The following is a 72,089-nucleotide window of genomic DNA, read 5'->3' on the forward strand; positions in this document are numbered from 1 at the left end:
TCTGTATTTCACATTGTGCCCATTGTCCTGTCACTGGGATACCACTGAAAAGATCCTGGCTCCCTCTTCTTGATTCCCCCATCTGCTATTTATACACATCAGTAAGGTCCCCCATGAGCCTTCTCTTCTCCAGGCTGAACAGTCACAGCTCTCTCAGCCTTTTCTTATAGGAGAGATGCTCCAGTTCCTTCGTCATCTTCATTGCTCTTCACCATTTCTGAAATGCTCCTCCTCAACTCAGCTCAAGAAAGAAAGCTGGCTCCATGAAACTGACACTGATCAGATAAGACGGAGGATGCCTCTTGACTGCACTGTATCATCTCAGACTGCAGTAGAGTGGGTGGTGTGACGTTGCCAAGCCATTGACAGATAATGAAGCTTTATTCAGTGTTCAGAAAATATTTGGAAAATATAGACACACCTCAGCTTTAAAAGAAATTTGACTTTTTCAGGGACACATTGAGGTTTTGTCAATAACTTTCACATCTTTTTTGTAGCACTTTTCCTGGGAGAAGGAGAGTGTGGAAGAGGAAGGAAAACTGTCGTCTCCAGCATGGGCATCAGTTTCAGAAAGCACAAAAACAGCTCCTGTGGTTTCTAATAATTTTCAGCTAGTGCAAAAGTTTAAAATTTGCAATGAAATAAATTGTGCTGAAAGGGAAGAATCCTGGCATCACTGGACTGTATGGGAACATATTCGCTCACTAGCCAATGTAGTCATGGAACAGACTTTTTAAACATGACAACCAAAACCATCATAACTGGGGATTTAGGGCCAGGGAGAGCCAAAATACCCTTTTGAATGCATTTGTGTCCCCACTTAAACCCATCCCCTATTTTTAAACAAATGGACTAAATTTTTCCTCTTTGTTTTTCATTTTACTAAGCCAGGTGGCTTTGCTTTGGTCACTGGTTATAAATCCCACAATATTTCACAGTTGCCCTCACCTTAATTTCCTCCCACTTGGAGATGGAAGCTACAGGAGAGCTCGTTTTCTCTAACATACCAGGGGAATTCATATTATTTTAATTTCCTGGAAGACAGCTTGATTGATTATTTCTGTTACTAGAACTTTTTGATCTTATGTATTAGCACATGAATATTAAATTATTACACATTTATATAGAGAGTAAAAAAATTTCTGTAATTCAAATGAGTATTTTTGATCTAACTTCCATAACAGTAAATTTAAATTCACCCATGGCAAAAACTTCCATATTTTATATTAAAACTAAGGGATTTGGTACTTCTGTTTGTGATTCATGATTTTCGCTCTTTCATTAATCAGAGGAATCTTTATTTCAATAACACTTCCCTCAATTCATTAGATGATGCATCAGTAAATGATGCCTTGGTGTCAATTTGATGACAATGACTCAAAAGAAGTAGCTAACATAGCTACTAAAAGAAGTAGCCCTATATCTTCTGAAATGGTTAGAGGGAAATTAAATGTTAAGTAATTTTAAATTACTGTGTCAGTATTGCTTATAATTTATGCAGTAAATCAGTGAATAATTTCAGAAAAAAACTTGTTTCTACATAATCACACAATTTTTCATAGTATGCATATGCAAATAGTTACAAACAACTCTTATTAGTTTGAACTTCTTGTTCCATTACTGTAGTGAAGACTGCAGCCTAAAGTTGGCCCTAATGAGCTCAGTCTGGGCAGACTGGACATGGAATTATCTATACCTACACACCTACACAGGCTGAGCTACCCAGCAGTTAATTTACTCATATACATTCCAGATAATTGCCTCTTCAGAGCAGTTTGTCAGGAGCATTCAGTTTCTGACACCTGCACTGCTTCCTTCACTGGCACAAGGCACATTTCGGTTCCTTCAGCCCAAACTGTTTGGCTGGGGTGTTCACACACATTCAGCAGGGGATTACACCAGAATATCGAAGTAACCATAAGCCTTAGCTGTATTTTATATCCACATCAGAAGTTTTCATGGCCTCAAGAATTAGTCCTAAACAGACAATTACGGCTGGGTATATAATGATAAATGTTTCAGCCAACATAATATACTGTGCTGATGAACACATTGTATTTTGATAGACTGAAATATATTTTAATTCTAAAATTACCATTTTAGAATCTTAATTTTAAAACAATTATTTCACTCTTGCTTAATGATCACTGTATGAAGATCAAGAAATAATCCTATCAATAATCATTTCCTGTAACCATTATGGAAGACAAGCATAAGGTGATGAGGTGAAATGACCTAAAAGGAAAATTAAATAGCCAAAGCAGATTTATTCCAGTATAATTTTAATTAGCTACTTCTGTACCATAGATTTCAACTGTGGTGACTAGTTAAACCTGGATTGGCTTGAGTTTATGCATTTGGGAACAGTACTATAACCACCCTGCAGGCATTCTTATCCCTTCTTCATGTGGCATAAACCCATAGATTATTTGCATCGGTTCCCTTTTTTCAGTACTTATTTTTGTTCTCATCTGCAAATTTTCTTCACATTCTTTTTCATGCTAGCATGGTTTCTTCAAGGCCAGTCACATGGAAGCTGCTTTCCTGAATATAGTGATTCTTAAATCATCCTGTGTACATAGCACTGCACATACATCACACCTCTTTTTGCTAGCCTTCATAAAGAAGTGTAAAACTCACACCAGCCTTAACAACAAAAAACAATGTATTTTGGATCAACTTAAAAGAACAGTACAGACATTTGAAGACAAAGAGATTACAACCAATAACTTTTTTAAAACTTTCTTTGACTGCCGACTGCCTCATTTCCCATGGGTGCTATGAATTAAGAATACTCAGTCTTCTCCAAGTCTGGATCTTCATATGTCAAAGTATCTGGAATCTTACAGGAATTTATTCCTTTGAGCTTTACTGGATTTATCAAGTTCTCTTTAAACAATTGTTTGTTGCATTTTTATTGGTGATATATGTGAGAATCTGTCCTCATTATTCCTGTTTCAGAGAGTCAGGCATAAAACAGATAATGCTCAACACTTATCTTAATTCTGTACTTCAGAACTCTCTGTAGAGCTCGTTCATGACTGAAAGCATTAAAAAAATTTGGATTGAAATCAGTTAGATTTTTACCACATAAAGTATATTCTTTAAAGTTATTGGCCAATTTAAACTGTTGCTCCATGGGTGGGAGGGGGATGGGATGAGAAATACTGGCAAGCAACTATCCGTTACATATTTCATTCTTATGTCCAAGGGCTAATAATTCATATGTCAGCTACAGGAAATTAAAAAAAAAAATAAATGACTAGGCCTGTCAAAACCTTGCTTGATTACTGTTTCTGTATTTGTATGGGTGCAAAAAGCTCAGTAAGAATGAATTTTATATTCAACAGATTTTAACATATCATACATTGTGATTCATATCTTTTCATGTAATTATAATTATATATCTGAAATATGTATCCAGATTGGATTTTACTAATTGTAATATTACTGTCAAGATAGGCCACCACAAACACTTAAGTGGGAAAAATACATATTTTTTCTTTCTTTTCACAACATGAGTATTTTGAAACATAAAAAAGGAAGCTCTGTCATCTGATTTTCAGTGCCTGAACATTTTTACCTTTAAGTTTCTTTCAATTTATATGCCTAAATTTATAGTTAGAAGCCTAACTTCACAATACCATATGTGGAAACATTAGTAAAAATTTCTGTTTCTATGTTTTACCAGAGAAGTGAAGCCTAATTCTTACTCAAGAAAGTAGCCATTGGATCATTCTCAGGAAATTATGTTAAGCCCACTATTAAAAAATGTACTTTTTTCTTAATTAAAAGCAACCATAGGAACTAGAAAATATTGATAAGTCTGAATAGATCTTGTTGCTAATATGTCCTTTAAGTTTTCAATCAGTTTGCATCCAGCAAAAGTTGGTACAAATCCACAGTTGTTTGATGGCATTTCAGCATCCTTCCTGAAATCCGTAACAGCAGTCATATTCCTCATGGCCAGAGCCAATTGTTTGTGAACACAGCTACTCTGAATGCATGTTTTCTGGCCTCTTTCTGCAGACTTGAAACAATTTAGCTCTCTAGTGCCATTAAATATACCAGCTCAAGCAACAGTGACTGATGAGCACTGTCATATATACAGAAATTAACTTTAGTGTCTAACATGGAGATTAGAATACTATGAACATATGTATCTGCAAATGGCAATTTATTAATTAATCTTGATTCTCATAGTATTGACACATGTAGATCATAATCACTTCTATGTCTCAATGATTAATATGAGTTTACCTTTGAACATTAAACTGATACTGATACAAATGGTAAGCACTAGATACCTAAGATTTTGTATGTGGAAGTGCCAACACTCAATTAAAAGTCTGTCAGGTTTGTTTTTTTTTTAATGAGTTCTTAAATCATGTTAAAAGTAAAATGACATACACAAATGACTCATTAAGACTGCTTTGTAATGTATCATGCACTGCTTAAGACATCGACAAAACCAAGCAGGTCATGCACATTATTTTATTATTTACACAGATGTAGCAGAATAGATGTTCCTCATCTCCACCAATGCCTTTTCTCAAGACAAAGTTCTAAATTAAAATCAGTTTAATTGCTCGAGGAAGAATATGAAAAATGACAGCTGCTGAACAATACTCATTTCAAATGCTTGGTTGGCTCCAAAATGGTGGAATACGTTTATTTCAAGCTTTCCAAGATATTCCACTTGGGAGAATGAAGGAATTAGGGAAATTTTCACACGAACAAAAATTTTAGGGAAACCATCTATAATGGAGGCTGTAAGGGAGAACTGAACCATCATCTCAGCTGTGAACTACAGTACTACTGAAATTATTATACTTGGAAAGTCTGCTAATCAAATGGTAAAACCAGCACAGCATGGGGGCACACATATTTTGTATAGCATACTTTGCCATACTGTTAATTTTCTGCAGACCCTCTAGTCCCTTCTCTTTGAGACTCAGCAAAGGGTGTAATGGATCTTCTCTCAGCTCTTGAATTTTTGTTTGTTGCCAGAAGCAGTTGTTACGCTGTTGAGCTGCTCTCAGTGCTTAAAAGTTTGAAAACTTTGATAGCATAATTCACAAGGAACAAAAGTGCTCTATAGACTCGGTCAGACAATGAAACTGGAAATGAGAAAAATTTAGGATTCTGAACAATTACTTTTGCTTATTACTACTTTGAAGTGGAAAAATACGGGTAGTGTATGCTAATTAAGATGAACATGGTTTAAATTTTAAGGTTCGTAGGTATATTATTTGTGGCCTGTGTCAATGTACAACATGTTTCTTTAAATCCTAAACTAAGATAATGCCCTTAACAATCCTCCAACTTTCCAGTTCATGGCATGGGTATTTCGGACTGTTTGGCTCTTGTAGGTGGTTCTTCCAGGATAATTGCAATAAATTACATTTGAAATAGTTGGTAACAACTTACAAATAGAATTTCAAATGCTAACAAAATCTCACTATGTAGATGCAGTTACTGACTTCACCAGGCTGTTGTCTGGCATGCACAGATTGAAGCAGATTACTACTATATGTGACACATGGTGTCCCCAAAACATACTGGCATTTACCTTGAGACAGTGAACAGATATATTCTTGTTAACCTTAGGTATATGTAACCTCCCAAATCATCTTCTGCACTTGCTCAGAAATGGAATTGATATAATACATTTTTAATCCATGCCATTGACCATCATATTTTCCTGGCAACTAAATTCTCAATAACAAAGTATCCATATTCCATATCCAGTGATTTAAAAATACATATGCTAACAGCAAATGTACTTTTATGCACCATGTAGCAAAGAGTTCTGAATTTTATTTGTAAAAGCAATACTAACTGAAGTTTTATAATTCCACACATGTTAGTATGAACACACAAGTGACAGCAAGCTGGAATGAGAAAAAGATAATTTTCCAGAGTAGTAGATAACTATTAAACATCAACAATCAATCTCTTCCCTGTGTGTAAGCACATAAACAATGTAGAAATTCTAAAATAAAAAGGGAGGTCATGCAAGCTTTAGGGTAAAATATGTAGAAAAGTTACTGGTTGTAGCCAATAATGCCTCTCAGTCAGGTTATCACCTATGTGTGATGAAAACAACCTGACAAGGATGATCAAGTGGCCAGGTCACCTCATCTGCTTTTCCATGCAGAAGCTAAAAAGATCTTTCTAATTAATTCCCAATGAAACTCCTTTGAGTGCCAACGCCTTCTCTGTATGGGGCAGCAAAGTGTGTAGATTTCTCTCTTTTTTTTATTATTACCCTTTTGGGTTGCTTATGCACAACGAATCACTCTGTCTTCTCCCCATTAATTTCAGCTCAGCAACTTCCTGTCCTAATCTGCTGTGTAAAGCCGTTGTGTGCTATTAGACAGCTGTTTTTCAGCTGACAGAAGTAAAATGACTCCTAGGTGTTTTCCTTGCATGTATGGGCTTTGCTTTCACAAAACCTGCATAAGCCAACTTACCAAGATCCCTAAGATCAAAGTAGAGCACTTCTCTGTCAGAACTAAACATAAAAGCTAAATGATGCATGGGTGTCTGTAAAAATTAGTATCTTACAATTGAAATAAAAATAAGGATCTAAGGATCTCTGTAGAAGTAAAAGATTAGACTTCACCAACAAGAACAGAAGATGGTATGCATATAGTGTCAGAGCTGCTGAGTGAAATGTGCCATCAAAACCCAGCTAATATAGAAACATCCACTGCTTGCCTCTCAATATGAACATGTAAAATTTTGTTTGTTCCAGAATTGTGTAGCCTAGATCATGTACTTGGGACAGAGCTGGGTGTGGACTTTGGACTTTAAAAGAGTAGGATGATTATTTAACCATATATATGTTAATGTTACAACTGACATTTCGTTCATGAATACTGGGGAGGAACGGAATGCTCTTTCTGTGAGATTACACAAATGTTTGGGGTTTTTGTTGTTTTCTGATTTAAGTGCTGCCGTGTACCCTTGGACATTAGTATACAGGCAGTAATGTATGATAGCAGTTTCTCACAAAGATCCTCTACACATGTGGGTGGTTTGGGTTTGGGTTTTTTTGTGAACTAGGAGATATGAAAAGCATTACTCTCAGTCAGCTGTATTTTAATGCCCTGTTTTCTAGTTTCCTTTTTAAGCAGTCTCCTCAGGGCATCAAATATTGTGGTGTCAGTTATTGCTCCACAATCAAATGACATTTTAAAGTAAAATTAAAAATTAATATTAATAAGAGAAAATCCCAAAATGGTATTCTGTAAATCTTCTTGACTAGGAAAGCAAGAGCCACTGAAAGTCATTGCCCTTTATTTATCGTATACCTAGCCAAATCCTATAGCATTTTTATTTTAAATGTAATTGCTTATATAAGCAAAGGGTTGGAAACCTGGTTAGCATTTAATATTCCTCTGGGTAGATCTATAGTGCATTTTTCTCAGCAGGGTAAATAAGCCAGCACAGATACGTGTGCTACTCTGCTTTTATTTCCCAAGCTAGCAAGACTACCCAAAGCAGCCACCCCCAGGTTCCTCACAAAGAAGCTAAAGCATATTCTGTGAAATAATACCAAGGATCTATCTTTGAGATTATTACCACAAGAAGCAAAAAGTGAGCAGTCCAATATTACTTAATGTTTACTGGATGGTATACCTTAATAAGGATGTGAAGAGAAGATGACAGTGGATAATTCCAGCAGGCAATATCCCTCCCCAGCCTCCAGCCCTCTTGAAATCCCTTCCAGTGCTTAGAAATCTAATCTTGCTGGAGAGAGGACTGGTGAATGGGAGGCTGGAAGGGGACAGCTCTGCTTATAAAGATGAAAATGGGAGTAAAATACAGACCCAAATATGATACTGAAACAGTAAACTGTGACAGTAACAAGCACCAATGATCCCTTTCAAACAGGGAGTTGTGGAAGGTAAAAAGCAGCAAATATATAGCATGCCTGTATATGTGTGTGGTTTAGAAAGGGTTATCTAGCATAACTGCCAAATGCTTCTCATGCAGATGTGATCTATACTATCAAAAAACCTGTTTTTTTGCCTCTGCTTATATCAGTTCACCAAATTAAATTTAAACTACATTAGCAAGATGGCAAATGTCTTTGTGCTATTAGTCCAATCAGCAAAATACCTGCTTCCCTACTGTAGCTATGCCAGAAAAGTTGAAGGGTAGATCAGAACTAGAGTAATTGTCATGGTGGTTTGTCTCAGCTGTATTACAACCCATGTCATGCACAGATCAAAGTGCTTTAAGAAGGAGTACCGAGTTCCACTTCATCCATTTTGCAGATACTGACATAGAGCCAATGCGATTCTCTTAACGATGTGAAGCAGTTCGCCAGCAAAGCAGCTATTAGAGCCCTGATGTTTGGTGCGTCAACTCAGCACCAAAGTCCTGGAGTCACAAGAGCTCAAGTTGTCACATAGCTGCCAAGGTAAAAACTGACATTTGAATCAGGCCTTGAAACTGTCAACTTTGAACAATTGCTTTGCATTCAGCTCCCCAAAGCCTGTTCTACGCAGCAGACTGCAATGCACATGCCAGCACACAGATGCGCAGCCTGTGAGGGGTAGTGGAACTGGACAGGGAAGGCACACGATCTGTGCAATGGATGAGCCCTGCACATCTACAGCAGGGGCCAAAGAAGCAGCAAGGCAACAGCTCTCCAGATGAACACCTACTTAGGATAATCAGTACAAAACTCAGCTGGCCTAGTGGTTATCAGAGGAAGTGATAAGCATGACACAAATGTAATGAGAACATGAGAAGTGGCCAGGGGAATAAGGACGAGAACTAATAAAGTGTTAGATGTTAACACATCAGTATGCACATTTGCATATAGTCCAGACACCCTTTCTGCTTCATTTCCAAATGCAAAGAAAATGCACTTAGAGCAATCTCTCCCAAATATCAACATCATGTATCACATACACAGCAACATTTCTGAGGGCAGTTGCCAAAACCAGTGTGATAGTTCATTGATCCACATGCAGATAATTCAACCAAATCCATCAAAATTTAGACTCTTGTCTGCTTTTCTGCTTAGTGAGTACCATAGATGAGTCAAAGGTCATTTATCACCCTCAAAGTAGCTGATTATTCCTGCTCTATGACTTTCCTGAAGATGTTTTGGCTAGTCACTTTGAGTATTACTGGTCAACACAGATGCTAGTACTGATTTTACTGTGGGCATGACAATAAAAAAAAGCTCTTTTCAACAGCTCCTGCTCCATATGTACATCAAGTGAAATAGCATCTTGACATATCCCACAAGTGACACTTACATATTAATTTCATCAAAGTGCAGTGACTGCATATCACTTACTTCCCTGAAAATGATAGGGATCTCACCAAGGAGGTTTGATGGATGGCTTATCAGCATCCTCAATTGTAGTATAGTTAAGCCTGTCTTTACTTTTCTAAAGTGTTACATGTTGTACTTCTCTGGCATGAATTGTCACAGGTTGTAGGCTATAGAGACATTTCCAAGGTATGTTTACTATCTTGACTCTACATTCAACTCTACTTTAAAAATTAGACTGCAGCACACAGTCATACCACTTAAACATCCAACCTCTGCATATACCTGCAGACATATCCATGTTCTTGTCTAAAATCTTTAGAGTTTTTTAACTAAATTTCAAACTTGAGAGAGGGGTACTGACCTTAGAGATGATCAGCTCATTGATTCAGCTGGAATAACACCACACACACACAAATGTGTTAGGTTTCAAATTCACCTTGAGGCCGTATATAGCTAGATCTGATGGGGTGGAAACACACAGTTGAAAGTGAGTAAAGAAACCAGGACTGCCTTTTTTGGCGTGCTCTGCAGTTAGAACATTTTAGGCATAATGTGAAACTGTGTCTCAGTTAAAAAGTCAATCAAGAGACAGAAATCTGTAGGAAATCTGGCTTCATTAGTTCATTAGCTGTTCACAGAACTGCTTGTTTACACTGAACACATATTGCAGGCATCAGAAGTATTTGCAGCAACTCATCTGTTTCTAAAAGATGAGGATCTTCTGTGACTGCACCACCCTTCCCTTCCTCCATCATAAATGCATCTGCATTCTTGTACATTTAGCTCCAAGTGATCCATATAGGACATATCCGCACAACAAGCAAGAGAGCAAACACAAAAGGGAAAGGCTAGAAGGGATTATAATCACTTGTATCTACTATAAAGGGAATACATTAAGTTCTGGATGCAAGTCATATGAATTGCAAAATTCAAATTAAATTGATTTCATTATTTATGTTTGTAAATCTCCTAGCCATGGGGAACGAAGGAAAGATCTAAGTAAATGGTGATCATCTGGCTGTACAGCTCATTCAGCTATCTTCTTTCTTGAACCAGATGTGACTATTACAGCTTGATTTTACATTTGAAAGTGGTAGGGAAATTCAGAGCCCAAAGAGGAATTTCCGTCCAGCAGTCTACCGGCCTGCTCTGTCTGCTGCTCTTTAAATGTAAGTCATGTAATATGTTTTAGAAATAGCTGGCATATTAAATACTGTGGGTTTTAAATTCAGAAAGGAGAATGTAAACATATAATCAGCTTACAGTCATTAAAATTCTTTTCCATTTATGCTGAAAAGTCAGTCTGAAATACTCATTTTCATGAAGACTACCATTGCGCTGTGGCAAAGACAGAGGCCACAGCTGAGACTAGTGACCTATTGTGCTAGTCACTGTATGAGCACACAAAAGAGTCAATCCTTTCCCTTGAGAGTTACGATCTAATTAGAAAGAAGGTAAGAGAAAGGGGTTTAATGTATATTTATTTTTACTCATACATATAAACAGAGGTTCCAGGTTCCTCAAGGGGACTGCACGTATGCTAACCATTAAGGTCTTTGACTTGCTGAGGACTAAGTTTCATTCTGACTATTGCTTAAGTACTGGCATGAACATTTACAAGGCTCACGTTAGCTTAAGAGCTAAGTATACCATCATTCCTTCCCATTTCATAACTGCCATAAATCCCAGTACTGTCTATACGTACCTATTTTGATCACTGATCCCAAAAGACTTTTCCTAACTTCCCACACTTATTTAAGAATATAGCAAGAACCATGTGTCTCTGTCTTGTGCCTTTCAGATATCTGAAGCAAAATGAATCTAGAATAATTTGCATTTTAGTCAACCAGATATTAAGAAGATCAGGAGTTTCTTGGATTCTAACAAAACACCATTACCAAAACAGGCATTAACTATCTACATTAATTAGAAGTGATAAATCCTTCTTTGACCTCCCTGTAAGGTGAGGAAAAATATCAGAAATTACTAAGTGCCAGGTCCACAAAACTACTGAGTATTGACCTTCCACTGAAATGTGTGAGAAGCTCCATACCTTTATGGGAGCTGGAGTCTAAAAACATTTGTGGACTTTCTCTCTAAAGTCATATAGTAAGGGAAAGATAGCTCTGTCAGTCCTAAGAAGGGTCTCATATTAGTACACCCAATCTCTAAGCCCAACCTTTGCCTCTACCAGTACCAATAATATTTGTAACCCACAGCTCGTGTTGTTCACCCCCATGGACCTCATTAAGGCAAAGTCTGAGTTCTGCTACATGGTCCTCAGAACTACCCATCGACTAATTCATGAATACTGTTGTTAGCTCAGTACCTTTTAGACAGCCATGTCAGTGTTTCAGGTATTCACAGATGCAAATTTTCTATATTTAATATTTAACATGTTTTTATTAAGAGTGTACTAGGCTACACATCATTACATACTTCTGTAGTGCTTAAAGGATGCATTTCACTGGAATCATGAGTGTCTTTTCTGCTCATGTGAGGACAGAGGGATTTTAAATCAATGGCTATGTACAGCAGCAACAGTGATCTCTTAAGTCACCCCATTTGGAATCACTGGAGCTTGTAGGTCAGCAACATGATTTGAATGAAGAAACCAGAGAGAGTTCAAGCTCATATATAATCATATTCCTGAACTTGTCAGCTCATCTCATGTCTTACATATAACTTCCACAAGGATGCGGATTTTTATTACAATTACTGTCCTGATACCTTTTATGATTGACATTTTATGCTTTTTGTACTACTTTATAGCTGCAATATCAGAAATTTTCCAAGTGGACTCAAAAGAGTCTTCTCCCAGTGTCCCATGGGTTGTGGCTTGCATTGCTAACCACTTTTTCAGAGATGGGAAGGAGGGAGCTTTTCTTGGCACTCCCTGGCTGAAGAACTCGTCCTTCAGCAACTTGCCTTGTGCAGAAGATAATTGTGTTACGTAATATATCTCTGGTCACGTCAAGGGTTAAGTAAGCTGCAGTACAGTCTTCAATTTGCAAGTTGTGTCTGGCTGTAGTCCCAGATTCAGGCCCCCAAAAGAGGCACCTATGATGCCCTCACACAGAAGAGGTGGTTTCCTTAGCAACTGTGGCCAATGAAAGAAAATGTGCCTGACAGGTGAGTTTATACTGGGCTTCTGAGAAAGATAACCACCTCCCACAGCTGAAATATTCTCCCTCTGTGGTCAAGGAAGTGCTGGATAAGGATATGCTTCTAAATCTCTCTGTCTCTGTTTCTCTCTCTCTTGATATGGACATGGATATTTAGACGTTAAACCAATAAGCTCAATTTACTTGCAATATATTAATCTTCTGCACACTGCAATTACAAACATGGCTTCTTGGGAAGGAGCAGAAACAAAGGTTTCTTAGGAACAATTATTGCAGCACATGGGGATTGCAGGAGCTTCATTTATGCTCAGCTAGTTGTTCCTTTTCTGGAGCCACTTGACAATTAAATGGAAACCACTTGAATTAAGACATTTTCAGCACTGCTTCCCCTTAAGCAAATGCAATCAACCTCTCCATGACTCTTTAGTTAAAAGAAGTCAGTGTTTGATGCAAACTGCCTTTGTCTTTGCATTTTGTGCATAAATTTCTGTTTAATAAAAAAGGCTAAGTACCTTTCTAGTAGAATTTAATTAAACCACTCTGCTTAACTCTTACAGTGTATCAATATTAAATTATGGTCTGTGTCCATTGTTTTGTCTCTCAGTGTTTATATTGAACAGTAGCATCCAAACGCTATGATCCAAAACCAACCCAAAGTAATGTTTAAATATATCTGAAAAATAGGCCAAAAAGATGACAGAAATTTAGAGAAATCCAGGTCAAAGACAGTCTTTGTGTCTATTTCCCATCCAAGGTCTAAGTCGGTTCATACCTTCTATGGACAAGAGTTCTGTAGCCAAGGACAAGCTTTAGGGAGTAAGTGGGACCGTTTACCCTCCTGATGAACAGGTCACTGTCTGACTTTGGCCCTGTGCTTCTGAAGACTAAGAAAGAGATGTTTTCTAGTTTGTTGGAAGATATATGCTTGACTATATCTGAGACATCAAAATGGACTCTGTTAGATACAGTACAGATATATTACAAAGTACAGAGAACTTTTCTGCATCTTCTTTTGATAACAAGATGAAAAAAAAGTAATTTAATGTAACTCCAAGTAATCGCTTTGGCAAAGCAAGACCACTTTCCCTTAATACATTTATGTTTCTTTGAAAAGCATTTTAAAGTGTCTACAGTCAGTTATATAGGCAATAAAATACTGTCCTTAATTCACTTAAAAGTTTGGATGATGTCAAAGCCAAATTATGATGTTGATATACCAGTGCAGGAAAATTAAGCCATAAAAGGGAATGACTAGAAATATATACATGTCCCATAAGTATGCAGTACTGCAGGGCTGAAAGAGATGTGTTAGAACAGTATATGTGACTAGACTCAAACTGATGAAAACTACATGGAATTCAGGGAAAAATATTTAAAAAGTGATGGCAATGGAAACAACATTGTGATAATGATATTGTAAACTAAAGAAATAAGTAGTAACATCATGGATCAATTCTTCTGGAATAGTAGATGATGTTTGGTCTAGAATCTGTGGTCAAATGGAGATAAGGGTAGAGCTGACAGTATAAATAATATCAAGAACTACCTGAGGTTAAGACACTGGGAAAACTAGAGAAGTCAAGTAAAATCAGTATGATAATAGCAAGAAACAAGACATTTTAAGTTTTTTTTTTTAAAAAGAAAGAGTATGTTTTAAAAGAAAAATAATTATGGATCCAGTGTTCATGAATGGAACTTCCTTTGCCTTAAATGGAATCATGACAAAAATTAATCATGCTGATAACTCAATTTACTTTATTGGGGAAAAGCACACTGAGAAATTAAGGACACTGAAGAGTTCAAGGATTTAAACTTCAGGTTTTACATTCTTCAGACAGAAATTACAAACATTTTTCTGGAAGCTGCCTAAAAAGAAGTGAAACTATTCAAAGAGGAGCTGAACACAGGATGAAAAAGTACCATGCAAAAAGTAAGCAAAAATACAGAGAAAATACTAATACTTCTACCCCGGATGTCAAAAAATATAGGAGAAAAGTGTGAAATAGTAGAAGTTAGCCTGAACTAAATCATGCTAAGAATATTAAAATCAAGTTGCAAAATGTCCATAATTAACATGGATTAGGAAGGTAGAAGGGAAAACAGGCTGTTATGCAGTGAGAATTACGTTGAAGACAATACATTAACAACTGTAAGTGAACATTTTACCTCATCTTTTAAACAAGAGCAATTCGTAACCTGGGACACAAATAAAATGGTTTGTGGGAACATATGCCTCGACATCTCAATCTATTGCCTTTGGAAGAGGGGCCAGGTCTCTCATGAAGACTATAAAGATGTAGTGAAGTTATGCAGGGAGAACATTAGGAGAGCCAAAGCGCAGCTGGAGCTCAACTTTCTATAACTTCGTTAACAGCAAAAGGAGGATTAGGGAAAATCTCCCTCCTTTCTTGGATGCAGAGGGAAACATGGTAACTAAGGATGAGGAAAAGGCTGAGGCGCTCAATGTCTACTTTGCCTCAGTCTTTAGCAGTGGAACTGGCTGTTCCCTGGACACCCAGCCTCATGAGCTGGGAGATGGGGAGGGGAAGCAGATTGAAGTCAGCACAGTTGGAGGTGGTCAGAGACCTGCTACACCACTTGGATGCACACAAGTCTGTGGGACCGGATGAGTTACACCCAAGGGTGCTGAAAGAGTTGGCAGATGTGCTTATCAAGCCGCTTTCCATGATTTACCGGAAATCATGGCTAACTAGGGAGGTCCCATTGGACTGGAGGGTAGCAAATGTGACACCCATCTACAAGAGAGGCAGAAAGGAGGATCCAGGAAACTATAGACCTGTCAGTCTGACCTCGGTGCCAGGGAAGGTCATGGAACAGATCATCTCGGGTGCCATTAAAAGTCATATAATGGACAACCAGGGGATCAGGCCCAGTCAGCATGGGTTTACGAAAGGCAGGTCCTGCCTAACAAACCTGATCTCCTTCTCCGACAGAGCGACCTGCTTATTGGATGAGGGAAAGGCTGTGGATGTAGTTTACCTTGACTTTAGTAAAGCCTTTGACACCGTTTCCCACAGCATTCTCCTGGCAAAACTGGCTGCTTGTGGCTTGGATGGGCACATGCTTCTCTGGGTAAAAAACTGTCTGGATGGCCAGGCCCAAAGAGTTGTGGTGAACGGAGTTAAATCCGGTTGGCGGCCAGTCATGAGTGGTGTCCCCCAGGGCTCGGTTTTGGGGCCACTCCTGTTTAACATCTTTATTGATGATCTAGATGAGGGGATCGAGTGCACCCTCAGTAAGTTTGCAGATGACACCAAGTTGGGTGGGAGTGTTGATCTGCTCGAGGGTAGGGAGGCTCTGCAGAGAGATCTGGACAGGCTGGAGCAATGGGCTAAGGCCAACAGGATGAGTTTCAGTAAGGCCAAATGCCGGGTGCTGCACTTGGGCCAGCAGCGCTGCAGGCTTGGGGAGGAGTGGCTGGAGAGCTGCCAGTCAGAGAGGGACCTGGGGGTGTTGATTGACAGCCAGATGAACATGAGCCAGCAGTGTGCCCAGGTGGCCAAGAAGGCCAATGGCATCCTGGCTTGTATCAGCAATAGCGTGGCCAGCAGGGACAGGGAAGTGATCTTACCCCTGTACTCGGCACTGGTGAGGCCGCACCTCGATTATTGTGTTCAGATTTGGGCCCCTCACTACAAAAAGGACATTGAATTACTCGAGCGTGTCCAGAGAAGGGCAACGAAGCTGGTGAAGGGTCTGGAGCACATGTCATACGAGGAGTGGCAGAGGGAACTGGGGTTGTTTAGTCTGGAGAAGAGGAGGCTGAGGGGAGACTTCATCGCCCTCTACAACTACCTGAAAGGAGGTTGCAGAGAGCTGGGGATGAGTCTCTTTAACCAAGTAACAAGTGATAGGACAAGAGGTAATGGCCTCAAGTTGCACCAGGGAAGGTTTAGACTAGATATTAGGAAGTATTTCTTTACAGAACGGGTTGTTAGGCGTTGGAATGGGCTGCCCAGGGAGGTGGTGGAGTCCCCATTCCTGGAGGTGTTTAAGAGTAGGGTCAACTTAGCGCTGAGGGATATGGTGTAGTTGGGAACTGTCATTGTTAGGTAAATGGTTGGACTGGATGATCTTCAAGGTCGTTTCCAACCTAGATGATTCTGTGATTCTGTGAACATGGGAATTATCAAAGCTGATGTGGAAACAAAGCTGAAAAGTTTTGTCTACTAAAATTGACATAGATGGATATGAAAATTTTTATTTCTAGAATTCTTGGAAGAACTGGCACATATTACTGCAAACTTGGAAAAAAGAATTTTTAATGACCCGTTAAATGGGGAAGAGGAAGCATCACTATAGGACTTGGGTTAAGCAAAGGTACCTATATTTTGGTAAAACCCCCAAAAGTATTAAGCATAATAAGATTACAACTACAAGACAACTGAAGTACCTTCCCTATTATGTAAGGTTTAAAGCAAGTTTTGAAGAAAAACAGCATTTTATGGCATGGAGAATATGATGAAACATGCCAGTGCATGCAAGCATGTCTGATAGAAAAACCAATCTTTGGATAAAATAAAGAAGGTTAACATTTCATTTGAACTTCATTAAGAGTTTTAACACTTCATTGTAGGGGAAAGAATCAGCCATTAACCATGGGACAGATAAGATTTATAAGCTAGACAAGGACCTGGGTGAGGGGAGAAACCACAGCTGCCGCTTCTGAAAGAAAATTACTGGGATTGAGTTTACCAACAAAGATACTCAGTTTTACCAGGACGAAGGTACTGCAAGGTGAATGAAGGTAAGAAGGGTGGTGAGAGCGTCTGTCTGGATGGCTTCAGCACACACTTCAGTCCTTCTCACAGAGATCTTCACATTTTTACAGTGCCACAACCCAAGCTTCATCAATAATTTTACTCTTCACCTAGGTTTTTAAAGTAAGATTTTGCTACTGAAATTAGTAGGTGACAAAATGAAAGGAGCTTACCTTAGCAAGAGTGGGATAGGAAATAGGATGCACCTAATTATACTAAAGGCCACATCACACAGTGGTTATGGGAACTTGTCAGCTAGAGGTCATCAGCTAATAGAATCTGAAGAACATAATTTCAAGGATGACTGTAATGTAACCAGTAAAGAGCAAATTGTGGTCTCAGTACCTTAGCACAAATTAGATGAGGTATTTCTCGGTAGACTTAGAGGTAGAGGAATATTTATGTAAGTATACTAGACATTGCTAAGACCCAGCTGTGCTGCGTGTGCTTCTGATTGCCCGGGTACCTGAAGATGTATTCAGGTTATTCAGGAAAAGGGTATGTTTATGACAGTGGGTAAACCATCTTATAGGCCAGGCTTAAAGGCTGAGAGAGCTTTGATTGGTCTCTATAGATGCATCAAGTGATTAACCACAAGGATGAGAGAAGTTAAAAGACTATGTTGGCACAAAAAGAAATGGTTGCAAACTGACTGGGAATTAGATGGTTTCTAGATAACAGAACAACAAAGCTGTACAACAGCTTCCCCATAGGATCGGGGTGGTGTGGAGGGGCAAGAAGCATGACAAATACCTTTTCAAGGTAGTGTTTGGTCACATTATGAGAACAATATAGCAAGAAGTAACTCGACCCTGAGCCAGGGGTTCTTCCCCTGTCTCTTTACACTTCTGTGTTGCTAAACAGTAAATGCCTCTGATAAAAAAATAGACATTTTGCATAAGACAGAACTACATGAAACTGCTATATAAAAACAATGTGCAGGAGGAAAAGAGCTTTTCATATTTGAGACATCTTTGTATACCTTGGGGCACACAGCACTGTGGTGGGTTGACCCTGGCTGGATGCCAGGTGCACACCAAAGCAAATCTATCACTCCCCTCCTCAGCAGGACAGGGGAGAGAAAATATAATGAAAGGCGCACGGCTCAAGATAAGGACAGGAAGAGATCACTCATCAATTAGTGTCATGGGCAAAACAGACTAGACTTGGGGAAATTATTTTAATTTATTAACAATCAAATCAGAGTAGGGTAATAAGAAATAAAAACCAAATCTTAAAACACCTTCCCCCCACCCATCCCTTCTTCCTGGCCTCAACTTCCTTCCCAATTTCTCTAGTTCATCACCCTCAGTGATGCAGGGGGATGGGGAATTGGGGTTGCAGTCAGTTCCTCACATGTATGTCTCTGCCTCTTCTTCCTCCTCACACTCTTCCCCTGCTCCAGCATGGAGTCCTTCCCACGGGAGACAGTTCTCCATGAACTTCTCCGACATGAATCCCTCCCACGGGCTGCAATTCTTCACAAACTGCTCCAGTGTGGGTCCCCCGTGAGATCACAAGTCCTGCCAGCAAACGTGCTCCAACATGGGCTCCTCTTTACATGAGTCCACAGGTCCTGCCAGGAGCCTGCTCCAGTGTGGAATTCCCATGGGGTCACAGCCTTTGGGCATCCACCTGCTCTGGTGTGGGGTCCTCCACAGGCTGCAGGTGGATCTCTGATCCACCGTTAACCTCCTTGGGCTGCAGGGGCACAGCCTGCCTCACCATGGGCTTCACCATGGGCTGCAGGGGAATCTCTGCTTTGGCCCCTTCCTTCTTCCCTGACCTTGGTGTCTGAAGAGTTGTTCTCTCACATATTCTCACTCTTCTCTCTGGCTGCAGTTTCCATTGTGCAGGATTTTTTTTCCCTTCTTAAATATGATATCACAGAGTCACTACCACCGTTGCTGATGGGCTCAGTCTTGGCCAGCAGTGGGTCCATCTTGGAGATGGCTGGCATTGATTCTGACATAGGGGAAGCTTCTAGCAGCTTCTCACAGAAGCCACCCCTGTAGCCATCCCCACTACCAAAACCTTTCCATGCAAACCCAATCAAGTACTCTCTGAAAAAGAGTGATTTCTGCAAGGTGACTCGTTAATTCTCTGATAAAAATCACAGACTTGCTAATACTAAACTGTATTTCATATAAGATCACTGGAAATGGAACTTGCATAATTTGTATCTTCATTACCACAGAAAATGAAGATTTTCAGTTTACCCTTATGGAAGGGAATTTATATTCATTGAATGGAAAGTCTAAAAGGAACAATATATCTAACTTGCTCTTTTCTATATAGCAGGCCAGCACATATGACTTTGCACTACACTGAGTCTGATAATATATAAATTACTAAAGCACAGACTTCTCTTGAAAACCATGCCTTGATGAAATTAAGAGATAGAACCGTTGCTTTGAGTGCAAATGAATCATGCTGTTACCTATTTGTGCTCATGTTAATAACTGTTTTCAGTTTCCAGATACATATTTCCTCTCTGACTTTCAGAGCTGAATCTCCAAGCTTAGTCCATGCTTTTTAACCTAACTCTAAACCTTCACATACTCTTGTGACTAAGTTAAGACGACTGAGGTCTTTGGGACACTACATGTAACGTTTGTTTCTGCAGTCCTCTCTAAGTTCTGTCAGTCATCTGTTACCTCTTGTAAAATGTGGACAATAAAACTGGACTTTGTGGTTCAGTATCTCTACAAGCAACACTGTCTAGAGATCAAAGTCCTCTCCTGCCTATCATTTCCCTGCATATACCACCCAGGATCACACAGTTTCACAGTGGGACCTGCTTCCTGCTACCATCCTTGAACCACAACCTCCTGGAAGACTTTACTCCACTGTTTCAGGTTTCTTGTCTTACTTCTCCCCACCTTTCTGGAGCCACAGATACCACAGTGAGGTCTTCCACATTGCTCTGCTGAATCATCTTCATAAGCACCACATACCTATCGCTCCACTATTCCAGCTCTCCTTCAGACTTGCACTAGTAACCTGCACTTTCCAAAGCAATAGGAATATTTCATCCAGAGTTAAATGTATTTGCCAAGGAATCAGGGAGACAACCAGGTTTACAGCCTCTTCTGGCATGGTCAGGTTAATAGATAGTGGAGCACATATATATTTGTATAACAAACATCCCTTTTATAAACTGCATTAGTGTTGTGGATAAATCCTCCTCTACTGAATATACAGAGGAAATGCCTAACAGTCATCATTTACTACTTTAGTCTCCCACAATACCTGGCAGTGGTCCACTTTCAATACTTCCCTGAAAGTAGCTGTCAGCTTTTTCTCCTAATGAAGATTTCATACTAGAAAATATATATAGATCGTGTGCCTGTTAGGAAAATAGCATCAATCATTACAGTTACCACCACATGACTCTCATTTCTAATCCATACTGAACTTCAGTCACCTGTAACTTCCTAAAGCTTTTTTGGTTCTACTTTCAAAGCAGAAGTAGACTTTAAATTCAGTCTTGAAACAAAAATTGTCAGTAGTAAGGGCATTTCCTTGTTCTTCTGAAGGCAAGTTTCTGAGAGTCTGTTAATTAGAAGCTCAACAAACACATATTTGACATATACTACCTCATTAGGTAAAAAATATAGCTGTAGTCACCTACAATTTTCATTAATATATATGTAGCTTAGTGGGGGGAAAAAAGTAAGATGACCTATGCATTGTATCTTATTTCATAGGAAAAAAAAAAAAAAAAACAAATCAAATCAAATTCTATTGACAGTAGAATACTGAAAAGGCAAGCTATGTTACCTACAGGAATGTATGCATGCTAGATCTCAGGAAAAGGTATCTAACACCTAAATACCCTAAGTCTATATTTTACTATTGTATGAGGGCTTAATCTTGTAAGCAAATACAACATAACATTGCTGGAAAGCAAATAATTTCTTACTTCCAACCATCTAAAGCTGCTTACTGGAAATTTCAAAGGGAATTCATTTTACTCAGTTCTGTGTTCTTGCTGATCTTGAAAGTGCCAAGTTCATTCCAATCCAAACAAACCCAGACAATATATCTGACACTGGTGCCAATACTATGCTCTTACTACTGCCCCACAGAAGCAGAGGAGAACATGATGCTACTCTGTCAGATTGCAACTTTTTATTTGGTTTTGGTTGGTTGGTTGGTTTTTAATGGAGGTTGGCAAAGGTTATGCAAGGAATTTGACACCTGGAATAATTGTTGGGCAAAGTGCAAGCACAGCTGACACTGAAACAATATACCTGCCATAAAGACATCAGCCTTATTATGAGGTGGTTGGATTGGAGAGTAAACATCTGAAAAACTGCTTGATGGATTTCATGGAAGATGTAGGGAAGGAAGGAAAGGAAGGGAAAAGAAGGAGGCAGCAGCAGCTCCGGTCAGTGAGAGGAAGCAGGAGAAAAAAGATAAAAGGAAGTGGAGGCTGTTGCAGAGTGCCAAGGATCTCTGCAAATCTCTAGGTACCAGATCAGCATGCACATTTGTGCTTCAAGGACTCATTTGACTGTGTGGTGAGTAAGGTGTAAGGAATTGGGCAGGAAGAGAGATGTACAGCAACAGGTCACAGTCCACCACCAGAACAGTAAGAGTAACACAGGCAGCAGAATCCAGCAAGACCAGAAAAGATGGAGACAGTAACATCCCATCTGCTTCTAATAAGGGACACAGGATTTAAATGCATAATACAAAAAATCCTATGTTTTATAGAATATGTGTAACATTGAATGTACATATGCCAACTGACACTGTGAAATACAAGGCTATCAAGAGGAACATCTTCCCAGATATTTGAAAGTGTGTATGAAACTATGTATGATAACAACATTATGATATTCATGCTGAATAACATCTGGAGATGAAATGAAAAGATGGCCTTAAACTGTCAGAGTAGCTAACGGATCTTCTAGAATGACTTCTGCTCAGGTACAGGTGAAGCATACCTACTATAGGCAGCTATATTATAAAGTCTGTTCTGCCCTAATGTGACCAACCACTTTAACTATTAAAACCATCTATGAGATGCAGCTTTAATCAACAAAATGTAGGTGTTCTAGAATGACAATTAAAACATTAAACTTCAAGATATTCTTGTGGAATATCAAGTAGTACAGGATCATAATCCTTCATGCAAAACAGTGGCATTTTAAAATTCAATTCCAGATTTGTTTTCCCTCACCTGTTGTCACTAACAACAGTTAGTTGCCTGAATAAAGATACTTCTCATGTATACAAATGAACTTTTTAAAAATAGAATGGTCAAGCTAATTCAAGATGATAAAAAAATCCACTAATGGCAAAAGACAGCAAGCTTTCAATTACCATGTTCAGGGTTTAAGTCTTAAATTGTCAGAGATAAAGCCAAGGATAAAGAAATCCACAAAACTTAACACTATGATAAATTCAGGAAAAACTGGATGAGTTGCAAAGTATGACCCACAAACAAACTATTTTCTTGTTAGTGCTTTAGAAAAGCCTCATTAGACTGAAAGAAGTAAAAGCAGAAGTGAGCAGCAGAAGTCAAATTTACATGTGTGGAAAACTAAGAGGAATATTGGATTAGTTTGAAACCACTAACATTTTATTTACTTTGTCTTGCATTGGAAATGAAAAGTCCTATTGAAACTATCACATAATGTCTTCCGAACAAGTAAAAAGACATTTCTCTGTGCAGCCTAGCATGGAATGGATACTGCATCAAATTCTGTGACTAAATTTTAACAAGACTTGAGTTTCTTATGATCAGTACCACTTGCATTACCTCAAATGGAATAAAAATACTAGCTTGTTTCTTAGAGAATCATTAGAAGGTATATGTCATTTTTCCTATGCACTGGTTTCTAGTTAACACATGGTAATGGAGGGGTGGTCACTCTGAAGCACTGTGATGTGGGCACTGTTGGCAACCTACACTTAGAAGGGTTAGAATATTAACTCATGTGAGAAAGATGAGGTTCCTCCTCACCAAAACAAATGTAGTGAGGTTTGTCAGGGCTTCTGCTTTGAGCTGGATGTTGCCTGTGATGCTAGCACATCTGGGAACAGATGGATTTGGCTATCTGATAGGCTGCAAAAGAAGCCCTTACCCCCAAAATTCAGGTTGTTTATTTCCTTGAGCACTTCTTCACCTCTCTCTTTTTTTGTGTGTGTGTTTTGGTTTTTTTTTTATGTGTGTGTGTGTGAACACCTACAGTGTATGAGCCTTTCCTTGAGATAAAACCATCTAAATCCATCTATAAACAAATCTACCCCCTTGGAAAAGCTTCACTGGAATCCTATCTACACATAGACTTTTGAATGTCCAAACAACCCTCCACTTGATCCCCTCAGCATGAAATTACAGAGGCCATTATCTGCAATTAATGAACTAGACACAAGATGAAGAGATAAACATGTAAATCATAGTCTATAGCTTGCACATTGCCTTTGCCAATGCAAACACAAATGCACATGTTAGAACACAACTCTTCAAGGGAAAGGTTGGGACATAATGGTTAAAGGTCCATCCCTGCTTTCCATTTGCATATACGATTACCTTAATCAGTTATCCATCCTTGAGTAAAATCACCTTTATTTCACTTATCATTTTTCTGGATTTGTTGTCAAAGAACTAATGAGATCAAGAAGCCCTTCTTCAAAGATGAAATCATGTCTTGTTTCAGCATAAAATGTACACCACATTTGTGGTGTATTCAATCAATACAAATCACCTAAAAGCAGGAAGCAGGAACAGACTAATCATTTTGATCTGAAAAATTAAAATAAAATATCATTTGGGCTGTAGCCAATCTGACATAACATCCCTCCCTACATTTGTGGCTTTTTTGGCATAAAGAGTTTTTGTTGTTGTTCCTAACCAGGGATGACCTTCAAAGGGACAACTGCTGATATATCCAGTCATGATACCTTTACATCAACTACACACAGCAATAGCTAATTTAAGATTCATATGGTGTTTGTACAAGTCTTTAATTTGGTCTTTATCATCCCCTTCATACAGTACCATTATATTTGACTTTGCTTGCTTCAACACTCTTCTACATTTAGAAACTGAATTCTTGTCTGAATAAATAAGTCTGCTAAGAGCATCTATTAAGTACTGGTATCCCCAGGGTCTGAAGCATTTTTTTTTTCCTTTCCATTTTTTGCCTGGTGAATCTGAGTTATAAAGCACATAGCGGAGAGAAGAAGGGTTGCCTTAGTAACGAGGCAGACCCAATCAGCTGCATAGGCTCCCTTGAGACAATCTAATTTGTGCAGCAGAAAGAGGCTAGGACAGGTGGCTAAATTAATGTGCCAGACAGCTTAAAATATTACACACACATGCACACATGAAAGCATACACAAAATCTATCTGTGTACGTATATATGAATGCAATTATTGTCAGCGTTTTGCAAAATAAATAGCATCTGGGTAACTCAGCCCTGCAAAACCCCCAAAGCAGCGGAGATACCGCAAAAGCCAAGGAAGCGACGCAGGGTGGGAGGGAGCAGGGCTCCTTCCCCGCAGTCCTGACAGATCTGCACCGCTCCGGGGAGGAGGGGAAGGGCTCCTCCCAGCAGGCACAGGCTGAAACAGGGGTGTGATGTGTGCTCTCCCATCTTTACTGGGGCTTATGAGATGCCTCCTGCTGATGGCGTGATCTGTTGTGCAGCTCTCCTGATTCCACAGGGTGCTGGAGCTCTCTTGCCTGACCCTTTCTGTACCACTTCACAGGGCTTTCTCCCCATGCCCTCATCTCTGATTTAAAGTGAACTTCCACCTTTTCCCCACGATTTCTTCATAAATACAACAAATCTGAACATGTTTTATATTCTCCTCAGTCCCTGCTGTGTGAGGATTCAGCTACAGTGCAAGAATTTGGATCAGTTTGGATGCAGATCACATACCAGCTTCTAGCTCTTACAAACACAATTTCAAATCATTCCTTTTTGCAGCATCTCTAGTAGGTTGGCTTTAGCCAAAGTCAGAGAACAACAGGAATTCTGAGCCTGCTGTGTGTTTGACATCTGCAGGGCACATGGGAGTGTCATATGCACAGAAGAATCCTGCAACAGGCTGTGATTCAGAAACACTCTGTATTATTTTAGTGCAGAATCACTCTTCATTTCTTTATAATGGGAATAATCTATTTCTGTATAACTAGTTATAAGAGATATCTGACAAAAATTACTAGTAGAGATACAGTTAGTATGTTGCTTCTCTACTATAGCCCCTCAGCCAGAAATGCTGTGAGAACTGGCCTCTCACACCAGGTGCACCTGTATCCCAACCTTACATTTTAACCTGAACACAGTCATGGTTTCTCTCCTCTTTTTTTCCTGTATCTTGAGCAGATGAAGTTCACTGCTGGCATGTAACATAGTATTTTAATCTCAGGCTATACAACTCCTTTACACAATGAGGCACTTCTCATCCACCTACATCAGGCTAAAAATGAAGACCTCTGAATATTAAGAACAAAGGCCTGTAAAGAAAACTGAGATATGAGAACAAATGCTAATGTTAAGCCCTGTGGAAAAAAAAAAAAAATCACAGTGAAAATACTGACGTACAAACCGTAATGGATAAGTCATAAAAGGCTTGAAAGCCTTCTGGGTTTTTTTTCTTTTTCTGAATATGTTTGGTGTCAAGAGGTGATATACCTTTTCTTTTTTTCCCATGACTTGCAACAATTATAAGAATAGCTGCATATGCTGTACGGACAAGCTATCTCAGTGAGGTGTGGAGTATTACCTAAGGTTTGGCTAGAAATCAGAAACCAGAACTGCGTGACAGTCTTGTAATGAAACCGAAACCCCAAGTGAAACTAGGACCAATTTTTGCTTGTTTATCCAGGATTTACCAAAGTAAACATATTGAGTGAATCTGGGTCAAAAGGACACATCCAGAAACATACAGGAAATACATGTTGGAACAAGGAACTTAAACAGGGTCTCCTGAGGCTGAGATTAATACCCTTGATGCTGCCTCTCACGTCTTGCCAATAGACATTGTTTATACTTTTCATGCTTTTTCACTATTAACAAGTCAAAAACACGAAGAACTTTCCTGGCAGGAGTGTTAGTTAGCTTGCTCAGAAAAACATAAATCATAATGGATTGGTAGGGAGTAGAAGTTCTTCCTAAGTATAGATTGCAGGAGTTACTCTCACCACTGTTTTTGGAAAAATATTAATAGGATGCTTAATAATATTTAGAAGACTGGCTAGTTAAGTATTTTGCTATGTTAGGCAAAATCTGATCCCCTAGTGACACAGTAAGTGGTTTCCAAGGTTGTTACACTATATATCTGATTAGACAAAGTCTTTTTAAAATAATGTCAGGTACTCACCAAAAATCCCATCTGAAGAGCACATCACAATCTAACAACAGCTGTGTGAGAAGGTACCAGTGTAAGCTGAAAACAAAAAAAAAGTCTGGTAGATAATGCTTATGTATATTTGCAAATGATGCATCTGTAAAGAAAAATTTAATATCAATTATTTTTAAAATACATATAGTTAAAAGATATATAACCCCTCAAAACCTGTGACCACATCCAGTGGATCTTCACCACCAAACTCAGTGTGATCAGCCTACACTTAAAGACATTGAAGCAAAGCTAGAAGGTCCTTCCTAACCATTTAAATGTCTCAGCCTGCTCTAGAATATTTTGTCTACAGACTTGGTGTGCAAGCTAGGAATTTATTCAGTAGTACCCCACCCCTCACTAACTTTTAGAGCACCAACATCTGTGATTGGCATTATGGAGAGCTGCTGCTATATTTCCAAGGGTATATCTATCAATTAACAACCTGCATCACACCTTATTCCTACAAAGAGCAGAAATGCTGCTGTTTAGATTATAAAGATTTCTCTGACAAGGAGGAATACCCAAGTAAGAGAGCATCAGGAGAGATTTGTGTCACCTAACCTAGACATTTACATTCGAACTCACCACTAACTCTCCTTTTATTGGCGTCAGTGTCAGAAAATAACTTACTAGGCGTAAGTCATTTCATCTGAAGGTAGATTGCTGAAGTTCAGATGAAAGATGAATAGCTCTTAGAAATACTCTTTTCTCTCCACTGACTGCAAAGAATATAGGTAATTTCTTCAGAGGGATACACTACTGTGTAAATGCTTAATATTTGTTGAGACCAAATTTCATCTCCCATGTCTCTGATCTCTTAGGGAAGAGGATCTTAGCAAAGAGATCTAGAGTGGCAAGAGATCTACCCTGCCCAAACAGTTTCTAGCTGGCACCAGATTAACATGAGTTTCAAAAGTGCTTCCCTCCCCTGCCCTACATCTGGCATCTGAGCAGAATTTGACCAAGCATAACTTTAAATGCATGCTGTGCAAGAAGGGACAGAAGGAGGAAATACATCTGAGTAAAAACAAAACACATCAGTTTTTTGATGAGTGACTCTGTGCTTTTATTGTTTTCTGTAAAGCTATTCAAAGATCAGATCCCTAACACAGTCAAGACACGTTCAGTTGACTGAATTTATGCAGTGGTAGGGAAAAATAAGAACTACTCAATTGGAAAACAAGTCTGGAGTATTATCTGAACAGTACCTTTCTACCATTGTGAAGAAAATCGCCATCATGAACAAATACATTATGGTCATCTCTGTCTGTTCTCACAGTGCTGATATAGAGCCCCCAGCTGAGAAGGCAGCTGTGAAGAGCAAGTAACTGGTGAGCACAACAGGAGTCCTCTACGCTAATGTTGCTCAAATAAATTAATGCTTTCTTTCTGTTGTCATTATCACTGCCAGCTATGTGTGTGTTTTCCTTGGTAGCTGCACAAAGACTGGGCTGGTTTGACCTTGAAGACGTGAAAGCTGAGATCTCCTTTTTTCATGTGTTTGCAGGTAATGCTCAGGGTGAAACAGTAGCTAGATTTTAGCCACCGAATCTTCTGAAGAGGCTTTATGAAGTCTTGCGCTGGCAAGGGTGGACAATGGAATCAAAAAGCATTGTTTATTGCATTCCTGTGACTAGTGACTAGCACTATATTAAGGTTGCAAAATATTTGCTGTGTTAGATCTATCTTTCAAATGGCCAGCTTCTGGGAACATGACTGTTATGAAAATGCAATTTTCAGTACACTGATTAGTCTCTGACTTATGTAAAATGTTTTGTGTATTAAAAATGCTGGCATAAAGATTCTTCAAGAATATATAATTAATTAACAGATAAATATGAAACAGAACTGTGTTTTTTAAACCAGCTTCTTACATAATCCTGTGATGAAATCAATAACTGTGGGAAGCACTCAAATTACATTTAGAAATCAGAATGATATGATCAAATGAAATTTGCACTGCACATGATTTCAAGGTAGGTAGAAACAAGTATGGTATCAGAATACTAATGCTGATATGTGAATAATTCTCCCTGAGAATATATGCTTTATTAAGCTTGGAAAATAAACATAAGTGGACAGAAGTAATTAAACCGCTTTCTTAAAATAACAACAGACCCAAACTAGTATTTTTCTCTTTAGCCAAATAAACTGACCAAAATCTGCAAAAGATGTGGAGAAAAGTAAGGTCCCAACAATTCTATCCCATACTGGGGTAGGTGAGAAGAAAAGAGAGATGACAAATGGGTACAAAACCCAAAAGAGCAAGAGTGAGGAGGATCATAAATCCTTTCAGTATAAGCTATCACTGCATTATGAAATCCCGCTTTATTAATGCTGAAATTCACTCAAGCTAAAAACCACCCTAACCTAAGAGATTGTCACTGTTTAATCATCCACACCAGGACAAGCCAGCACTTTTAATTCCTCCCCTGATACATCCAAATAAGATCACTCTTGAGTCAAGGGTTAGAAGTCTGCTGCAGCTAACCTTTTATTTCCTTTTTTCTCTAGAAGCTGATTTGTCAGTTAGTCATCATCAAAGTCCGGTCTGTGAAGCCCTACTCTGTTCCTTAACTTCAGCTATGTCAAATCTTACTGTGCACCCCTCTGCTGAGTATTTGGATAAACTTCTGACTCCAAACTGTCAATACTAACTCTAATGGCAGTCTAGTAATCTTAATGTAAAACTTAATGTGGGAACTGACCCCAATAGGAATAGGAATGCCAGCCACTGGGCAGAACGTGTAATTCAGCAATATTCTCCCCCTTCCCTCCTTGAAAGCTAAAGCTAGATGCCTTTTCATCTCCTTTGTTCATACTGATATACTAAGAGGTGGGAAGAAAAGCCAATTCCATTTCATTTTACTTTTACACCTACTTTATTGCTCACAAACCAAACCCTCCCTGTCTGTGAGCAAGCTGTTCGTGGTTTGGTCTCCATCTACAGAGCCTAACCTGGCATCATGAAACGCACCTTCCAACATTCCTCCCTTTTCTTCTCTTTGCCTAACATGGAAGGGCTAGGAGGACCAGAATCCTCCTGATTGATACAGTACCATGAGCTTTTGCACTCTGAAAACATTGCCACTTCTTTCTGGCAAATGAGCACGTCTAATCCAAAATGCTGAAATCAGATTTCTATTTCTTTCTGCCTAAGGCTTCTCTTCCACATGGGTAGAAAATTCCACCAGTTGCACTAAGGTGATGTTCCTGCCACAACCATTGTTCCCCATTGTTCCTCTTTTTTTTTTTTTTTTTTTTTCCCCATTTCATCCACATTTTAGCCAAACACTGTTTCTACTCTGATGTTTACTAAATGTGGAAGTTCACTTTAAATCAGAGGCGAGGGCATGGGGAGAAAGCGTTGTGAACTGTAGACACTTGATATTTTTGCTTGCTGTGTAGGACAGATTGACTTTATGCCCTTTGAAAGGTGCTAGAAGCTTTTGTGCAAGAAGACATTATAATCCTATTTGCACTTGAACACTTTTACTACAGTCCTGCTCAAATACAAAATATCACACTCAAATATCAGAGTATAGAGACCACTAAAGGATTGCAGAATGAGTAGAGCAGTTAATACACAAAGCAGAAGGCTTCTTCCTGGGAACTTAAAATCTGTGTTCACCCAATACGTACAACTGGCAGAAAAAGGAAGAACAGGTAGACGCAAAGTGAGAAAGACTTCTGGCCAAAATGGTATGATGGAAACAAGTATGTGTGCATTAGTAATCATCAACTCTGTAGCAGAACAGGTGGTGTAATTCAATGCATTATAAACAAAAAGCACAAAATCTCAGACATTGAACTAGGGAATGCATTTGTTTCCATATAATTGTGATTTAAAACATTTTACATCTTCTGTGCCCTGAAAATGTCTCTTAAAATAATTAGATAGAACAGCGCTCGACGAGATAATTACTCCAGTCACTGGCTGCAATATTTGATTGATGCTATGAGCCTGACAAATGACAAATGTGTCACAAGTCATAATTTTGTCTAACCTTAATGTTCTCAACCAAGGCATGGTCACTGCTCAACACCACAGAGCTCTTCTGCTTAGATTTACCTGTTCTTCAATTTTATTACAGCTTTGGACTGTAACCAGTTTTGAAAAATTTTCTCACAGTTAGGCACACTGAGAATTACCAGACCTCACAGCCTGCAAGCCATCTAACTTTATGCAAACTAACTGCAAGTAGGAGGGAGTCCTTGAGTTTGAACTTCAGCCTTACCAGTCTTGGGTTTGAGCACACAGAGTAGTGTCATTTAGCTATTGATCCTTTCCAAAATGCTAAGCTGTAAAGATATACTCCATCAATATAGAGAAGGTGAGACTGTATCTTCAAGTGTGATGTTTGCCTGAACTGATTAGTCTCCAGAACATGGAAGATCATGTTATTATATTTAATCTATAGATTTTCTTTTCATTTAATAAGACATGTCAGATGAAGAAAGGCTACTGCACCATGACTACATTAGTGTTTCTGATGTAGGCATTATATCTCATCTTCCCAGAAGACTCAATAAAAAAAAAAATAAAGGGTACCGAATTAGGCCCAATATAAAGATGAGAACTTTTAAAGTGTGCATGGATTTTGAGAGAAAACTGGAACTATTTATAGCAAAACATAGCAAGGAAGTATCATTTCAAACTATACTGTACAGTAAGGACACACCAAGATCTGAGAAATTACAGCACCTAGAACATCTCTGTGTACTAGTATATAATATAAACCACCACTACCACTTGTACAAACACAAAAATGTACCTTTCTGTCTTGGTATTAATGCTACAGTGACACCATGGATGTAGTTTTACACTAGAATCCAAATGGTTAAAAACCAGGACAAACAAAGAAATCAACAAGTGTTTTAGCTTGAACTGCAATTTTTACATCTTTGAACTTACATACACAAAATTTGAATTTAACAGAACATCAGAAACTAACATTATCCAATGTGTTTTAATCCAGCAGACAGCAGCTCAACAGCATATTTATAGGAGGACTTTTAAAATAAATTCTTCTATTATTAAAGCAAAAAAGGCTCCAATAAAATGCTAGCTTAAAAATAAGTTGGCTGATATTATCCATGCCTTCTTTGCATAGTAATAGCAAATTATGCCTCATATATAATACCAAAAAATACACATTAGTTTTTCTTTTAATGAAAACTCAGTTTCTAGTGTTTTACTACACTGGTTTTTAAAGTGTTTTTTAATAAGTTTTTTAATGAAAAAAACCCAAAACACATGTAAATACAGTCCACTGGAACATCTCTTATATGAGGAAAGGCTGAGAGATCTGGGACTACTTAGCCTGGAGAAGAGAAGTCTCAGGGGATCTTATTAATATAAGTAAATACTTGAAGGGACAGTGCAAAGAGAAGGGAGCCAGGATCATTTCAATGGTGCCCAGTGACAGGAAATAATTAGATAGAACAATGGGCACAAACTGAAACAAAGGAGTTTCCCTCTGAACATCAGGAAACACTTCTTACTGTCAGGGTGACTGAGCACTGGCACAAGTTGCCCAAAGAGGTTGTGGAGTCTCCATCCTTGGAGATATTCAACAGCCACCTGGACATGGTTCTGGGCAACCAGTCTAGGTGGCCCTGCTTGAGCATGGTGGATGGACTAGATGACCTCTAGAGGTCCCTTCCAACCTCAGCTATTCTGTGATTCTGTGATTCTGTGAGCATAACAGAAACAATAGAAAAGAAAAACTGACTTTTTCAGGTAAATACAAGGAAAGTAAACAAGTTTCCTTTTATTGTTGTGGTTCTTTTACACAAAAGAGTAGTGCTAGATCTCCTGCATTTCATTAAAAATATTTACTAAGGTGTACTGCAAGAAGAAAGACAGATATATTCTGATGCTAAAAGATACAGGAAAGCTTGTGACAAGCATAGGAGCTGCAGAGATTTCATCTTTTTTCCAGGTCACATAGCAGTGAGACTTACTGGAGGGAGGTGTTAAAAAAAAAAAAAATCAAAAAACCAACCACACACAGATAATGAGTATTGATGATGCTTAGAGAAGAGAGGAAGAAGAACCTCTTTTAAAAGACAGAATTTTAAAGGAGTAGCCATCAGAACCATTTAAGGATTAACATAGAATGTCAGTCTTAGCTGTGCATTTGGATTCTATATTGGAAGTAATATCCTGGATTTCCTAGGGCTGATACTTTTGACATTTGATTATAGGCAATTAGAGGATGATGAAAGAGTGTACTGAATAGCAAGATGAGCTAAACTTGAAGCTTACGCCTAAAGAAAAGAGCAATCTCACTATTTAGGAGCTAGGTTTAAAGAGTAACTTCAGTGTCTAATGGACTTGCAGGAAAACAATTGTTCAATAAGGTCAACTGGACAGAAGTTCTGCGTCCTTTCTTTAAACTTCCATAACATGAATACCTGTCTTTAGGAATCTAATAAAACTGAGAGTTTTAATTTAACTTACAGGTATATATTTGGAGGAAAAACAAAACCTTTGCAGCTGGACTAGCAGACAGCTAGTGAGCTGTACTAACTTTGGTCAAATTTTAAAACTGTTAAAAGAGGTGCTGTGGAAAATAAATCATCAAAGTGAGCCCTACAGGCAGCTTCTGTAACCTCTTAGTTTACAGTTCCACCCTGCTTCTTAACATTCACATGGCTCATGAATCACACAGGAGCTGACTATATGGGCAATATTTACCTACTAAACTCTAGATGACGCTTTTTCCTAAAAATCTCTAAAAGTTCTAGACCTTTAACATAAAAGTGAGGTTAGGGAAACAGACATATTGTGGACCTCTGATTTGCACTGCCACCGGTACTTCTGGACAGAGATAAGACTGTTGAAGGATACCCAGAAACCAGGTATTATGTAAGGTTGTAGTCCTAGTTCCTACTGAAAGAATTTCAGGTGTTATCCTGCCCATGCTTGTTTCACATCCTAAAATGTGTACCCATCTAATGCACATCTTTGGTGTGTCCAGCACCCTTCTTTTCTTCTCTGGGATAACCCATACACTCAGGTTCACCAACAGGAAGACCTTCAAATCTCAGATGACCCTCTGACAGTGAAAGTACTCCTTCACTTTTTTCTTTTTAAAAAACCATAAGCCATCCATACAATCTATTTCTGCTTGAAGACAGGGCTACAATCAGTGATTGGGTATAATTTTGTTGTATTTATATCTTTCACTTGTGAACTCTGTCTCTCCAAAACTGCAGAAGCAAAGCTAGTAAGAGAAGACAGCACATTTTAGTAAATTCACTGCCTTTAGAAAATAAATTCCCTAGAAAGTAAATGCTAATTAAAAAAAAAAAAAAAAGGGTATTCATAGTATAGTCTTGGAATAGGTAAGCTACTGAAATGAGCAGCACTTGATAAAAAGGTTCCCTTGTATTCTTCTCAACTCCCAGTTGCCCAAAGCACCTCACAAAAGGATAGAGAAAGAATGAAGACAGGAACTGGATGCTAGCAACTTTGCTAGCGAGAGCTTAGCCAGTTTGTATACATAGAAGTGGTAAATTATTTTAACCAAAAAAGAGGAGCCTTACATGACCATTTTGTGGAAATCTTCTGCAACATCATCCCTACAAGTACCTGCTTATTAAGGCAGTCACAAAGTCCACAAACAGTAGTCGAACATCAAATCTATGATTCTCATAAAATCATAAACTACAAACAATGTTTTCTAAGCAGAAATATATAAGTAATAACTGCATCACAACAGTGAGAAATATATCTTGCAACTGTACACATTAGGTTCTGAAGAGATACAAAAAATCGTTGTAATTATCAAGGTAATACTGTCATACAACAAGAAGTGCTTGTTGTATGACAAAACAGGTTTTTTTCCCCACTTTGGCAACCATCTTTGAGTTCACCTGGTACAGATAAAAGCCATGTCAATAGCTACCACAAGAAAAATATGGATTGTATGTTCTTATTGTAGCTTATAGTCTTAACTAGAAGATTCTATCTGAAGAAAAACAAACCAATTTTCAGTGACACAAAGCAGAAAACATCCTTTCTTTTCTAGTACAATTTCTGCTACATGAAGCACTGACAGAAAATCTTGTTTCCTTTCACTTCTGCATGAACAGATGTTCAAGAGCAGTCAGGTCAAGGTACATGGGAAAAGTAGGCAGATACCTATTTTGGCTGAGGAAAGAAAGAACAGCTCTACTAGAGTATAAGCCCGTTCTCATCTCTTCCCTGATGTTGCTGGTGAATGTGAAGGCATTGAGAGCAGAGGAAGTAATAACCACCAGAGAAAAGGAAGGGAAAGGTATTTTTTAGCAGGAGCAAATGACTCCTTCCAATTGCAACAGGAATAAAAAATACCCCTGTGCATTTACCCCTTCCTTTCTCATCCTGTACAGCAGAGCCTGTCTTTGGCCTTGTTCCCTGTACTCTTAATATGTTTTATCTAATATCTTAGTAGTACTCACCTGGGTCCGGTGAGAAGGATGGGTTTAGTGTTTGATGTGGCTGAGGCATGAGAAAGGCTGAATCCTGGGGCAGGGAAGGGTGAGGGGCTGAGTGTAGAAGTCCTGTACACCAAGAATGAGCAGAAAAGTGAAGGAGGTCCTAGGGGAAAGAAAAGGCAAATGGCCTAAGGTTTTAAGAGAGATGTTGCAACTTTACCTAGAGCTTCCTAATGCTTCCCACAGCCACCAGAACAGTGATTTTGTCCCCAGACCTGCTCCCCTCTGTGACCCACCCCAGCCTCCCTAGATACAAGCACTTTCTAATCATTGCAAAGCAGGAGCCCAAAGTCCATTGGGTGCCACTGGAGGTTTTGCTTGCCGTGGGGCATGGTTTATAATGATAAGGAGCAGAGAGAGCCAAAGGCACATAAAGCACATGTAAGCTTTCAGTGAGCAGAGGCAGAAGTTGGCCAGCAAAGGAAACCCTAGACTGGCCCCAGAAGAAGGCTTGTCTTCAAGCCATGTACACAAACCACAACCACACTACCAAGTGGGCAGAAGGAGGTGAGCAGCAACTCAGGCATTTGTAGTCTGGTGCCTGAGCAGAGCTAACAAGCTTTACTCACTTTTGGACTTTACTCACTCTTAGAAATAATCATGTCAATGCAGAGCTAAATCATGTGGTCAACTTGCATTGTAGCTATACGAGGGCTATGCTATGTGAGTCAGACACTGCAGGTGCTTCGTTGCTCTCGTAGAGGGAAGAAGTAATTCCCACCTTCAGTTATCCCCAGCAACCCAAGCATGACAAGAAGAGAACATCTCTGGAGAACAGAGTGGATGCCAGATTTTTAATTGACAACCAGAAGCTAATCTCTGTGACTGGACAGTGTAATGTAAATGGCTGTAGACTGGCAGTATGAAAGCAGGAGGAAAATACTGTTGCCCTCAGAAACTGGAGTGAAGGAGAAGTTATAATTAGTACTCTCAGAGGTTTCCAGCAAACACTCTGAGTCCTCACATTCAAAGATTCAAAGATGGGTGATGGCTGGTCTGAACAAAGGGAAAATTGTGCTGGGAAATCTCAAAAGGATATAAACCAGCTTCTCAGTTCATCATATAATTTCTCCCATCCAATTGATGGCAATATTATGACAATAATTGCATGTCTGTTTGACAACCATACACTGCCAGTCTTTTTAATGGACCTCTGTGTTTTCAAAATATCCCTAAATGACACAGTTTTTAATGAGCTACACAGCTGCAGGCTGGTTACTAATTTATGATAGAAACAGTGTTATCACACTCTTCTTGCCTCTTAGTAGTATTGTAACATGAGTTTGAGGTAAGCACTACTAAATAATGATCATTCCAATAGATTTTTAACTGAGATCTGTTGGGTTTTGTCCCATCAAATCCTGACTTCTACTTATTTTCAGTTTTGCTGGTAAACAAGCAGAATTGCAGTTATGAATAAGGATTTTATTTTTCATTTCAGGTCTGATGTGTACCTTTACAGATAGCATAAAAAATGTGCATGAGTCCAATGTTATTAAAAGAGAGAATCTGTTGTTATTAAAGACATTACTTTCAAAGATATAGTTGTCTAATTCTTCCTTATTTTGATACTTGTGGAAAAATATGAATTTAATAAAAACTATGAAAACCCTAAATGCTGCTTGTATTCAGATTACTCATAAGGTCAAAATGGTTCTAATTATCCCTGTCATGTTAAGACCTTTCTCAAAGGCAAAAGGGTGTAAAATATTACTGCTTTTTCAGAACTTCAGTTGTCTGATCCATTTCTTTCACTGCTGGCAAACTATAAAAGCAATTTTAGGAAACCAGGGGATAGTAAATCTTCATAAGACTTCTCCAGCCATTTTGAAGAGGAATGATGACGTACTTTATCAGAGCACACACCCCAGGAATTCTGATCCTAGGACTCTTGCCTCTTTTTAATTTTTAAGACTGAAAACCAAAAGCAAAATTCCTTCTAGATACAGCATTATTTCAACACACTGCTAAAAAATAACCATTAATATGTAGAGTTTATGGCTCCACTACAAATAAAATTAAAATCTAGCTCTTGATGCACAACAGCAACACTTTTAACCCTCATTAATACATATAGAACTCCAGAAGAAGTCCTGGCACAGCTTTTGGTGAGGTCATATTTTAAGACATAGAGAGAAAGAAACCTAATTCTCCTAATGCTTCAGCTATTAAACACTTCACCAGGCATAGGAGACTGAATACCATATAACCAATTTCCACAAATCTCATAGTTTCAGCTATAATTAACCATTCCTATGCTGAAGGTGGTTGGTATCTGCCAGCAAGACTATCCTTGATCTATGGGCAATTGCAAACTTCTCTAAAATTAAATGGCATGTTGGCTAACTGGAAGAAGTAATTAAACCTTCTTTGTAAAAGAGGACAGCTGGAACAAAAGAATCCATTGTTCGGTCACTGGACCACATGGGAGGGCCTGAAAAATGCTTATTAACACAGAGAAAATAGAAGCTTCATTGGTTCACTGGTTGATTGAGATTAATTTTAGAGCTGATAAAACCAGAAAGCTTATGTCCTCCTCAGCTATGAGCTGATCTGGATTAACTGTTTACTTCTCCTCCTCACAGCTCTGGTCCATCTCCATGCACCCTGAGTTATTGCCCTCCATTCTCATGGATAAATATTTTTCTGAATACTCTTTAGCCCAAATTCATTCCACTGAGCTGGGTTAAAGAGGAATCAAACCGATTGTCTGGAGAATGCTTTGTTGAACAGTAGAGAGTAGTAGTTAACCCGGGTTAGCAGCAACCAAGTAAGTTTGACTTCATGCAAGTATTGATGGAAAACCAGAGATTTTCCAGCAACGGGGTGAAGTATAGGCAGAGATCCTGTGATACTAGACAGACTGAAAAACAAATTTGAACTTCTTACCAAGGCAACTCTTTAAGAGAGCCAAAACTGTGAGTGTTCCCTCTGAAAATAGAAATGAAAGAAATTTCTCTGGCTACCATCCTCAACTTCTCCTCTTAAGAGAGCAATCTAGCAAGGTCCTCCCCACTTCCCCTCAGTTGCCTAGTTACACTACCTAACAGGCAACAACAAGGTTAAACTTCAGCTAGAGAAGCTCTCATTTTACTCCAGTGTATTACATTTTGGCTTCTTGAAGTGCATAATTCACATTCTTCATGTGGGCTTACTTTTAAAAAGGCTTAAAAAAACCCATACTTAAATATTTGGTAGGACATTTGCCTAATGGTTTCCAAAAAAAGCGTGCCTAAAAGTATTTTACAAGCTTTTACTGATAACACAGAGATTAAACACCTTGTCCTACTTTGAATTATAGCCATCTCTAAAGTAAACATAGCAAACGTTAACAGCCCACAATGGCTTGGAGCAGGAAGCGAAAAAATATCTACCAGGAATTGCAAAAGGGAGCACACCAGCAGAAATGTTACTAAAACATGTAGCCTAATTTTTTCTGAGGATATTTAACACTGCCAGCTTGTAAATCAATAGATGGGGGAAGGAAGTAAAGTAGTTCAAAAAAGGCACTTAATTGGTATGGATTTCAAAATGCACTTTATAGAAATAGGCCTATACATTTTCTATCTTTGTAAGACACTGCAAAAGAGAAACAACAAGAATATCACAAAGGCTGCTTAAAAATCTGATTAATGAAAAAAAGAGAAAGTACTGTAATTTGGAGAAACAGATGACTATTACACTTCATTGGACCACTTTTGCAAAATTTAAGTATTAAAAAAAATCTTCTAAGATATGTTACCCTTTAAAAAGTACCTGAAGATTCTGAAATTTGCTTATCACTAAAGTTCACTGTTAAAGGGATGAGCCTGTAAATACTTACTTTTCATTGTTGATAGCTATGCTTAGAATTGTTTCAAAGTCAATAAAAGAACTACTACAACAGAAGAGGAATTTTATTTGTAAGTGATACACATTTGGAAAACATTTTTCACAGTTTCATTTGCTTCTCATTTTCTTCAAAAAATGTTAAATTCCAAGATGAAGGCTGCGTACTCCAAAAGAATAGTGTGGATCATTCTTGTAAATAATTTTAGCATATATTTCATGACAGAAATGTTCCTTCCTAGTCATTTTAACTGAGAATTTTTAGTTTAGCAGAAGCCTTTTATGAATGGCCTTGTAATATCATACATTACAGCACAGGCATTCAGATAAATATAAATGGAAATTCCTTTTAGTTAAACTGATACCACAATTTTAGCAATCATGCCTTCTCATTTGCCTCTGGGGTTTGTCCGTTCCAGTCTAAAGATCTCTCTATTCCTATTTTAGTTTGAATTCCTCTACTCCAAATTAGCATGTGTCCTTTGAGCCTAAGAATATGATAGCTTTTTAACCCAAATGTGACTATCTCAGCAGAGGCTGGAGTGATTTATGAAAGGTCAGAACTCTTTCTTTCACTGATGTCAATGTCAGAAATCTGACTGACCTCAATAGGAGGTCAGTAGAAAAATGTCATAGAATTTGAGATCTGAAGGGATTGTTCTCATGCAGGCAGTATTGACTAGCCAAACTTTATTTCACCAACCGCTCCTGTATAAAATGCACAGGCATATGGAGATAGCAAATACATTAAAATAATGGTAATATAATGACCAGTTAAAAGATAACTACATCTTTTAAATTACACCCCTGTTAAAATATTTGTTTATCATCACTAAATTAGCAAGCAAAGTCATTCAAGGATCTAGTGTCCAACACTATTGAATACATTGCCCTTATATACCCCTTTTATTTACTGTTTCAACAGTAAACACATACATGTAGGCAACACCATGTAACTCAGCTATAAAAAGTAAAAGTAACAAGCAGAACAAAATAAGTAAAAGTCTCAAAAGACACTTCAGGCATGCTTAAGAACATGACCAGTAATCATAAATCCTTTGTAAACAAGAGGTCACCTACAGGCAGCTAAATGGTAGGCACACACATGGGTGTGGATGCCTGTGGCTGTTTTCTCTTCCTTTTATTTAAAATCAACATGACTTGCAAAATTTTTTTCAATAGAGAAATCCCATCAGTGACCATAAGTTTCAGTAACTTATGGAGCAAGTTGAACAGTCTAGATCAATGACCCTCTTTCTCATGGTTATTTCCTAAACATAAATTCCACATCAACTTAAAGTTGGAGATAATGGTAGGCACTTCATACCTGGCCCTTAATGGTGAAGTAAGTATCAGAAAAAAATCCAGCTTGATTTTCCTCCATTTGGTCAAGCTCTATTATTCAACAACAGTAGTGGTATATGCAAGTATAGATGAGTTACAGGCAAGAGACAGAAATCCTGCAAAATCTAGGTGACTGTTAATGATGCAAAAATACTGAGAAAACAAGCCAAAGCAATGCTACCTTAGTAACCAGGAAAGAAAAGGAAAAAATATTAGTAAAAAGGAGTTGATACTGACTGGCAACTACAACTGCCTTTGCAGCATGCATTTTTAAAAACAGTCACTACTTTGGAAATAAAACACATATCACTAGTGGTGACATTGATTTTAGTGCTCATCTCAAGCAGTTCTCTTCGTTTTAGTTAATTTGGAGGCTCTAAAGACCTTAAAAGATAGACAAATAATATCACTCCCTTCCACATCTTTTTGACAAGAGGGAGGTCAAAAACGTCCTAACACCATTCACAACTAAGCCTTTTCACTGTAGTCACACTATATTACAATCCTTAGTGAACTGCCCTGATAGCCATGGTGCTGTACTGGAACCACAAGTTCTCAGCTGACTAGGGCCAAGAAAAACATAGCTACTAAGAGTACTGAATCTGTTGCTTTTGAGGACACTACAATCCACTTCGCTTGCCCTTGAAATTGTTGCTCAGTAACCTGCATGAACACCATGACCACTCCACATTATATCTCCCCTGCTGAGCTACAGCATAATTTATGTACAGATTTCACCCAGGGAATCCTTTGCACTTACAAATACCTCATAGTGGTCTTAAACATCCTTGATTGCCCCTTTTTTACAAGTTTGTATATCTCTAATTTATTCCCACACCCTTATGGATTTAGTTTGTTTTTTTTTCACAGCTCCCCCTCTCTATGGTTGAATGATGTTATATAAGGAAATGGGAAAAAAGGGTAATATATATATCAGTGAAGCCTAATCATAGTTCAATGAAGATGGGTCAAATTTTGACAAGATTTTATCCTCAAAAATGTCTGAAAAGTAAATGTTTTGGTGTTTTCAAAACAAAAGATCTTTGTCTGTTTAGTTCCCCCACCCAAAGAGTCAAAATTAGGTGATAGAAGGATGTGAAAAATGCTATCTTTTCATGAAGTGTGGAATTAGGAAGGGACATAATATTTGTAACATTCATTAGAGTGTGTCGAGAATTATGATTTATTTGATAGTCTCGACTTCCTTTTGAACATTTAGCATTGGCTTCTTTCTACTCTAGAATTTCCAGATGAGCACTAACTGGATCTGTGGAAGAAAATATCAAGAAGCTTCAAGAAAAACTTTACAGGAAATAATCAAAAAACCCTCAAACATCCCAAAACCCAATTATCTTTATAGATAAAAGATGTTAAAGGCAGTCATTACTTAATTCAATTCCATTCCTTAAGTAACTTCACAAAAAGGTACTTTTCTTAAAACTGAAATTAGTTACCAACAAACTTTCAGCAACAAGCCTATACATATCTGCAGAGTTTGTTTACAACAAACTTTACAGCCATCAAGACAACCACAGGAACATATTTCTACAGATAGGTCAGTTTACTCAGAAACACTCTAACAAATTGTAATGAAAACTTCTGTATCTGGATACCTTACAACATTTTACCTCAACTACTACTTATTCATGATCTGGGATGAATTATATGCTCTCTCTTTGCATGAATGCGTCAACCAATAGAATAATGAAATGTGCCTAGCTGAGAACATATTTTCAGCATTAATTGTAGAATAATACTCATATTTCTACAATGAAAAATATATTTCAGGACTACACAAGAAAAAAAGGAACTGTCAGTCTTCCAATGACCATAAACAACAGATAGATAGATTTAATAGACAGACACAAACAACAGATAGACTCAAGCCATGAGCAACAGCAGTCCCACCATGTTGATGTGTAATCTGTTTGTATAAAACTCAGTGAGGTCTACCTAAGCATTATTAAAATAAACAGCAAAATGATTCTGAAGGATTTATTATACAAGAAAAAGGGACACAACATTTTGCTTGTCAGGTCATCTTGGAAGACAGATTTCTAGATGCAAGTTTAAGCATGTCAGATACTAGCAACAGCCTATGGACAAACTACAGTCTTTCTAATTAAGGAAAAAATGTTTAAAATTACAGCATAAAGAATGTTTTTGTATATTGGATTTCAGTTATCTTCCCTGTCACTATCACACAAATTAAAGATTCGTTCTTTTTTACCTTGTGAAGTGAAAAAAAAAAATCTTTTACTTAAATAAAAAAGAAAATTGTTTTTTATTAAAGAGTTCAGAGCTCTCTAGTGGAAGATCAGCATGGTGCCACTCTCTCCACAGGGAAAGTTGCTTGTGTCACCTAATCCTTAGCTCACGTCTTCCTTGCTTCCTTCTTTCATTAGGGTTCAGATCAAATAGCTTTTGGGAAGAGAGTAGAAACAGAGAGCAAGCCAATTCATTGCTACAAAGCCAATACACTCACCAATCCCAGCAAACAGATTTTTTATTCTGTTTTGTCCTTTAGTGGATTTGTTTGATTTTGTCCAAGATTTTACAGGGTTGAGGGGAGGTTTGGTGCATCTTTTTAATTCAATTAGGAAACTGGTGTTGTTTTTGAAAGTCTTATCCACAGCTGGCTAGGAAACAGTTCTGTTTGCTGTTTCTAAAAAAAAAAAAAAAAAAAGGAGACAAAAAAGACTTTGATAATAACTGCCAATAGAAAATAAAAACCTGATTTCAATCCAGTTTGCAAAAAAAAAAAATCCATATTTTTGCATTCTCCAAAATAAAATTCAAAATTTTTATTTTAAATTAAATAAAATGATTTCACCAAAATTACAAATTTATTTAGACTTAATTTATTACATAGTAGTATGTTTTGAAGTACTTCTATGGGACATTTTATTGTTGTAGGAAATCCTTCCTGAACTTTTTTTTTTTAAATACTGTGAACATGATCTCTTTGAAATTGTACTTTCTATCATAGACTCTTTCCCATTAGCTATTTCTAGGATAAGCAAAAGACATCAGTTAAGGGTATATACTACTGTCTTCAAATCTACAAAGAGGTGATTCCAGTTATGTTTCTGTTGTTTGACCATCAGATCTTTCACTGCTGCGAGCCACCTTGCCAGACCAAGGGGTAGGCTTGCCCTCAAGAAGGAGCAGTCCTTCAATTCTACCACAGCCAAGAAAAGCAAGGGAAGAATTCTTTCCTTTGTCAGATCCAACATCAACATGAAGTAAAGGAATGCTTTTCATGTCTGTTTATTACTAAATACAAAAATTATACTGTACCTTTTGCATATGATCTCTGATAAGAAGGATTAGTAACACATCGATAACATCAGCAAGATGCAGTAGCCTCCCCACAGCTATCAGTGCAAATGGCAGAAACATTCACCTTGCAGATGACATTTCAGTGACAGCTTTCAGAACACGACTCTGCTATTCTTTGCTTTCTTTCACACTTGGGTCATTAGAGTAGTCAACATTCCATGCTGGCTCCAAGCAGCAGAAAAGAAGGTGATTCTCGTATTTCCTACAAATGGACATGTGTACTTAGCTAACTTGGCATGACTAGCTTTGAAACACTCCTGAACATTTTGCCTAATACCTTGTGACAAGAGAAAAACTACATGACAAATGCTACTCAGAATCCCAAGGACTTTTAGTTGGTTTATTTTCAGAAAAAAACACTCCATAGGAAAAATACATTAGTCTAGGTAAAATAAGCACCAACTTCCACTTAAGTGAGAAGCAGAGATTTACTATGTATAAACCAGTTAATCTGTTTTTATTTTTGTACTTTGCATCTCCATCAAAACCAATGATGTCAAACTACAGATTTCCCTCATGAACTTGTTATACACAAGGTTACTGGTGAGTTATTTTACCAGTATGGCCTATAGATGTTTTTACCGAACTGCCTGAACTTGCAAATTTATCTCAGATTCTGGGATAGCTGCTGCTTCCTCTAGAATTTCAGTCTGAATTCAGATTCTCTGGAGAAAATACCGCTTTCCAGCAACCAAACAAAAAGAGTATGCCAAGCATGGTTCAGAGCTGACCTGTGAAGGATGAGGTTTTCATTAAAAGCTGTGGCTGAAATGTCCTGTCCAATGTCTGGATTAAGGTTTGAGAGATGACAGCATTTGAACCATATCTCTTCAAGAGTATGCAGCAGATGCATAAACACTGCAGCTGTCTCAGAGTCCTTGGTTGAGTCCCAAGGAGCAATAACAGCCAACAGACATGACTTGGGCAAGTCTCAGTATCATCTCCTTACAAAATAAAAAAAAGAAAAAGGATGCTGGTAGAACTAGGAGTCTTCTCAGTTTTAGCTCCTCTTTCTTTCCCTTGAGAAATAAAAGTAAAGAAGCCATGCATTAGTTTAAGACAGTGCATTTCAAGCTCTAGGGAACACTTTAGCCCAAGCATTTGGAACTAACAAAATAGAGGAAAAGGCAATTTTGGAAAGCAGCTAGGATGAGGAAAATAACAGCTGACACTCCTGGCCTAGCTAGAATCTCTCTCACATATGGTAATCTGGCATCAGTGATGCCACAGTCGATTGCCAGGTGAAGGGAGCATTAAATGGTCATGGCAGTGTCTCTCAAGCAACAATCAAAAAGAGGTAGGAAAGCAAAAGCTGGCTGAGAGAAAAGGTAGATCAGTAAGGAAGACTGAAAATAAGACAAGCAAATGGAGAAAAATAAAGGCGATAATACACTGCATGAAGCTGGGGAAAAGTAAGGAAGGAAAATAATATGGAAGGACAGAAACAGAACAAAGAACTTAAGACACTAAAAAAGACAAAAATATTTAAGAAATAAACCTAAAGGACAAGGAAGATGAAACAAGAAACAGAAAAAAAAAAAAAAGACAAAAATAACTGAAAATTAAAAATTGCATAATACTGAAATATCAATTGTGTTAGACACAATGAACAGTTCCACATTTATGATGATGACAACACATTTGAGTAAATGTATCTTCCTGGAGGATGACCAAATCAAAACCAACTAAATCACTCTTCTACTTTGCATTTAGGAGTAGGAAACAAAAATAACCTTAGAAATTAAGCCTTTTAAAGCTCTTTCTTCATAAAGTCTAATAGGCAACTGAACTACAGTGAATAAATGTGTTAATAAAAAGAAAACACATGCAACTAAGAAGCTTTTGAACCTGAAAAATCAAAAGCAGGTTTAATTTAAATCAGAAGTTAGTTATATATAGTTGTACATTTTCCTGGTCATTAATTCTTAAAAAAAGACCAATGAGAAAAACATCTTCAATTTAACCCCTTTCTAAGGAAAAAAACCCCTCTGATCAACCACAGATCAATGCAGGAGCAACTCAGTACAACTAAATGGTCTGTCTATGCAGAGATCTGTCCCTTTTGGCCATGAACAACAGTGTATATGTATAACTTTTAATACTTAAATATTTTTTATTTATATAGATAAGGACATAGTCCTTAAGTCCATACTCAAGGACAATGGACAATTATGTACAGGAGTGATTTTATTCATTCTTTGAATTATGGAAACCCATTGGTCCAATATTCAGAATAAATCCTCTATCCTTGAAATTTCTCTATCCTTGAAACTTACACAGGAAAGTGCAAAATTACACATATGTGCTGTAAGTATATTTGTATCAATACAGAATTTCTCAGTTACATTGCTTTCAATGTGCCAATCCAAACAATGAAGAAATTTAAAAAAAAAAAAAAATCGTGTGAGTTAAATGCTATATATATCAATTGAGCAAGATTATTCTTCATATTTTTAATAATGAGAAAAGTTGCCACCAGTTTATTCCTTAGGACCGATAACCTTAAGTCCACAACCTCAGCCTCCTTTTGAACATATATATTTCTGCCAAGGCCTCAATCACCTGTACAGGAAATCCCTAAAATAAGAAACACAATTGCATGGAACAAAGAGTCAGAACAAGTCTAGCACTCTGTTTCTACAATACTTTCTAATCTGCACCCTTGGGGTCCAAAGATGACTGAAGAAGACCATGAGACATGAGTAACAAAATGAAAGTTGCTGATGCTATACAGCAATCTATGTTTCTGATGTTTTAAAGGGTTCCCTTAGAAAAGATACTTTAAAAAAAGAAAAAAACTATTGGAAAATATCCAGTGATCTACAAATCACAAGAGATAGAAAGCCACTGACTTGTCAGAGGTATTTGTAATTTTGTTATCAGAAACACAAATGTGCTTTTTTGACATGGCCAAATTTTTACATGCATCTGTCTGCATCTTTTTTTTTTTTGCTGCAGGGTAAATCCCTGGCTCAATTTTCTCTCTTTCCACCTGCCATCTGAAGAGTACACCCAGTCCCTCCCACAGACGGAATAATCACCATTCCCTCTAAACATCACCCCTCTCCTCTCTCTGCAGCCAAACCTTTATAAAAGAAATACTATTAATATAGAAACTGCAAGGAATTGCAGACAAAGCCAGATTAACTATATGCATATCAGTAGTAGAAAATGTAGGAAACTGTGTTTCACTAACCCCTAGATATAAATATTTCTCCTGTCTGGAGGTACACATAGATGTCTTTACTTCCATTCACCATGGGATAATGTTTATGTCAGAAGACTTATGACTAGAGGTGAGAATCTGTTAGACAGAGAAGAGGAAGAACATTCCAATATACTGATTTATCAGACTTGGGAAGAAAGCTTTGAGCTTTATTTGAAGAGGATCGGTGGCATTTTCCTGTGAAAAACAAAATAACGCTTGTCATTACAGATTTAAAAATATACAAGAATTCCATGTGTTAGTCTATAGTCTTGACAATATATACTAGAAACAGTATATATCTTTTACAAGAGGAGAAGGAACATGAGTGGCATACCCCATATGATTTCAGACTCAAAGTGTTTATGTATACACATATTACTAGAGTAAATATATATGAAAGGTAGAAAGAGTTTTTAGATTTTTCCTCTGGACTTACACCCCTTTCTAACCACTAGAAAGGGCCTGCCAAATTTTAGTAACAAGGGGAGGGGCAGATGGACTATACTCTGCCTGTATGCTGAGGGATTCCTTTCTTCGGAAGCATATGATGCTGGTAGCTATCTAAAATGGGCCATTCACACATATCTGGTCCAGTGTGGCACCTCCTAAGCACAGAAATAGAAATAAGTATTTATAGATGTGTGCAGTTTGAAGGGGAGAAGAGGCAAGTGGTTTAGTAGCCTACAAAACTGAGATTATTCATGATCAGATTGGCTATATTTGAATGGAAAACAAGGATTAGGAAATGAAAGAAGAGAAAAAATGAACTGACTGTAGAGTGATACAGAGAGTTGATTATGTGTATAAATAGTCTCCAGAACAGACAACCCTTTCAAATTTTCATAAGACCAAGTTCACATTTTTCCAAAGCAAAATGAGAGTTACTGCTGAGTTCTTGTTTTTGATGTGTAGAAACATCCAAAACATGCTCCAGAACACAAAGTACTCTAATGAAAATAACAGCATCGCAATACCATTCTTCGGTATAATGTTCTTAAATGTTTTACTGTATGATTTAAATGTTGAAGAAGGTAAAAGCTGGAAGAGACACAATTATTTCAGTGAAATGACTAACAGTGTCAGCTCTCAGAGTTGCCTAAAAAGTCCATCATGGGACTAGCAAACTGGATTCACAGAGAACTAAAAGGATGCAATGACATATTTTAATTTTCTTCAAGTAAAATCCTATGATATATTTCAGCAGGTTTCTATATAAAAGGAATTAATGACTCCTCTTTAATGAAAAGTATTGATTTCTTGAAGAGTACAGATTACAGGTGCAGAAATGGATTAATCACTAATTTTGTCATGGCTGAAAAGTAGAACATATTTCAGGCAATGTTCTGACTCTGTTATTATATGAGATGTCCTTGAAAAGGTATAGTAACTACTTCAGATTACGCTTTTTGTTTTTAGGGGGCTGATCTTGTAAAGACTCATCTCACTAGCAAACAGGGAGAATGGAAAGACCTAAAGGTTTGTAGTACAGGGAAAAATAGTTGTTTGAACATTTTAGGATCTTAAACTTTATGGAAATATTCATTCAGAGAGCACAGTGAAGAGTTTTTAGCCCTTCCCAGTTGGGCCTGTTTTGGAATCTGGAAGTATGGATAAACCAGCAAGGAATATGTGTTTTAACAAACTGTGATGCACTCGGGGTGTCTCAGATGTCACTGCCATACATCGTATCTACCTTTGCATTCATCGCACTAACAGAGATGGAGCCCAGATCTTCTCAATCAGAAAGCACAACTAGCTAACATCCATTAACTGTCAGATTTATTTAACAGCCTAGGACATGTCATTATGTCATGCTAACCCCATCCACTGGTCAGTTTATATTCCAGCTCATTAATTGCTGTGGAAAGAATGATCTCATAATGGCTGTTGGCATTACATGGTTTTGTTTGGGTTTCGTTTTTTTGCACAGATATTTGGGTAAATAGGCTAGCAAACGTGTATTGTGCTTGTTTGAAATTACTGCAAATTCATCTGTATAATTTATAGGACTTTTCTTCCATCTGATGAAATGTAACAGAGCCACCAGCACTTTTACTCCTACTTGTATTCACCTCATTAATCTTCTTAATAGACCTATCTCTTTACACTGTTCTTGAAACAGAGAATGATGTGTACACTACATTTAATCACCCGTGTGTCTCAGAGAGCAAATAACTAAACCAAACTTAGGAAAACTGCAGAAAAATCATGCATTGAAAACTGTAAAGAAAGAATTCCCAAAAGCTATTCTGTGACCACAGAGGCAGGAAAACATAAGACATCACATAAGTTTCTGTTGTAGCTGATTATAAAGAAAATGTCATGAAAACAGTGTTTAACATTAAAAGTACTTTACTGGAAAAAATTCAGAAGGCTCTTGCAAGATAAACTAACTCTTGACAGCTCAATATCTAATGTCAGAAACAGTATTTTATTTATTAATAAAAAAACCTGTAAAATTATCATATATTGTCTTCCATTGTTGAATATACAGAATAATAAACTTCTATGCCCGAAACGAAAGCACAGTGGCATCAATAGACCTTGTCCCAGATATGTATAGAAAGTAAAAACAGGCCCAGACTCAAATCATCCCCAGAAAGAAATTATTTAAAATCCAGACCTGAACCTCTGTTTTAAATAGATATAGCTATCATGTACTGATAGGAGACTGAGAAAGTTATGCAGAAGAAACTGTGGGAGGAGACACGTGAAGAAGAAGAAAAAGCTATCAAGTTTCATGTCAAATCTAAGTAATCATATGCCTGAATTAGGAGTACTTGGTAAGCCCAGTAATATGCACATAGAACCTTAATAAAATTAATTTTTTGTTTCCTCATCTGATATCCTGCTCATTCTGAAGCAGGAGCCAGCCTGCCAGGATATCACTAAGAATTGCATAGCTGTGAAGGGACCCCAAGTTTGCCAGTACCCTGAGGTGGGTCTGTCAGCACCTATTTCTCAGAGCAAGCGTCCCCAGAGCCACGCTGTGCTTGCAAGCTCTAGAGCCAGGCTGCATCACAACATGAACAAGAATAAACTTTTTTAAACAGAGGAAGTTCAGAATGAGAGAGATTACAAATAAAAATGTTTTATAAACCAGCACACACACACACACACACACACCCCCGCCCACTGTATCCTTGTAGTGATATCCTTTGGCTCTAGGCCTGATCTTACTTCAGTAACTCTGTTGCTTGTTGGACAGGACTGAGATTTGCACAGTACTGAAGTTTGCATAGTCCCCTCTGGGTCTCTTGGGAGAAAAAAAATCTCATGACCCCTGGAGCTTGGCTTTTTCTGCTCTCTATTTTTCCCAGATGTCTTCCACTGTCTGCTCTGCTGCAGGCTCCTGGTTCTTTGTTGTCTTTCACATGCTCTGCCTGCCCTACGTTACTCTCAGCAAGGGTGCCCCTCAGCTATGCACAGTTGCTCACTTTGGAGGGTCAGTCTCCCCTTTCCTCCAGAAGGCTCCACATGACCCAGCATGCAGCCACCAGGGCAAGAAACTCTCAGCCTCCCTCCCCAGCAATTAACTACAGCCTCTGGTTAAAAATAAGCATTCTTTAACAAAGTGAAAAGAAAAGATATAAAATGCACAGCATCCACCATGAACCTAATTGTGGTCTTCCATCACCTGAGTGGCCCCTTTGAATCTGTGCTACCTGGGCTGAAGTCCTAAGCATGTAACTTTAAGCAGCAGCAAAAACATTTGTCCTGCCCTTTGTCCTCTCCATCTCCATCCTGTCCACCAGTGCATTTGGCAGATGCAACAGCTCTCTTCATGCCCTCCCTCTATCAGTGGTGTTCCTGCTGACCATATATTTATCCTGCTGCCAGAGAGCTCAGATGGGCCTCTTTGGACAACAGCAATTCAGCACATGAAATGCAACAAGAATGTCCCTACTGCAACTGTGAAACATAGCCCAAGATTATCACTCTAGCTGTTTGCTTTGGCAGCCACTTCTCAATATGATCTTTGATGCACATTTTAGTTACGGGTTTGAACATTGGTCCTCTTTTAGTTCAGCAAGAAGCACCAACTTTTTTGTAAATTTTAACAAACAACTATCAGAATGAGCACATCTAAGTGCCTCTACTCTGATGATGCTCCCCCTTCAGAACATCTCCAGAACTGCTTTTCATTCATTGAGTAATTCACTTGCAGATCTTTACCTGTCAGTACCTGTGCAGAAGCACATCAGGCTTCTGAAGAGCAGATATTAAATTCACATTGACACTCAGGGCACTTTTCAGTCTCATGACGTTGTTATTAAATAAAACAGTACATGCTCACATTGTACTCAGAGGAAGAAGTGTTACAAATGCCAGGAAGACAAACACATGGACTGCATTTTCGAGAAGAGTTACAGATTTTTGTTCTACTGTATTTGCCCAGCTCTCCAGCAATCTTTAAATATAGACACAATTGACAGAGTGTCTCCTGCAGCAAGCACCGAGAATGCCAAGCAGCCATTTTGGTCTCCTCTCTGAAGCTTTTACAAAAATGCCACACATTTTTAATGAGAAAAAGATCAATTTCCACTACCAGGGGTTCAGTAATATTCTGTGTTCTGTGCTCTCTTTTCTTTGTACTGCTTTGTATTTTGTTTTATTTTTTTTATTGTCAAAATCTTAACTGTTGAAATAGTCTTTTTAGAAAAACATATTTTTGAAAAATTGTTTATCTTGCTTATCTGCTTGCGTTAGTGAACCATTAAGGCCATGCATCTCAGACCACACCTCTGTCAAAGTACAGAATAATTCTCTCTCATAAAAAAAAGGCAATGATGTAGCAATGTTCAGAAGACTAAAGCACATACAGGTTAAGATGTCTGCAATACCAGCCTTTGTTTAAGTACATCCAAGAAGGGAAATCAATATTCCTCAGGAGAGCATTTTGTTGGTACAGCTGCTGTTGCTAAGATTGGCTCAGTGTCGTGTTCTCATTAATACAGCCTAATGGCAACCATAAGATTGAGAATGTGCAGACAGACATAATGAATTTATACTAAAAACACAGCAACGTAGAAATTCTAATTGCTTTGGCCTGATTGGGTACTTTATATCTTGAAACGATCATGTTTATAAATTAGAGTTTAACGATATTTATGAATCACAGAATTAAGTCCTTCCTTGTAGCAATCATTAGCATGAAAACAATCACTGCTGCAGTTCATCCTTTAAGAGCTTCAGCACAAAGAAACCGGCATGCTCGAAAGCAGTTTTGCATTTTAGAGCAAATTGTTACTATTGCAAAGAAAATGTAAGGTTTTAGCTATACGAGCATTTTTGCTAGCATTAAAATGACTCTTTGAAGCCCACATCTCTCAGGGGAAGATATGTGCATTGTGTCCTACCATTCTGTGAAAGGAAAAATCCCTTTGTATCAAACGTTATCAGACCTCCTCACTCTTGCTAAACAAGCACGCTGCCCTGGATGTCATTTGTCATTCGGCTGTTAGTTTCTCTGTCAGTGCTCTTGAAGCCTGAGAGATGCAGGCAAGAAACATGAAAAAAGATACTGGAAAAAAATTTTAAAGACAATGCCATAGGGAGCTTGAGCAGAAAAAAAAAAAAAAAAAAAAAAAAAAAAAATTGGAAGAGAAATGTCATCCAGGGAGCGCAGAGATGACAGCCCCAAAATGATTACCGATCAAACACAGGTTACAACCCTGAGAGAGAACCCTGGAGGTGAAATTTGACATCTCCCTCTGCAAAATGACTATACCTTGAATTAAGGAAACATTTGTAATGAGGCCAGATGATTAATTACAATCTTGCAATGAGAGTTACACAAGCATCAAGTATACACAAAAGCATGATGTGCAAGCTGTATATACATGGACAGCAATCCTTCCTGCTCCATCCTTTCTTCATTAGCAGTGTCTGAAGCAGGCTCTGCTTTATGTGATGCAGCATGGGGCACACTCTGCTCCTGGTGGCCCAAAGCGCCTGTTTGTTCTTACTCCCTGGGACTTCAACATCCTGTAATTCACACTAAGAGGGGTAATACATCATCTTTACTACCATTTGTGCAAATTTGTTCAGTTGCTGTAGAATGGGCAAACCTGAAGTAAAGATTTTAATGCACAAAATTTCACCTTAGTAAAAAAAGTCCCAAACTCTGCACCATGTATGCCTATCAATAATCAGACACAATTATGAAGTCTGTGAAGTAACTGTCTCCACTCTCTTGACTAAGATGTCATGTTTAGTGTCTGGTACTCCTCCATCAATTATTTGACTTTCATAGAAATTTATTTAGTGAAACATTATTTCAAGGATTATCAGATATTTTAGTTAGACAACCCAAAGTAGTGATGTCTGAGGGTGCACGTGACTAGTGCAACATAAATTAAGCTGCTTGGGCGAATATACTACTTAACGATAGGACTGTATTACAGCATGTATTGCTCTGAGTCTCAGGTGTTCAGCAGGCCTGCTTGGGTCTCAGAAAGGAAAATGTGTACCATCATCAGCTAAATTTACAGGTGGAATTTAAACATCAAAATATCATTTCATCTCACCTAACATTTCAGCATCCTGCCTCCAATGCAAGGCTTCCCAGCATCTTATATACACACACCCACTCCCCTATTCAAGGAGGGAACTAAAACTCTAAAGGGGAGCTACAGAAAAGCAGCACACTGAGCAGGCAGCCAATGGAAGCTGTTAAGAATCGGTGCATTTCTAACGTTCCACTTCTTTTTAAAAAATAGACATTTTATTTTGAACTGTAGAGAAGTATCTTTGAAGATCTCCTCTGGATTTCACAGACTTGAGGTTCCTTTGTAACAGATGCCTGAGACCTTCCCTTTAAAATAGAAAGTGAGAAATGGTGGGGTCTTTTACTGGACAACTGAAAAATGCTGTTTCCCCCATATACACACTTCTCATATGGCAACTTGGTGCTCAGAGAATGTGCACTGAAGATACAGTCAGCTTAAATGCACTATCCTTTGTAAAGAACTAGAAATTGATGTCTTAAATCACATTATGTGTACAAACACACTCCTCCATTGTTTAATTACTGCCATACTGATGCCATGACAAGGCTGGTTGTTTCAGCTGGTGAGACAGGGCACACCCGTACCAGAAAACACCTTTGTCTAATATATAGAAGATACTAGCTTTCCATATGCTTATTGTGCACACCTCAGCACTCCTTTTTCTAGATGGCATTTATATGGAAAGAAAATGATTGTCTTCGTCTGAACAATACTCAGGCTGTGAGGAACCAGAAAACCAACAACAAAAAAATCCCATTAGTACAAATGGCATTTGAGCATTTTATCACTCCTAATAAAGGCGATCTGGCCAGATGCTCTATTTTGCTCTGTGTCTGTTGGGGTAGAGCAAGGGACAGAACGGTAGGAAACCAGGGTCAGTTACAGCTGGGCAGGTCCAAAGCGATAAGCCAGGTCCAAGGCCAAGTCAGAAAGCCATTCGCAGGCTGGAGCCCAGCTCGGTGGGGCCGATGGTTGGGCAGAGCATGGTGTGAGGAGCTGGAGACTGGCCCTGCTGTGGCATCTCTGGGGCAGGGTATGATGGCCCTGGGGTGCTGATATAGGGTCCTGGGCTGTAAGCTGGTGGGGGGAGCACTGGGGGCTGGGCAGGGATGGTTAGAGCTGGTACCCTCAGGGCTCTGGCAGTAACTGTCTTTTGTAAGATTTTCTGAGAAGATCTAAGAAACATGCTTCTGGAAACAGGGCAAGAGCAGTCCTCCTGACAGCACTTCAGTATGTGGCTCAGGAAGGGCTGAACTGCCTCTTTAAGCCTGCAGACCTCAGGTGTTTCTGGGTTTGGGTGACTCCTAAGCAGAGTCCTGAGAAGCATGTCCTTCAGTCTGCTGGTGTCAAAGGAGCAGCTGGGGTGTAGCTCAGAGACCAGCATGCTCATGGGTGACCACTTCTGGATGCCCACTGGGAAGCCTCGAGGACCTAACTCTTGGTACTCGTACCTGCAACCAGCACCAACAGAAGTCATGATGCGCACAAATTAAGTGTTAATATGATTCAAACTGCTCTGTAAAAACTGGGTCATAGGTATTTTTCAGGTTGGCAGCTCAAATTTAAGGACACTTGAGGCTGAGTTTCAGTCATCTATATGTATTTAATGCTCCTTAAAATATCCAAGGCCTGAACCACAACTCTAGACAAGCATATGTTCTTTTTTTTACCCTAATGCAGATGCCTTGAATAGCCTTGGATTCCTCTAAATGCCTGTGTTCAAGAAACAGAACCAAGCCCTTAATATCCTCTCTACTTTAGGAAGTTATCTGTAAGATGGAGATGACAAATTATTGCAAAGGTTTCTTACAGAAATTCATGTTTCTGAAACTTTCAGATAGTTCAGTGTTTAAGGTAACAAATATTTATGAAGAATCTAATAATTTCTTCTTCAGTGCTTTAAAATAAATTTACCACAGGGTAATACATTCAATGGAAAGAAAATAAAATATTGAAAATCTACCCATTCAGCTTCTGGATTATAGATCATACTCTGCCCAGAGGAAGACTCATTAACCTATCTCACTTGCTCTGTGAAACTGATGCACTTATATTCAAAGTCCAGTTATACTCTTTATGTTTAAGATTTCACATTTCATATACAATTTTGGTTAAAGAGTTTTATTTTTCTGCCATAATGTATCTTTTAACTTAAAAAGTAACATTATAAAGTTTAAATTTACTTTAAAATGCTTCAAATAATGTGTTCAAAGGTCTGTAAAATAACCTGTTATTAAACTTTTGCTGTGTGGCAGGAAGCTGTTCTTAGACTAAGAGAAACTCAGTTGTTTACAGTAGCTCAGGTGTCTTCAATAGCTTAATGACACTGGTGCAAGCTGATGGGACAAAAAAAAAAAAAAAAAGCCTACACGGGGCAGTGAGGTGTCCCTTTTTTTTTTTTTTTTTCCACTGATCTTGATGAAAATTCAGTTATTGATTACTTATGCACTCCAAGAAGAGACTGGGTAGAAGAACTAGTCTGAACACACACAGATTGCTACCAATAGTTCATCAAACTGTGGGGTGGAAGATTTTGATGTAGAAAAGTAATGCTTTTGTGACTGGGATTTTTTGAGTGAGCTCTGCTTTTTAGAGAGAGTACATTGGCCTAGCTGGTTCCCCTGAAAAATTATTAGTGTGCTCTATTGCTCTCAGCCCCTTTCCATTTCATTACAGTGTAGCTGGAGACAGACCACCTGCAGAGACGTTAATTCAATCTAGGCAAATGTTACAAAGCACAGTGACAGAATTGTGGCTGAATTATGCCTCTTCAGAGACAAAGCCCTATCAAGAGCTCTGAGGAGATGTACCAACTGAATGCAATGTACTGGCCAGAGGCAGTAAGACTATCAACTCAGGTTGTTGTTAGAAGTGCCTAAGGGATTCGGCTGAAAGGTGGCCCCAACTACATTATTCAAAAAGAAAAAGGGATGTAGATCTTTTCAGCTCACACAGAGTATGTGTTGCTGGACTGGACTAAAAGATTTTTTTAAAAAATGAAGTGCGAGTACACTTATTTAGAGGAAGAAATGTTTGCAAAAAGCAGAATACGGCCGAGGCATGAGTAAAACAGCAAATTGGGCCAAAGAGTGGGCCAGACTACTTCAGAACTGCAATTTACTCTTGCTTTTTCTTTTGAAGGCTGTTACCACTGGGATAAAACAATGAGGAGAGATCCTATCTGTGTTTTGGGACCCCACAATGCTGTACTTATCCACATACACTACCACAGTAGAAAATGCTGCAAAAATTACAGGAGTCAAGTTAAATACACAAAGGCAGAGAGAACCCAATTCACGTTCTGCAAGAAAAACTGCAACACTTCAACAAGGGTTTGGGAAATTAAATCTGTTAGACCATGCTATGTAATCCCATAGCCAGAAACAGAGATTTGCAAGGTAGAATTCATGGGAGGGATTTTACATCTGCTGGCAAAGAATCTGTGCAACAGACAGTTTCGCAAAGACACGCCAGAGTGTCTACTTGTAAGAAAAAAACAAGGAACTGTTCAGGTTTTTGAGAAGACTGATTGTGATTTGAGCCTTCACAGTGAAACAAATTTACTAGTGAATCCTTCTCTGGGCAGGTTGGTCACAAAAGGTGATTAGCATTTAGAAAAGAGATTACCACACTCATATCTGAGCAACCAGCAAAAACAATAAGTGCTAAACAGGAGATACCTGGAAGCAGTTGGCCAATTAAAAAAAAAATAAAATCAATCAAAACACGACTTTTGAGGGGTTCTCAGTGCAACAATTCTGGAGTCATTAGTCTGGGACCCCTGGGTCCTCTTTAATATGTCTGGCTGCATTATGCTACCTGGTAGCCCAAGGTGCTGAAAGTGAGTCTTGGTGTTGTATCCCAAAGAAGTAAATATGGCTTCACAAACTCATTCAGCCATGATTAAAAGCCATGAAAGTATCTGCTGGATGTCCTCAGATAACCTTTACTAGCTTGACAGAAAGACCTTGCCACTCATTCTAAAGCATTGTCTCTGCTTGACAAAATATCAAACAGATTTGGAAACACAGAGTACTGAGTGATTGCTTGATTGCAATTAGATAATGCAAGAGTATTCTGCTGGAGCAACTGACTTGCAAAATAGCATTTGTGTGCGGGTGACATGGCCCTTTAGTCTCATCCTGTTCCCCAGGAGGGAGTGGGGAGCATGTGGGCATGACAAGGGCCAAAACGAGTCTTCTGGATCCAGGCCTGAATTAGGAGAGGCTGCTGGGCATGCTGAGGGCTGCAGCTCAGTCCAGAGGTGAGGGGATCCTGGGAGGGAGCAATGGGCAACACAGGACAGCTACTAGAAGCAGCTTTTCTGTGGGCAACTCAGAAACAGCATATGACTCCTACAGACAGCTTAACCAGAGAAGATTGGATATGCTCCAGAAAAGCCCTGCTTGCACATTTACATAGAAATGGTCTGATAAATGAGAACTGCTGCTTTTGTTTCACTGTTTCCAGGTAATCAGGGCTGCACTTGTGTTAGCCAAGATCATTTCACAACTTCTTCCACAAGCCCTTTCTTCATCTGTTTGTCTGCAGTATCAGCCTCCTGTCGGTCATGACTTTAAGCTCTTCATAACAGGAGCTAGTTTTGCTTGTGCATGACATACTCCTTGATTGATGTCCCCGGATGTTCATGAAAAGTCGAAAAAACATATTAGAAGCAGGACCCCCTTACTAATTCATTGTACTGAATTTTTTACATTTTTCTTAAAGTACTGAGTAAACTAATTCTTCATATTCCTAGTTTTAAAAAGAAAAAAAGGAAAACAAAAGCCTTGGTACATAATGATGGAAAGGCATATGAAGGTGAATGACAGTCTCCAAGTGCTGGCAGACACAGTGAAGGCAGAAGTTTAGAAATTACTAAATAAGTGTCCTGTGGCTTCATTAAGTTGATTGGTATAGATGACACTGTAAAAAACACTGGTTTAATGCATTTTCTGCTCCTTTAAGTCTCTCTCTGAAGAACTGTCCTTCATTTTATTTGTAAAAGAAGAATCAGAGAAAAAAAAAGGCAAAGTTTCTGAAATGTCAAGATATAAAGCTGAATGATAATTTTTGCATTGCTCAGTGGATTTAATTGGAGATAGCTCATCCGGAGTCTCCAAATGAACATTTTTAAGCTGTTTTTCCTGAAGAATTTTAGTAATATTAGCTTAAGTCACTAAACTTCATATAGTTATATCAGAAATGTTCAGGAATTCATTTTCAGATGTCATCCTCCCAGTCTTTTCAAAAAAGCTTGTATACAAAAGCACCCATTTACCAACATGAATATGGACTTTAAAGTAGAATACATAAGCAGCAGAAGAGTTTCTTATTCTTGCCTTAAAGGATGGAATTTTCTTTCTTCGGCCTGTACGGCCATTCTCTACTAAATACATGCTTATTGTCCTATGTATAATATTAATTCAAGAAGCTGCAAGGATTCTGAAACCAATCTGTTTAAGATGGGCCTGTTTGTCCAGTTCTTTAAACTGGGATCACTTTTATCACATTCTGATAAGCAGAATTTTACAGCAGTTTGTGTTCACTTAACATTCATATATCAATCGACAAGGTGCAAGACACTAGGGAAGACAAGACACTAGGGTCTATGCTGTGCTACATTCATTTCACATTGTACCTCTGTCCTATCAGGTTTTAATATCCTGTTTGAATGTTCTTATTTGTATCCTGTTCCAGCTAGTATTATCATGACATGGCAATATACCACTAATCAACTGATCCATAGTTGATCTATCCACTTCATGCTACTGAAAACATTTGTAACTTAAAAGTGAAACTCTTGCAAATGTTACTATCAGACAAAAAGAAAGAAGAACTTAAAATGAAAACCGTTTGAAATGCTCTGCTGAGACCAGACTAAGAAATTTCAGGTTTACACATTCACTGCTCTGTTTTGGCTGTGCAGAGATTTCAAAATCCCGCATGATGTACAGATGAGATGAAACAAGAATTAAACAGCGTTGTCACAAATAAAACTACATTTTCTTCCAGTAAAACCAAACCATGTCAAACATGGCCTGCCCACCTGCCTACCACCAACACTGTTTAAAGGATGTTGTTCTGTGTTCAGCATCGTCCACTGCCACACCGTAACTCAGTATTTCTATTTAGACTGATTTCACGCTGTGTGACAGACTACGCCAGGTTTCCATATATTCAAATCCACCTGAAAATATCTACTTCTTGCAAGACTTCTCAGTAGCCTGCAGATAATGCAGAATACAAATACCAAAATCCTTACTGAAGTCTGTACCACCAGCTTTTTATCACAAGGCAAACTCCTTTCCCTGTGGCTCTAACATTCAGCAATGTAAGCATTTTGCTTTTTGAAGCTGAGGTGTTTCTGAATATGCATGGTCTGCTCTTTTAAAACACGACATGACTCTGTTTTGGCTGATTCACTGCATTGTTAGATTGTGCACCCCTCAGGATCACACAGTGGTGAGTCAGTCATTTGTAAACAGGAGAGAAAAAAAACAAATGAATAGGGACAACCACAGGCTTCATTTTTGTGATCAAAGGCCTCAAAGAAACCATGCAAAAGGAGCATAATTATTTATTGAACAAAACTCATAGCATGATCTTTCCTGTACAGCCTAGGCTGTGCCTGCAGCTGGCCTTACCCACTATTGAACTAAGAAATCATTTGCTGCTCAAGAAAAGATAACACACATTTTGGATCCTCCCTTTGGGAGAAGGGGCTAAACTATGTGTAATGGCCTGCTGTTCATTTTCTTCTGACGAATTGCAGGACAGGCATTCAAACTAAGCCATTTCCAAGGACAGAAACATGATTTTAACTATATTTCATAAGCCATAGCTAAGTGTAGTGTGCTGGTTTTGCAGGCCTGAGCACTGGAACAACACAGGACAACTTACAGTAGAGGCTTATATGCTTTCTTAGAAGCAGAATCAGTCTGAGGAGGCTTTCAAAAACAACATTGTTAAGAAAAGACTTTTACAAACACAAAGCTAATGAGACTACTTGGTATTATGTCAGATGTATAGTGTTTCAGTATATTGTTTTTTGGCAGCAGTGGTTTGTTTTTCCTGGGCTCTAAGCCCAGTTTCTGTTTGATTTTCTGTAAGGTTTCATAGCAGCCTAGGCATAGAGATGGCTTGCTTGCAAATAACCACGTATCTCAGTATACATATTGATTAGAATGTAAACACAACCAGCAGCCTGTTGGATGGTCAAGCATTGCCTGCTTATGGCATCATAATCAGAAAAATCTCTTCGTCAAACTAATGGGAATTTTGCCTATGGAAGAACTGATAAGGTTATACATCAAAAAGAAGCTAGATGGAATAAAAATTAAAAAGATAAACCTTACATATTAAAAACACATTGACTCATCATTACAATTTAGGCCTAAATCCTGTCCCAATTCTGAAGAATTTTCTATACACTCAGCTTCATTAGGTCCGAAGGAAGGTACTAAAATGAATAGATTTTTTCCCCAGGATGCCAGCAGTCTTCTAGGTTACTCATTTCCAAACATCTTGTTTGAGGGAAAGGCTCTTGAAGGGGTCTTTCCTGAGGCACTGCAGCTCCCATGCAGTTCAATTCAACTCACAGATGTATTAGCTCAGATCCAAATGAACTCTACCTGCTTTTATCCAGTGTTATTCCTAAACTAATGAGCCTCAAGGAGATAATAAGCTCTTGGCAGAAAAGTTGCACTTCTGTTGGAGTCAGCCCTAAGGCCAGCTTCCACTGCCCTCCCCACCTTGTTACCTTGTGTGACACAAGCCTGAATGCTTTCTGCATTTGCACACCACTACAAATCTGTGCATTTGTATTTAGCTGCAGCTCTATATGTAACTGAAGAGAGCAAAACTGAAAGCTCTTACACCCCGTCCTACACCTCCTTGAAAACTATTTCTATTAAAAGGTGAATATATCTCTCAATAGTGCACTTATATACACACATATTTATCTTGTTCTAGAAGCCTATTGATTCACCAAAGGCTAGAATGTGTAATTAAAGTTGGGTGAGCAATGAAAAATAATTAATTTAGTTGTACAGGTCTTGTGCTTGCTTTCTGTGAAAGGTATATTTTTGAAATTTTCTTTGCAGAAAAAGCTGATGGAATAGCAGATCTTTTATGGTTTATAGCAAGTGATATATCTAAGTTTTTGCAAGCAATATTTGTATATGCATTAATTAACAGAACAGAAACCTCTTTGTGTTACCTTTTTGACAAGTGCAAGAAAGTAATACAATTTCCAGTTATGAAACATTAAGAAAAGATTTTTAATAGGTACATGAATACAGTCATGACATGGATGCAACTGAAGACTTTTTGATCTGCTTATGGCTGTTTGCAGAAACAAGGAAAAGATGCTACATATATATATTTAAACTGTGATGGCACAATTAATTCTAAATCACTTGGCTGGCTTTGACTTTGGGTCTTTGATTTAAAAGTGTTTATTCATCACTACCTTTCCCCTCTGCCCACCATGTCTACTCATCTGTTTTATATCATCCCTCAGTGACTGCTTTGAATACAGCTTGTTTGAATTAGTCACCATATCTTTTTGTGTTGAGTCTCTGTTGTAAGGATTTTCTGTTATATCACACAGGTTTGGACAGAAATGGCCACTAATAGTCAAAAACATCGTCCACTTTATTATGAACAAGAGCTTTTGCTACAGCTGTTTAGAGCACCTGTGTTGTCTTAATCTCTGGTTTCCCTTTTCTACTAATGAAAGTTGCAGTAATTGTATATGATAATAATGGAGTAGCATGATGAAAATGAACAAGGAAAAATTACCCATTCATTTTTTCTTGCCCAAAGAGACTGCCAGGACAATTAGCAGTGCATAAAAACACTGTTCTTCTTCTGCACTAGCTTTCATCATACAAAGTCACCTTTAAGTTATACAGCAGAAAAGAAAATCCTTAAACTAAAACCTTTGTGCATCGGTAACTCTTGCTTTGAAATGTCTTCAGTTCAGACTTTGCATATTTGTGTGGCAGTAGGAGATCATTATCCAGGAGCTGCAGTCTGATCCAGAGGCTTTGTCTTGATCTTACCATCTTAGACTTTCAGGGAAAAAAAAAAAAAAAAAAAAGAGAAAAAAAAAAAAAGAAACTGAACTATTTCGTCCCTTGAATTAGGTCTTCAGACTATTATGACTATAAGGCTATTTTAAAATACATTAAAAGATACTTCTATTAATCACATTAAAACCTTCCTAATAGACACAAGGGATTGTTAATTGCTTCAGTATCAAAGTGGGATGTGTTTCCAGATGATGTGTTCTCATCCAAAAATGAGTGACAAATTATTTGCTGAAGATTTTGACATAGGTTATGCCAGAGAAAGACAAAATGGTTTCAATGGGCTCATCTCACCTAAAAATGGTAGACAGATAAAAATTAGAGTTATGATTGATACAAAATGTTACATTTACTAACAACTAAAGGTCTTTAAGCACATCCTTCCCTTTATAATGTACAGGCATCCAAACAGTTGAACTCACCATTACGTTTCATCCTAATTAACCCCATTGTTGACAACCTTGGTAAAGAAACCAGAGAATGAATTACATGTTGAGCATACCACAGGTCACTGTAGAAACACACTGGCAAAAATCATACTTGGATGTATTTTCCTTGCTGATGTGGTCCTGTACTTGTTCTGTTGAGTGGACTTCTATTTCTATTGCACTTCTACCAATCAATTAAAATTCAATTAAAAGTAAAAATAGAATCACAAAAACTCAACATTCTGCTACCTGGAAGGTTTGTTGGGTTTTTTCCCCTTCTCATTTCAAAATCTTAGGTAAATTCAATTGTTAAAAATCCCAGGGGGAGGAATAAGAAAGTGTAAGTTATTTTTCTCAGAATTTATGTACTCTTAAATTAAGCTTCACAGACTGTTCTTAACCTGACAGGTGGGTGAAAAAAAATATAAGTCTGTTTTATTAATTTACTTGCTGCTTTATCCATAACCAATTCCATTTTAAAAACTTAGAAATGTAAGGCATCATGAAGATAAGCATCATGTAAAAGAATTTGGTCCTTTTTTAGTCACTTCTGGATTTGTGACTCACAGGGATTGTAGGGATGGATTTTTTCTGCTCTGTGGACATTTTGTTTGGTTTTGTCCCTTCTAACATTAGGGGAAATCTAACATGGGAAATGTTTGCTATTGAATACAAAGAAAAGTTAAGTTATTGACTTCAAATTGAATGCCTCATCCCAGATTCCATACTCTTTACTTTTATGCTGTTTGGTATAAAATTATTTCTCAGTAAAAAAAATATCCTGATCTAGTTATTCATAGTCTAATAGTGATTTTGGAACATCTTGGTGAGGCCTAAATTTTGTAACATAGAAGAAAATCCATGTGATGCTGTCTGTAATCGTATGATCATAACCTGAAGCAGAGCAAATAATTTCTTTTTTCTTATTGTTCAGCTTTGAACAACCTGATCTAGTGGAAGGTGTCTCTGCCCATGGCAGGGGGGTTGGAACTAGATGATCTTTGAGGTCCCTTCCAACCCAAACCATTCCATGATTCTATGATCATTCATTGACCTTGCACCTCTGACATGCCTAGAACCAGTGATTACAGATGTTACTTCTTTTGACACAATGCAGCATATGAAAAGGAATTCTTCATTTAGTGTAGTGACTTAATTGTCGAACTGTACACCATAGCCTTGCTGATACAAATAGCAGTTCTCAAATCGCCTAGCAACAATAGAATCAGATAAGATCTTTTTCCTTCTCTATTTCTGTCCTTTACTTAGAATGTGACAATATAAATCAGGTTCACTGTGTGGAGTGTTGTTCATATAAATTATTTTAGCGATGACTCAGCTGGTGACACAGCATGTTTACATTAGATGACACACATTCAAATGCATGCTGTACTGACAGAAAGTAAAATTTCCAAATTGGCTGTATGTCATTCTGTCAGGTCTGATAGTGGTTCCAACAGGTACACCCAAAGCTAAAACACTGTGGAGAAAATTATCCAAGGAATGTTTCCAACAACAGTCTTTCGTTTTCAGAGAACAGATGGAGTCAGGGCTGGAGCGCAGGTTCAAGGTCCAGGTGGGAAAGAGGATGGTAAACAGGGCTGAAGACAAAGCTGCCTGCAGCGAGGTCCTAAGTCCACCCAACAAATCCAGTCCATTAGCCAGGACAGCAGAGAAGAGGACCAGAACCATGACTATGACCAGGACCCAGGTCTACCTAGAACAGTGAGGGGCAGGGACCAATGGTACCAGGCTTGGCTGAAATGAGGTTCTGGGCCACAGGCAAGGAAGGGAGAGGCCACAGGAGAGGCTGGGTGGGAACAGTCAGGGCTGGTAGTGCCCTCAGGGGTCAGACATTGTTTCAGTGGCCTAGTGCAAAAGAGTCAGGAAGGTAGTAAAAGACCTCACAGATGTTAAGATAAACTTAGTGATGTACAAGAGAATGTCTTTCATTTTATTAAGAGTAACAATTAGTTCCCACCTGGATGCCCTATAACTTTTCTGCTTTTCACAAAACACATATTACACAGTAAACAGTCATTCTCAAAAATTATTTAAAATGTCATATTATAATGACTTATTTCCTTTTTCATTTAAATAAAATGGTACAGCTATATACCAGACAGAGAATCCATGAAGAAAACAAAATTAGCAAAACATAATAAAATCATCTTGCCTTTGTAAAGGACTTGAAGTCAGGCTCTCTCAGAGACTGGTATTGAAGTCCAGAAGATAGGACAACCAACTCCTGGTGCAGTTCACCACAAGATGCTATTGAATTGCATATGACAACTACAAGGTGGAGCATCTTCTCAGGCAGAACTGGTTTTTAATCAAAACACTGCCACACTGGCATTGACTGAACTTTATTGTTGGTCAATTTGTTTTCACCTTACATCCTTTTACACTAGAACTAAAGCATTTGGAAAGTCAACCTTACTAACTTTGTTCTGCAGCATTTGTTCTGAGGCAGTAAGCCAGACTTCCACAGCTGTGAATATGGTACCTTCCTCCAGACCTAAGTTCACATAACAAAAATAAATGAAAATAAAATATGGACTCAATAATTTCTGCGAGGAAATATAAAAACATTTCCTAGCAGCAAATTAGCAGTGGACATGAACAAGGAAGAGAAGACTTTGGGTGGTTTGGGTACTTAGAGATCTTGCTTTGTATTTTGATTTACACTGAAGAATTTCCTTGTGGTGAAGTAGACATATTACTAGTGAATTCAGTGAAGTTGTTTCTATTGCTGTACTGTTAATTCACCTCCATGTAATGTTTATAGCATGCCTTCAGTTTTACTGGGGATAGTAAAGAACCTTTGGTGGTTGTGCTGTGTCATGTGTGTAATGAGTAAAGATGACTGAAACAGAGGATGTACGTCAACACATTGAATTTAATCTTCTTCTGCGTTATAGACTAGTTGTCCCAAGCTTTAAAAGCACAAGTGTGATGATTATGCCTATTGATGATGTAATGGAAGAATTGACTGTCTCTTCCTCCAGAATAACCTTCCTAAGCTAAAGACAGAAAATCACTGTTTTACAAAGCAAAAAATAAAACAAGAGCAAATTATATTGTCTCCTGCCATTCTTGTTTTTCTGAATTAAATTGCTGGCTGAACGGTCCCCGTAATTAGGAGATACGTCATTTGAGTAGTGACCTTATTAGTTTTAAGTCTGAAAAAGATAGGTAATTAAAGTGACCTCACCACACAGGAATGCTAATGAAGTCCAAGAACCACAGTACTGGAACAGAGAGTCAGAAAAGTGATACATAAGGTCTTGATCATTTTTAAGATCTTTTGTATGGTCCCCTGTGTTTTCAGTGATGCCAATTGATTCTAATGAGATTTATCATGGAGTAAGGATCTATAAAATACAGTTATCATTATCATGGTCTAGATTCTATAGATTAAAGCCTGACTGTGTGTAGACCTCAATGTACAACTGCTCATAGGTGAGAGACTGAGTGCAGTGATGCTCTGCCTCCTTTTCTCACCTTTTCCACCTGGGGACCTTGTGCAAGAGCATTCCACAGTAACAGTCTTCATTTCCTGGTTTAGCAATTAGAAAGAGTTGATCACAAGATAAGGATCCATCTCTTTCTGTCAGCCAGTGGGGTCAATCCACAGATTTGGGGAGTAGAAAAGTAGAACACTTGTCAACGAGGTGATTTTAAAAATATTTATGTTTGGAAAGTGCTATTTTCTCATGTAGAAAGCTTGAAAAATTATTTTGAAATGTATAAAGAAATGCATTAGATCAAGTAAGGCTAGTCTTGATCTTGGTTTCATGTGCAATAATAAACGTAGCCATTCCCATCTGATTGTCTCTCATCAGTCAAGAAAAGGTGAACACTGACTACAGGCTTAAGAAGTGCTTTCTATGCAAAGAAAGGATCCATCAGTGCACCTTTGAAGATGGACCTCCAAGAGGATGAAAACTACATAAAATTGTTTCCTAACAAAAAGTTCACCAAAAATGCAAGAGATTATGCTTCTCCTGAACATGGGAAGCCAAAAGGAAGCCACTAACCTGGTACTCTGCAACCCTTCCCCACTACCTATCTGACCCCAGCCTAGTTATTGCTTAGTGTAACTTCTAGCAGAAGCAAGACCAAGGTGTCTGAAAGACAGCCTCGCTCTCCTGGAATGCACTGGGACATGTGACATTTAACAGCGTTGTGGGCATTTGCACAGGGAGCACAGGGTGAAACGTTTTCAGTAGTTGGATCTAAAGATCAGAAATCTTATCCTGCCCTCAAGGATACCTGAAATAAGTCTGGCCAGACCACCAGTTAGCTGCCCCTAAAAGACTTCTAACCAAAGTGATGCCAAGAAACCAGTACCAGAGAATAAGGAAACATCAGCTACCTGAAAAAGGGAGGAAAAACAAATACCAAGTCAAACTAGAGATGAAGCACTGTTTTCTGTGATCCATATGCACAGAAATTGTAGATCTCAGAAGAAAATAAATTAGAAATTCTGATAGAATTATTACTTGTGATAGCACATGGCATGCCTGGTTTGTTGCTTATTTATTTAGGGTTCTAGATGGGCACTAGTTTACACAAAAGAAAAACAAAATACTTTGGAATATTTATAAAAAACATGTACATGAATAATTCACCTTAGTCTGTCAGATTTAGCAGTGTCCGCTTAACTGAAAAAGAATAGAGGTAAGGAAATATCAAAACTTAATGATCTTATGCAGCTTCTTCCATAATTTAGTCTACTTTTTCTTCAGTGTCAAAAGAAAAACATACTAGATTCTTGAAAAGAAATTATGAAGTAAGTGTTTTCCCAAGATTTTTGTGGGGCTTTGGTGTATAGATTGTGATCTCCAATTTCAATAACAAGTTGCTACATTAAGTGAAATCACAGTACCTGTATTAGCCCATCCAGCACAAGGCTGATTTATAATACCTGTCTAGCCAGAAACCACTGAAGTATTTTGCTGGAAAGGCAGCAAAGCTGAATATAATGCCACTGATAAAAAACATCATTAATAAGGGTCTTTGTGTCTTCATGTATTCCATGTGCTTAATGTTACTGTGCTCTCCTTTGCCATGGTGTAAAATTGCAGTTTCCCTCAAAGCGGGAACTTCTGTACCCTCTCTATTTTTTCCCCAGCAATTTGAGTGTGTCTGCAGCAGTAACCTAGGCAACAGTAAGGATTTTTCCTCCCACTTTTTAAAATTGTCCACCTTATCATCAAGAATAAACCTCAGAGACATTGTGTGCCCACTAGACAGGGGACTGCATTTTCACCTTTGATATGATAACAGTTCAAACATGAGTGAAGGTGCAATGCAAAGGCAGGATTAATCCATGCTATATGTTGTACTAATGGGAGTTTTGCCTACAATCCCAGCCCATCATGACCATACTATAACCCTGAGCAGATTAAGAGAGATGTGCAAACCTGTTCATACCTTAAGCACAAATGATAATGCTTTGATCTACTTTGATCCACTGATTTCCAAGTGTTCTGTAAATATTAATTACAGCCTGACTCTCAGATAGGCAGTGAGCACACTTCTGACAGTCCCTCACTGATTTTAGAGGGAACTTTGCCCAAATAAAAAAGCATAATCAAACCTATTTCCATTATCTGTCTACCCAAGTCAGGAAATTGAGCTTCAGGAAAGTGCGATGTGGTGACTTTATGAAAGTCAGGACAACAAATTGTGTTGCGAAATCCACTAATGTAACCTAGGACATCTCTAGATGCATCTATTAGCAGAAGCAAATAGAGTTTGCACCATGTAAGATCCAGAAAATATTTACACAGATTATTAGACACTTTAATCTTTTTGTTTATTTGATTGTTGGGGTTTTTTTTAAACTTGGGTTTTGAATTTGGAAAGCGTTGTCCTAAACATACAGCCATGTTCCACTTTATGATGTTTTGGAATTTAACTGATTGCAGCAGGATTATACTGACAGCTAACAGGAGGATACAATCCAGCACCTATGATTTTCAAATAGTTTGAAAGTGGCCATGTGGTTCTGAGGATTTTGGGAAGCTGGTCAGCAATTGCTAAGCTATTTATTTCAAGAGGATATCTTTTTAAAAACTAATTGCAGCTAATACATAAGGTAAAGGCATTCATCGCTCTATATTTAGAAAGTAAGATGCGAGCCTTTCTTTCTCAATCAGTGTTTGCAAATCCTAATCAAGCTGATAGCAGAATTATAGATGTCATGTCATATTCTTACAAGATTGCACACCAAGGAATAGGCAAACATCTATATTTTCAGAGAGCTGATGTACCAGTGCTGAACACACTAAGTTTGCACAACTGTGGCTAGAAATTTGACAGAACAATCAAAAATTTTGTTCTATAATTTGTCCTTCTGTGGAAGGATGAAGAAGCCAGTTCAACCTGCTATAGACAAATAAAGCTCCTTTGCTAAGATTTTGTGTGAGCCCAACTCTCAACAGCAAATCACACATATATTGAGCAAAATACTGAAATATATATAGTTATAGATAGATATAGGTTAGATATAGATGATATAGATACAGGAGGTGAAATCTAACACTTGTAAAAATGTAAAGTCAGTAAAGAACTATAAACTATGACCCAAATTTTTAGATAAAATGGACTCTTTAAACACATTTACTTACATGCTTTGCAAATATTCAGAATCATTCAGGCCAAGGGCTGGTAAGTATTCTTATAGCAAGTGCCTTGCATCAGAACTCCTTGCTCCATCCAGCACATTTGCCATGCAGCAGAGCACTTCATCTTTTACACAGTTCATCTGTAAGAGTAATCCTTCTGATTTACTAATCATACACTTTGAAGTTACAGATATGATCCATCCCAAGGAACTACTCAGATGTGGCAAGTTGCACAAATATTTAAGTCTGCCTGTGGTTGTATCTGCATGACATTGTTAAGCCTATGCATATCATTAATCAAATCATGCAACAATGGGACCAGATTTTCAAAATAGCTCAACGTTTTTAAACAGGGCCAGAGTTTTAAAGAGATCTCAAGTATTCCCACTGTGAGATTTTGAGCCAGATTATGAAAAATCTTACAGTACAGCAGGACCCTTGTAAAGCTCCAACAACTCACTTCAGAGCCTAGGTATCTGCTAAGACCCTTCTTGGAAACCTGGCACAAAGTGAAGACTGATCACTTCTGAAAATTGTTCTGTAAAAACAAGCATTGTTTAATCCAGCAGAATAAGACATTTTGATATATATCTAATACTAGATAGTATTTTCAGGGAAAGAGCATCCTGGTAACGTCATCTGATATAAAAATCACTTGATATGTGCAATGCAAAAACTGCATAGATCCACTCTGCATCTGCATCAAACACTCTTTAGAGACATGCACAAACATTTTGGGAAGTATTCTGCAAAATTATGTAGGTGTTCCATAAGTACGTTACTACTTCTACAAGGTGATTTTGAATAAATGTTTATAGATTATTTTTTCCATTTGTGTATTTGCTGGGCTTTCTTCATTTGAAATAACTTTCATCCCAGAATGCAATTTGAGTCAAATGCTGAAATTTCATATCTAGTTTCATTTTTGAATTATCATTTCATATTTAGGCTATTTTAGGGAGTACTTAGGAGATTTTTTGAGCTAAGCACTTGACAGTGTTTCCAGTTGTGCAATATTTGAAAAGTTCCTGGAGCTGCAAGAAAAAAAAAGGAACAAAAACCTTTTTTCTTTCTAAAATTCCTCATCCTTAAACAACTGCTTTGCCCTCTCAGATGCTATTTGGACTTTTCAGGCTACACTACCACATACCACAAATATTATTTGAATTTCAACCTCAAATGAAACATAGTCTTTTGAAGGGTGACTACCCTTGCTGATTATGTCCACACTTGTATTTTCTAAAGCAGAGCCAAAATATTTCTCTATCTCAAAAGCAAAAGAAATATGTATCACAAAAAATCTCCCTTATTAGTTCTATACTCACAAAGCTCCACTTTGATTGGCTATTACTCTTGTTACTGTTTTATTTATTAAACAAGTTAAAAATCTGGTGCTAAGTTCAATGATGAACACCTATAGTCATGTGAAAGAACAGACCAGTCATAAGACTATTATTTATTAAGGAAAAATAATATGCGAGGAATGTATTCTTTGATAAAAGCTCTTAAGTGGAATACTGTATGTATTGCTGCATTATACTAGCTAGAGTTTTAAATCATAACTCCTTTGTCTCATGACACACAGGAAAAAAACGGTTCTTTGATTAATAGATAGACAGGGATTCAACTCCCTTTTTTAAAACACAAAGAGATGTTTTCGTAAAATATGCTTCTTGCCATACAGGATTAACAAGAGGGATACAAAGACAGAAAGGAATAAAGGTATTTTTAAAGTTCATTCATTCATGAAACAATCTAGCATTTCAGTTACCTTCTTTTCCTCCTTTTTCTTTTAAATACATTTATTGCTGATTAAATGAAGCAGGAAGAAAGAACAAAAACTAGAACTCCATAGTCAGCCATGGCAGAGGCAATTCAAACTTGACTCCATTGTTCAAATATGCCTCAACTTTATCTCTAGCGGACTGTTTGAGGTAAAACAGTAAATGAAATCTTCTGTTTCAGTCAGTGGCCTTTCTAAGGTTGTCAATAACCGTAGCAATTTGCTTCCATAAACTCTGCATCATACAGACTTACAGAATGATGTTCAAGCACTTCAACTTTGTACTCCTCAGCATGTTTGACTGCGTTATGACTGATGTCTCAAAATACACTTAAACATGGCTCCTAAATCCTGGTGTGAGATCCATCTAAATCACTACTTACTGCAGGATGAAGACACTGGTTACTGTTCTGAATACATTTCAAGTCACTGGTTTCCATTCAGAGGGTGAGACTTTGGGAATCTGTTCTCATGATGAATTTGTAGGGTACCTAAAGCATAGGGCTACAGGCACCAGAATAATTTGTCTCAACAAGGAGTTAAATGCAGTGAGATTAATCCCTTCTTTCATATAGACTAAAGGAATAGGGAAGAGAAGAGGCCTGTCCCGTTTTTTTGTCCTTCAGAAAGCCCAAGCTGAGGGAATTGCCTTCTAAGCTAGAAAAGTTCAGATTACTCAAAACTGCTTTTTCTTGGTGGACATGCTTTTGAAACTGCAAGATGCTCTGTGCTTTTATTCTGTTTCTAGGTTCTTAATTTCTCTTTCCCTTCACTTCCCTTTTGCAGGAACACTGTCCAGGTAGTTTCCTGTGTTTTAGTATTAAGATGCTAACAGTAAGGTACTACTTAT

This window comes from Strix uralensis, chromosome 1, assembly GCF_047716275.1.
Source record: "Strix uralensis isolate ZFMK-TIS-50842 chromosome 1, bStrUra1, whole genome shotgun sequence".
NCBI classification, from domain to species: Eukaryota; Metazoa; Chordata; class Aves; order Strigiformes; family Strigidae; genus Strix; species Strix uralensis.